Below are 72,089 nucleotides of genomic sequence, written 5' to 3' on the forward strand. Positions count from 1 at the left end.
TAAGATCTTAATCCAGGAAACTAAAGTTCCAGCATTCTGGGATGATTATAATTGTCAGTAGCACCTAAGCTTCTGTAACCATTATAAAGCAGATCAACTTTAAGGGATTGATAAGTGAGACATCTAACGAGTTAGAAGAATGTCTTGACAAGGTTAGGTTAGCTTGATAGGAGGATGAATACTACAATTCATGAAAAAAATGTTCACTGAATGTATTATTTTTCCATGTTCAGAAACTCAGTTTCTTGGACTTAATTCCTAAGAATCTTCCAATCAGTGTTGGTTAAAAATGTTATCTCCGGAATAACATCACTTTCAAGATACTTGGATCTAACATCGACGAACGCCTGACAGTAACAAAGAAACTGTCTTGACAAACAAACACTCCGACGATGCTGAAAGAATTTTTACGACGCCAATGTGTTAACATAGAGATCCACAGAGGCCTAAACCTTTGTTAGATCTTCTCTCATATTGGTATTATGGCAATCCCTGGGAAGAGAAGTGCTACCAGTAATTCTAGTCTTCTGAGAGTGTAAACTGACGAATCATCTGACAAAGGATTGAACCGGTTATTAGAGATATTCCTTCAGTTATTTGAGAGGATCCTTCGGGATACACATGGTGTCTAAGGTTAGAATTGAAATGATGTCAATTGTATATAATACGGTATGGGTGGGTGTGCGGGCCTTACCTAGAGTAATAATATCGGATGTTTTATGTCTTACACAAGAGGTACCATTGCATTTTTCCTCTTTGTCGGGGTATGTTCAAGGTTAACTCTGTCCAAATCTGATTTACAATGGGCGTTATCGTGTTTCAGTCTACCTATAACGTCTATAGGTTCCGTTGACTACTCAGTAAAGGATTTGCCTTATATGTAGTTATAAACATAAATTATATTTTTCATATCGAAAGCTAAGCCACGTTGTCAGATACTTCAGCAAAGTACTTGTGCATAGATCGGCTGAACCATATAGAAAATTACCACCGGCATGTACGATATCCAAAAAGGGGAGGTAGTAAGTCATCTGACAAGATCATCTCGTGGTTGGAAAAGTACCAGTAAATTACTTCGACTTCATTCTCATAGAGACCTTTAATCCGAATATATTATGTTTAAAATACTAATAGACTGTGAAATCAACATTTCAGGCTGTTGCCGAAAAGAGAAGTATCTGTGGGGCTAAGCGTTGGGAATGGGTAGGTCTCAAACGAATAAGATACGCATCCGTATTATTATTGAGTTTGTAACGTATACAAATATTAGTCAAAGTTCAAGAAGACATATAATCAGCACCTAGAAGTATTTTCACAATTTATACATAGATAACCTCAAAAAAGATTTAATATGGCCGTCAGGACAAAAAAAAAATAAAAATTTTATATTAGAAAGAATTAAAATTACGGCAGGAACTCCATTTTAGGCCAACCTAATGTACGTATGTATATTAAATACAACTCTATGATTATACCATCAAAACCAAAAATTTAAATATTCCAATTGCATTAGATCATTCTAAGATTATCTAACAAGTTTGAAATTTCCAAACAATTAATCATTTAAATCCGTGAAATAATATTTTAATAAAATGCAAACATACAACGAATCCTTGTCACTCTCAACAAGTCATAAATTGATTAAAAAGATCAATAAAATATTTGTTTTATAAGTATGTCAAAAATTTTTAATTAAAAACAAACAATATTCCAATGAAATCTATCAAGATGTCCAAAAATTTGTTTATGAATATTGTATCATTGACTTATAACGTTTACACTGAAAACGTTAACTGTTTATTTGTTTTTATCTTGTCTATAAACGTGGCATAGCTAATTTTGTATGACGTTTTCTACATATAATTGTTGCGTGAAGTGGTGCGAGTGTGCGCATTTAATTCCTTCTCACTTTTAAATGCCAAGAATTAGAAGAAGAAACGCTTCCACAATAAGTCGTGACTCAAGACGCACGCTTACTGTAGTACAGCGCTCTGATGTGCTCAAATTATTTTCAAATAACACACATTTAAATCACGCTGACATGTCAGTGTACGTTAGAGTGTGAAGATTTATGTGAAATTTTAAAAATGTGACATGGGCTATGGTATGGTTTGGTTTTTTCTTATTCATTCCCTTTATTTCTTTTGTATTGTTGTATTTCGTTTGTTTTAATGCCTTCTTTTGCTTTTTTATGTTTGATTTTGGGAAAAAAAAGATTGATTGAACGCCTTAAAACAAAAGGTGGCACCTAAACTAATTTAAACAGACAGTAGGATAGAATAATAAAAAAACAAGAGGAGAAGATATAAACATGAAGTGTTTGTACCCTACATAGGTACATATGTATAGCGAAATGTCAAAATATAGGCACCGTGTCATAATGTCCAATGTCATAATATTCATGGATGTTATGACACCAAAAAGTGTTACAATGTCTATGGACGCAATGATAATATCAAAAGTGATATAATGTCCATGGATTACAAATCCAGAAAAGGCTTATTACAGCGAACCAGATGTCCAAAATACGCCATAGTTGAAAATCTCTGCGATAGGTTAGATGCCAACTATCCATGACCCTTTTTAAGGAAATTTAAAGTACATCATTTACAATAAGAGTTCCTCTTGTTTAAATCCAAGCAAATGGTTATAACGGTTTATGTTCAAGTGTAAAAATGTACAAAATGCCAAATCAACACCTCCAGCAACATGGGATGGCTTCTGCTGATTCCGCAACGTAGAGGCGTATTCTTTTAATTGAGATACGAAACCATCAAATAAACCAAGGACTTGTTCTTACTCGCTGAAATACACTTGTTCAATTCACAATCGATGTTGTAGCGTTGTATGCGTTGTATGTCAGCAGCTGCTACAATAGTCATAACAATGTTGTTGGTATTTTCTATACAAAAGTTCTATACAACTCTTACGACAATTTTTCATATGTTTTTCGAATGTCGTAAGAAAATTCAGTGTTGTCAATTGTTTATTTCAGCATATAAATAAAAAATTCAATCGATTTTGGCATAAAAAACGATAAATTACAAACAAACAGCTGTTTACCAAAACAAAAATAAAAATTTATTAAAATCTGTTTATTTATTAGTTTAAAATGTGGCATAATGAAAATAATAGAATAATTTGGTTTATTTTGCTCGTTTAATTAGTTTAATAATATTTTTTTTTTTACTTTTGACATTGTTTGTTTTTATTGTTTTTTTATTGTGAACATAAACTTATGACTTGCTACAAAAATCTGTTCACAATCACTGTTACTACACTTTAGTGGATACAATATACAACTTGATTGTGAATTGAACAATTGTGTTAAATATGGTATAAACTGAGTAAACCCAGAAAATACCCGGACAAAGAAAGGCAATCACCATGCAAACTACAACACTTCTCATTCAACCATATACACCCATACATCCATTCCGTATCAAATACATTTGGTACCTACTACCTATCCAACCCTTAGATCCACTCTATATATTATCGGCAACAGTCCCGATTTTTTACTACTTCATTGACATTCTTTTTCTGCGAATTTTGGTTTAAAGTTATGTATATCTAAGACCATATTGGATTGTATAAAAACTTTAACCGAATAATCCCCTTGAGATAAGGTTTGCATCATATAAACACTGGAAAATTCGGGAGTTGTTGGCAACGACAGATTGAAAGTACTAGCTTGAAAGTAAACACGAAGTAGGTAATCTGACGAACACAAAACCATTCGATGCAACGAGTACTGAATTAGAAATATGGGTGAGAAAATCTCATAGATTCCCCTTGAATAATGAAACAATGGGTAGAACTACAAATATCTAACGGGGTTACCCTAACTAGAGCAAGACGAGAAGCAGTCTCTGAGTTAGTTTGATAGCATGTGAAGAAGACAGTAAAACTATGGAACACTTTCTTTTGCATTGTAGTCATCGACAAACGCCTGCCAAAATTAAATCGATATTATTCTGGATATAACATATTACATGAACTCTGATTTGAAAATTTAGGAAAATGATTTTCTGAATTCAGTAAATACAGTATAAAATGTTTGTTTTCACTAGCAACTATTTTCCATGAAAAAGAGCGCATACGATAATGGCCTATCAACCTAACCTATGTATTTTCGTCTTGGTTAAAAATTTCCTCAGATCAGATGTGCTTACTGAGTAGGTGGAAACGAAGTGTGTTAGTTGCTTGTTTGTTGGGGAATGGTGTATTCCGAAAGACTGACCTGCGTGTCGGCTCTTCCCTATCTAAACACATTTCGCTTGTTTCATGAACCCCTTCGCAAATTAAACTGTCATTCCAACAATTAAAGTATCAATCCTGTTTATATCGTTTTTGGAAAGCGTTATTTTCATAGAGAACAGCCTAGCAAAAGAATGAAGATCTGTCTTCGCAGGATTTGTTGACCGTAAGGTGTGATGGCATCCTCTATGAGAATGGAGACATGGTGTGCCATAATACGCGGATTATGTTGAGATACTTGCACTAGGTATGTCAATAACTATGTCATATATAGTGGTCTAGGAGTGAACCCTAGCAAGTCAGAACTGCTGTTATTCACAACAAAAAAGGTTTCAAGCCTCAACCTCGAAACCCCCTAACCGTACAATGCTAAATAGACTTAAAAATCAATGATTTCCCACTACATCTGTCTTAAGAGGTTTAGGATGAAGTGGGATCTTAGTCCCCATTGTTCAGTTATTCAAAGTTCAGAGATCAGCATGCATTGGAATAATAGGTGCTGTAAGATCTAGAGGCAATGTTGCACATTCTACCTATAGACATGTATATAATGGCGATATCGTTAAGCAGCGCAACAAGGCTTAACTCATCCAGATGTTGGAGGTCAAGTGTATATGGATATGCCAAGATTTTATGCATACTACCTCCAATCTTAAACAAACCATCCAATTATATTGCCCTGCACACAGACTTTTATAAAGTTTTTAAAATCAGAGTTCCTTCTAGAAGCGTATGGTGAAGGGGTAAACCTAACAAGTGAATATAACACCAAATGTTTCTGATGTCTTCTGTACAGAAGCTGGGATAAGTATTTATTATTGTCTTCCCACAACTGTAGTATTTTCCAACATTATAGTGGCAACATATGAATTTTGGTCGACAGTCAAGTGGCACTTCTTTCTCTAAACTGACATACTACCACTACCACAAGGCAGATAAGCTTGCCGTTAGGTTTTATCAAAAGCCAAACAAATCAACCAACATGTGATGATCAAACTGTGGATCAACCAAATATCGCAGATTTAATTCAATAGCATTACAGTTATTTCCTTTAAAAATAGAAACTGCTGGATATACGATCTTTTTGACAAATGCATATGTATGTATGTATGTATGTATGTATGTATGTATGTATGTATGTATGTATGTATGTATGTATGTATGTATCTGTAGTGTATTAAGAATTCGTTACAATTTCTTATAAAAAAAACTTCACTGATTCTCTTTATTTAATAAAATCATATTTAAACTATTTTAATTTTAAGAAATAAATTAAAAAACACACAGACACACATCGACAAGCACACATACTTCATATTATTAATGTCAAATCATAAAAGTCATAAAACATAAAGTGTAACTTAATTAATCTTTATAAACACAAATAACAACAGCAACAACAACAACATCAACAATCCTGATATTTCTATTTCAAAAATTTACAAAAATATTTTTGGGTGGTTTCTTTCGAATTAGATCATAATTCTTTTAAAGTTTATTATAAAAAAATGCTTCTGTTTTTTAGTTTCTTTTCAAAACAATTTAATAACAAAAAAATTCAACAACATCGTTTTAAATATATATCTCTCTTTTTTCCAAGCAATTTTAACGCATTTACAAGTATTTTTTTTTAATACGATTTTTATCTCTTGTTCGTGGAAGTTTATTTATAATTTTCATGTTTCTTTCAGTTTTTGTGTATTTTGCTGGATTCCTTATTAGTTTTTTATTGAGGGAAATTTTCTCTATGTTTTTGATAAATTTATGACTAATTTTCAAATTTAAAGCGTTTTTATAACATAATTATTTATTTTTGGTTAATTGTTGGTTGTTGTTTTATTTTTTGGGTGCTACCTTTTTTCAGTTTCTTTTCATTGTTTTCTTCATCATTGTTTTCAAGTGTTTTTTAGGTGTTCACCTCTAAATGTGCCATTTATCGTGGAATTTATGAGGCTTGTTAAACTAAATGGAAATGTTTATGTCATTTATGATAACAGCCATGTTCCCAGGTAAAGGGGAGGGTTGGTTGATGAATGAAATAAATTGATATATTCACTTGAAAATAAAGAGTGAAAATTATTATTATCTATGTCAATGCGGACAGCCAGACGATTTTTTTGTTCTTTTTAGATGGAGTAGGCAATATGAACAAGTGATTTGTGATATTTATGTTTTAATAATATTTGTAAAAAAGTAACGACTATTTTTAAGTAGTCGTTAGTACATAAATTATAACAAATGTATATCCGAGTTTAAAATTTTAAAGAAAAGTTAAACTCATGACTAAGAAGCTGATCAATAGATTCCTTCTTCTCTTTAGCTTTTACAGAAGACGTTACTGCGTAAATCAAGTCTTCTTGCATGGTTCCCTAGTATGCAGTGTCGGCTAACAACAGCAATTTAATTTAAGAAGATATGCCCCTAAATATTTGTTCAGTATTAATCCAAATATCCTGGTTTTTTTCCATGTTTAATATTATATATCTATCGAATTTTCAGAGAAGAAGAAGGGTTTGGGATATAAGATATTTTCATCATAACGTTATACTGATCCAGAATTCATGGATAAAACAACGCCTACAAGCCGTTCTCCTTTGCAAGGATACTGCTTGACCGATCTATTATAAAATTTGCCAAGATAATAAAACTTAAAATTTGGGGCTGCAAAAATAGATATTACCTGGGATATCGGATATATTCATTATAATAGTAGAATGTTCATTTTGACCATATATCTTGAGTAGTTAATCTGAAAACATTGTTTAGTGCTATACATATGACCCCAAACAAGAAGAACGAGTATGTAGAGTTTTCTTCATACCATAATTTGGAACCATAATTGCTTGTTGTAGTCCAACTTAGGCCGATATATAAGCTATAAAGAGAATGGCAAACTAGTTCTGGTATCATATGACAAAATGTTCAATTCTTTTGTCCATATGAGAAAGAAGGATTTAATTGAACATCTTCTATGCCACTGTCCTGCTTTAGGAGACATCTGACTACGATATCTGGGATATAGTTTTCTGGAGGACACCCCAGAGTTATTTGAAACTTGGCTATATGAACTTAACGTTTTATTAGGCATTGTAGTTGAGTTGACGAAATAAACTGTTAAACAGCACTAAGTAGTAGCTCTTTGAGTCTCACTCTTCTGTTTGAAGCACCCACTGTCTGTCTCTGTATGTTTCATCCTCCATCTTTTAACATGTAATTTCATGAACCTATCAGCTCAATGCTGCTTCTAATTTTTTCCCTATTAATTCACGTCTTTTGCAGACTGCAAAATACAGTTTTAAATTCCTGATACGTCAGACAACATTCTAGTATTTCTGGCAAACCAGTGTGGCCCCGTTTACCTTTTTTGAACTTCTACCGTTGTTTCGCATGATTTAATTTTTTAGTAGACATTTTTACAAGACAGAATGATGTACCTCAATCAAATAATGAGTTCAGTTCAATATCTGGACATTATCCACTAGGCTTCTGAAAAGTGTACAGTAAATTGTCTTTAAAGGACAAATTCTCTTCTTAATGCGGATTCACAAGGATTGCCGCTGCTGCTACCTATGCAGAAAAGATTCAGCAGCGTTTTTAATTTCAATTTTCAAAATATCCAAATATAGCCCTTGTGAAACCGCCACCTCAATAACTGATACCTCAAAATGATATGACAAACTGGCCAAAAGCTGTTTACGATACATCATCAATATGTTGAGGACACATTGGAAGTCTCATAACAGATATAGAATAGTTTGGGAATTTTCAATGAATGATCCGTGACGAAATTTCATAGTCAAGTGGAACGTTAGAGAAAATTTCAATATGAATCGATTGCTGAAGGAATGGCCCTAAATTGGGGCCATATACTGAAGATCTAAAAATTGAAATTCAAGACTGTTTACCAAATCACAACACAGTTTCAATGTAGAAGTCTGGGTAATAATGGAAGGTGTAAAATGGATTAGAGTATATATAGCGCCAACAGATTTTATCATTCCTTGAAAAGATTTGATATGGGTTTGAACCAGAGAACCAGATAAACTGGTACAACGGGAGGCCAGTTTCTCGCAGAACTTTGTCATAGCTGGTCAGTGGGTTGCGGTTCCTTCGAGAGCTGTGGTTAAAACCCAAATGCGTGGCTGTAACGGAAGTAATGTTTATGTGTATCTTTGAAGTTATGCAACGGTTCAGCAATATAAGTAAATTGCCAACACATTAGGGAAACTTTTCATTTTGTGTGTTAGATGGTTGATATTTCTTTCTCTTTCTCTCACACACAAAAATCCAAAACTTTCCCAAAAAAGTTGCCCAGTGTGAACCAGGTCTTAGTAGATAGATATGTATCCTGAATGGATACTGGATAACGGGCACATCTATAAACAATTTTAAGTGCGAAGTTTGAGGAATGTAGAACTTGAAGAGAGAGCAATGACACTTAGGAACAATTTATTTGCCATTACCAGGCCTTCGTCGAAATTGGATAATATCCCTCATGAACATAAATTGTGAAATTCTTCTGAGTTTCTGAACATCGGACGATAAAGCATTCAATGTAAACATTTTGCATTAAAAAGAGCAACAGTGGCCTAGGAGTATTTCTTCAAATTTGATACGAATATATACATCCTTCTACCAACCTGATATTTGACTTAAGTCATTATAACTATCTTTTAAGTAAAGTTATTGATTGTTTATTGTCGGAATTTTGTATGGAAAATGTGTGTAATAAACCTCAAATAAGCGATTAATATCTCTATGAACACAGGGGTAAATCTTTATATATTTTTTAGTTTTGGTTTAATTAATTTAACAAATGATATAATAATTAATAAAGACGGTTTAACTTTTGAGAGAAAGAGAAAGTTAAGAGATCAACCCTAAAAAACGATCCCCAAACAAAAATCAATTCACACATTTGTGACAAACACTATTGTTCCATTCAGAATATAAACATTTAACACAACTTCTAGTCTTATGTCTTTCAGAACACTTTTATTTTCAAACATCTGGTAATAAAAATAATGTGTCTGTTGTGTTCAATTCTCAAAATATTCAATCAATGGATGAATAAATATTTTAAACTAAATATAGATTGTATTCTTCCCCTTTTGTTTTAAAGAGAACATAAAACAAGATGTCATTTTTTATGGCACAATTACAAGAAAGAACACTTGAGAGAACATGTAAATCGGTTTAAATGTATGTTTTTAAAATTAAGATGTGCGTGAGTGTGTGTGTGTGTTAGTGAATATGAGTATGTAAATTGTTTGACATATTGCTGTCAATTTTTGATCGATTTTTCAATGACTTTTTAGCAGTTGTCATCAGAGATCAACAGTGATCTGTGTACTTGTCTTAACAGAGTGATGATACCAACACATGCCTGAAATTTCAATAGGATTTTATTGTTATTAAGAGTATAGAATTGTAAAAAGAGTGTTTTTATTTTCATTTTAATATGATTACTTAAGAATTTAATTTAAAAGCGTGAGATTTTTCAATTTCTAGGATTTTTGTTTGTCATTAAAGTGTTAGTGTAAATTTTTGATTGACGTTTGAAGTGTTTGTTGTTGTTTTAGCTTTAAAAGATTTATAGCTGGACAAATTTGTTAAGATTAGAAAGTTTATGGAAACTAAAAATTATTGTTAAAATTTGATTTCAATATGTTGTTGTTGTTTGTTGGAAAATGTTAATACTGACATTAAAAAAATACGTTTTAATGTAGTTTAGTGCATTTCATATTAAAAATCATAAATCATGTTGGCTGTCTTAATTTTGAGAAAGAAGAAAAAAAAACAACAACCAAAGAATACAATATTTATACTTCAGGTGGGCGTAAATACACACACCAACATTTTCCATACTTACGTTTAACAAAATCTTGAGTTTAAACAAAAAGAAAACCTCTTACAAATAAAATAAAATAAGTTACTTAGTATTTAACTCTCCGAAACTCCTTTGTTCCTTTTGGCTGTATTTTTATTTGGTTTTTGGTTTTTCCTTGGTCATAATTAAAATTTTTAATCAATTGAAGTTGTCGTCTATGGCAGCCAGTCGCAGCAGCCTTAAACATCAGCAACAAACATTCAACAACAGCTACATGCAGCAGCAACATCAGCATCAGTAGAGGCCCCCTTCTGTTTTCGTTAAGCAACTGAAATAAATCCATTCATTTATACAAACATGTTCAATGGGTTTTTTTTATTATTTATTTTTTCTTAAATGTTGTTGCATTTTTTGTTTGTTTTTTTTTTTTAACTTTTTTTTAACTAAACAACCAATAACCAACATAGTAGAACATACTGGTCTATGTTTTAATCGCGATCTCAGCTTGTGATTTGCATGCACTTGATGAGACAAGTTACTCCAAGTATAACCACTGTAAACGTTTGCGGAGTATTTATGCCATATCCCGTACTCACTTTAAAAGTATTTCTAGAACTTTCTAACAGGCATCTTTCTGGAGGCACTTATTTACAGGTATTTAAAAGATCAAATTCACAAGGATTTTTTAATTAGAAAGAAATGAAATTTATTTAACCATAACCGATGGAGGATTTCGACAAATCAGTTACGATAATGTTCATTACGTAAAAGGAAGGATGTAGATAAATCAGCGAAGACTGAAACGCATATGTTCTTGATAAAGACGAAATTTCCTTTTATGCACTTTTATTTAGATAATGGTCTTATTCCCGACCATACACACAGGGGATAGGAATGTCTGTGACGTAAAAGGAAGGATGTATGCAAAGGAACAAAGACAGAAACTCATATGTTCTTGGTAAAGAAGAAATATCCTTTAAGGAACGATTATTTAGATAACAATATCAGTTAGCGATAGCGTCGAATACTACAGGATTTCTTGTGAATTTAAACTGTCATGATGCCTGGGTATAAGTATAGTAGTCATGACCCATGAGCACTAGTCTACCAAAGCTCAATAAAATAAAGCTGAACTGTCATGATGCCTGGGTATAAGTATAGTAGTCATGACCCATGAGCACTAGTCTACCAAAGCTCAATAAAATAAAGCTGAGCATTCCCCAGCTGAAAAATATGTAAGTTTTGAAGCGGCGCTTGCAGCCGAGATACTCTTATCACTCGGTACTCTAAAGAAATGCGAATTTAATTAAATGACTACCCCGCCCGGGGCATGTTACCTTTCGGTATTTCTTGAAATGATATGACCGGGAAATCGAGCCAGGGAGCTTTATAATCTGGTATCATGGGTCAGAGTTTTGGACTTTTTCTTGTCCCGGTTTTTGAAGTGTACGTGGCATCTGTGATTTTAACCAAAAATCGAGCAAAGTAATTGTACATAGACCAGCTGAACCCTGTAAAAATGTCTACTTGCACTTCAGATGAACAAACGGACGTTAATGAGTCATCAAATAAGATCACCCTGAGATTGTAAAAGTACCAACATGGTAGGCTATCATGTAAAGCACTTCAACACTGTTATTTTCCGATAGCCAATAAATCCACAAGATACCATTGATAAAGCTGGCTGGACATTATCCAGCCATAAGTTATGTAAGACATGAAGCGGTGCTCCTAACCAAAACTCTTATCTCTTGGAAAACTAAATATGATTACCTATCATTCCTTTGAAAGAGATTTAAGGTGCCTGTGAATCTTATAAAGGGGAACCGGTAGTACACAGGTCAGAATTTAAGACTATTCCTTGTCGCAGTTATCGGAGTGTACTTGGTAGCTGTGATTTAAATCCAAATTTGAGGAAAGTACTTTGAGCTTCTTGAGTTAGCTAAAACGGATGTTGGTAAGTCTTAAAATAAGCTGGTACTGAGGTTGTAAAAGTATCAACGTGAGACCAACACGCGAGTCGTTGACGTAAAGCACTTCAACATTGTTATTTTCCGACAGCCAAAGTGCAATAAAGTCAGACGAAAAGGTTAACTTTAAGATAATATTCGACAGTAAGAAAGAAAAGCCGATCTGGTATTTTATCGACGCAATGACACTCGATGATTATTGCTAACTAAAGAAATAATGTAAACCAGGCTGGGAGCGATGTTATTCCGGTTAAACCTTTAATTAGAAATGTTTAAAGATTAGCGTCCGGAAGGCGTCACTGTAATGACTTAATGAAATGGAACTTACATTCTGATTGTCAAAAAGCATCGAGAGCAGATTTTCATATATAATATATCGAAAGTCGATAATCTTAAATAAGATTCCTTTAATCGCTATTTGGAGTAAACCCCAGGAAGCCGGACATGTTCGGGACTATGTTTTTATTTTCACAAGAAACTTAAGCCTTTTAGAATTCTGTTTAGCATATTGTTGTTTTCTTTACCTATAGCTCCTCGTGATCTTGGGTCGCATTTCCATCACACTAACACAACCTCCTTACCACCACGCATCTTCATGAACAACTTCAGTTTCTGTTTACTTCAACTTAGTTTGGTTTTTTTATATATATAGTCTTCGTTCCACAATTTCAATATCCCGCTATGAATATGACTGAGCATAAGTCAGGTTAATTTTAAGTTGATTTATTTTGATGTTCGATCAGATCAAAAAACAAAATCGACATTACGAACGACTATGAGACAAAACACACTGAGCAGGGAGAGCGTAAAACAAAAACACGAAGAAAAAAATACAGAAACCTTAAACAGAGTCAAGCCAAAGGTTGTATGTTGTTCGAAGCCCTTATCATGGTATGGGGTATAGAAGACACAACACATTATTTAGGCAGGACAACTCTAGTTATGAGTAGCAGTATGTTTAATCAAAACAAAAAAAAAAGGAAAAAGTCAGCCACTAAAGTAAAGACGAACGAATCTTTCTAAACAGTTGCAGCATGAATATAAAGTTTACTGTTTTGTTGTCTTGACATTTTGGTGGGTTATTGTTATTGTTGTATCTAAGGTGTTGACGTCTGCTTAACACATTATTTTGTCATATAGTATATATATTTTATTCGATTCTTTGTTTTTTTTTCTTTTCTTCAGCTTTTCAATAATATAAATTATGCTTAAATCTGATTGAATTAGATTTATGTCTGATAATCATGTTATATTCGAAAAGTTTTAAACTAAATGGCGCCATAGTTAACAAGGTCCTTATAATGGCTAACAATTTGAAGAAACAACATGAAATGCAACATTGTAGTTTATCCTTAGGATTATCGATAATGACTAGAAATTAAGAATTAAATTAAATTTTTCCATAAGTAATGTTCTAAAAATAAGAATGTTTGCTTTAGAGAAAAATTGTGATTGTAAAGATACAAATATTAGTTATTCCGGGAAAGTCCTTTTGCATAGTTATTTGGAAATATTTAGCCCTCGAAATAATTGAGTAACAATATTAATTTGCTTAGAAGCAACGATCCAGTCCTGTAGTCTTCGATTTTACTAACAAGTCGTCTTGGTGAATCACGTCAACGCTTGGCTCGTCCTTGATTAGATGAGTAGAAGTTACAGTTTCGTTTATATCGGAGTTGTCGGTTTGGAGTCCAGGTCTATCTGTTACAAAACTATTTAGAGTTTCTTGATGATATCTTAACACCTTGATAATGGTATTTTCCGGAAAATATTTGTAGGATTTTGATATTAACAACCTTATTATGGATCGATTATGTATGGCAACCGAACTTCAGTTGAGTTGCCAGCTTTAACATAAAAGAATTATTTCTGTCTCGAAATGGTTCAGGTCAACCAAAAACTAATTGGATAAAGTTTACTTTTGAAAAAAACATTAATTTTTATAAAACTTCCAAACTATTGCTTAAAAAGCGTCTAGTATCCACATAATTTTGGCAACTGGCAACGCAACTGAGGTGGCAACCGAGATACATAATCGACCCATTACACTTTCATTGACAGAGATAAACATTACATCTCGCAGCTATAACATTATCCGAATGGCTCTCAAGAAATTTGTACCGATATCGACGAAACATACTTGTCGGCGACAATAAAGGAATTTGGAGACAAATCTCTAACCAAAACAAGTATGAATGTATAGTCGGGCACGGCCGACCATATGATACCGTACACTTGTCAGTATCTTTAATATATGGATTATTAAAATAAAATGTATTTGATGTGTTTTTAAACTTTATTCCAGAATATTTTTACTTTTTTTGACAAAAAAAAGAGGTTTTTACAAAAGGATTATGGGGGACTAAGGTTTAGTATGGTCCTATCTTTATAAATGTTGATAGAGGAAGTACGTCCACTTCAAAGTTATTTATATAGAATTTATAAGTGAATTTTGACCTTCAAGTCATTTTTAATGGGAAGTTTGTATGGGGTCAAATAAGACGTGATTATTGTTGTATGGGGGCTAGTCGAAATAATGAACCGATTTGACTATTTTCATCGACTCAGAAAACGATTCTAAGTCGAATAGTATACTTTAAGGTGGGTAAAGGACGAATATTTTTGTATGTTACAAAAATCAGCACAAACTCAATATACCCTCCCCACCAAAGTGGTGTAGGGTTTAAAAAGCATTTCAATGTATAAATTGGGTACTATGGTACTTACATAGAATTGATAAACATTTAACTTCATATGATTTACATAAGAAGAAATATTTTTGACTGAGTATCTTCTATTAAAAAAAGTATTAGATATATGAAGTTAACCTTTCACCATCAATATGATGTTTCCACATTTTATTAAATATTTGCGACCTTTTATAATTGTGTCTTGTTTATTTATTGTTGTTTAAAATAAGTTTAAATGTCGCATGCGGTATCATTTTATTGTAATTATGACAACCATTTAGAAATTGTTGGTAAATACAACAAAACATGGAACAACATAATAATTTCTTGTGTTCAACTATTTTTTTTTTCATTTCGAATGTCAGCTTCACATTAGAGTCATGGTTGCAAAATGAAGATATATGTATATACCTACAGGTGTGAATGAATACATAGCAATTATTTAATTAGAAGAGAAGTTAGAAGTTTTTTTATGCCGTAAGCTCCATCCCTGCCGTTAATTTTAACTTGTTAACCATTCATTATCAACAGGTATAAGTCTTCCCTATTAGTTATAAAATGCAAGAAGGATCTGTCAATGGTGGGTCGCCTGTCTGACATTAACCTTGTTTGGGTTCCTGCACATAGGGACTACTACGGTAATGAACAGGCAGATGAGGTTGACAGAAAGGGATCTGCTCTTGACAGTTCCGACGCCGTTTCAGTAGCAACTCCGTTATATTTTATCTAGAGCAATATCCGCAGATTATTTCTTAAAAAAGCTGAAATTAGGTAGAATAACCAAGACACATGTAAAGGGGCCAAGTTAGTGTAGGCGGGACATATCGATTCTGATAGCTATTCAAATAGATTGTGTAGGCTGTGTGAGGACCAACAGGAACTAGTGGAACATATTCTATGTAACTGTCCTGATGAGACAGTGATTGCCTTCCATTTGTCAGGGATGTGGTTAGGATATTAAGTAGAATTCCCTTATATTACTGTCAAAATGTTTCTCTATCTGGAAAGGAATTTCATTATTTCAAATTTTTTCAATCAACAACATTTCAATCTTTCTTTTTGTACAGTTTTGTTTCGAACCTAAGTGTTATGTTTTTGAAACTAATAAATGCACAGTTATCTGGAATATTAGGATTACCTTCAATATTCACTGCTACAACAACAACCCTTCTTGACAACATAGAAAATATCGATACTTTTCGACAGATCTCAATTGACCTCAATGATGCATGCACTGGCTCATTATGCATTCAATTTCCTTTTCGTCCATAAAATCATCAGGCCCATAAGTTGTATTTTCTATAGTGCAGTCTTCTGATTATTAATTAAAGTTCCTGTAAGTGACTGCGGTTGTGTTTTATAAATCGACCGGTTATGTCTAGTAAATACTATATGTTCCTTCCAGATACATACGTTTTCTTTCTTTAATAACGAAGTTGTTTTTCAATACAAACCAACAACTTTTTATAGTTTCAAATGGAGTTTGAAGTCCTCATATAGATGTTGTTACTTTTAATCTTCGTTGTTCAAAGCTCTCTACTTTCCGTCGTAATTTTGAAACTTTAAATTTCGTTTTGTGACAGGAAAGTGTTGAACCTATTATTCTTCGTCAAAAAAATTTTCGCGATAATTGATTTATAGATATCCCAAACGTTTAGTAGAAGTGTGTTACATTCAAGTCATTATGATGCAAGAGTGGGCTGGATCATTTAGATCGTTTTAAGAATTTTATTGGCAACTTGTAAGAATTGCTTTTCTGGACCACTCCATGTCATTAGATGACAAGCATTGGCAATTTCATTTCTCGAATGCAATTTCAACTCTTACCCATTTGATTTGGGAATGAATGGACAAGTTAAATATAGTCATATATAATTTCTTTAAAAAACAACATTATGCTATTATTTTGTGCTTCGCTGTGCCAACATACGATTCATTCATACATATAATTTCGGAATGCAATTCAGACATAAAATAATAAGTCATAAACAAACAAGAAAATAAGTATAAATAAGCTCAAACTTATACAAAGAGATGGACGAACACACATACAGATTGAATGTTCATATTTATGGAATTAATTTTAAACGGAGCAACAAACAACATCAAACTAATAACGTCAACATTTTGGCCAAAACTAAACAAAACGACGACGACAACAACAGCAACAAAAACAAATAATCACCACATGCAGTTTACATGAAATATGAAGTTGTTGTTGCTGTTGTTTTTATTATAGCAGTAATAGTTTATGTGGATGATGATGTTGTAACATCACAAACCTTCATTCAGACAAGAACAAAAATTCAGTTGAAAAGATACAAATTGAATAAAAGACTGAACGAACGAATGAATTACTGACTGACTGAGTGACTAACTGAATGAATGAAATAAATGATTGTCAAGTTTCAACTTCTTGTTGTTTTTGTTTCATACATACATATATGAATGAATGTTTAACAAATGTACACATGTATAATTTAATTGCCAAAAATGTTGACAAAATGTTATGTTTCATAAACTTTTGTTAACACAATCATACTGTTTTGCGACGAACACAAAAGTACAAGTATGAATGAACGAATGAATGAATGAATTGAAATGAAATGTATAAAGACTGATTCGTAGTATCGCGCCGTAAGAGAGGTGGTAGTTAAATTTCAAGTTAAGTTTAACCAAAAAAAGGAAGATAAAAGCCAACAAACTTAATGATATTTTTCAGATTTCATTCATTAATTTAAATAAACACTTCCGGTGAAGATGGACGATAACAATTAATTTTAATGACTTTAAGCATTTTCTTAATAAAGGGGCATAAATTAAATTTGATGAATTTGTTTAAAAGTTAATTTTAAATGCGATTATTTTTTAGTGCAATTTAATACTCATGCATTTTAATATTTGTAATTTGCTTAATTTTGCATTACTTTCCAAATGTCAAACTTCAATTGTCTCGAATTTATATAATTGATCACTTATATAGTAGAGAATGAGTCAGTCAGTTGCTACTGCTTATTTATGTATCAGCAATCAAAGAATTTAATCAATTCTCCAAAAGATGCTTTATATGGGAGTAAGGATCACACATGGACCATTCATAGAATTTGGATAAGGAATATATTTGTATATAAGAGTTATTTATGCAGAATTTCTTAACGGTTACAAGTCACTTCTAGACGTTTTAAACATTTTTTAAAGGCGGTTTTGCATGGAGGCTTAGATCAAATAATGGCCGATCATTAAAAAATCAATGGTGTAATTTATTCTTATGTAAAATTTAGTTGTGCCTATTTTGGGGAGAGATAAAAGTATATTTGACGTAATTATGCTACATAAAGCCCAAATCGGGATGTTCTGATTTGTAAAATAAGGCACTTATCTACAGCAACATTATGTACTCATCATCTATAAAACTTTCTAGCCAAATGTCAATGGATTTTTTTTCGCTTTAATTACAAAACACATTAACATTTGGTTTTGTTACATAAAAACTTTAATAGACTCATAATTAAAATGCAGATTTTTGCATTTTGTTTTATGTTATCGACTTGTTTTATTTTTGGGATTTTAATAGGGATTGCTCTTTTTGACACTGTTTCCTGTGCTGCAACACATAAGTGGACAACAACAACAACAAAAACAATGAAAATTAACAATTTAGCAGTAAGAAGCAATTTGTAGTTGCAGTTTTTTAATGTTTTTTATTGCCAAAATTTATGTTTTACTGGCAATAAAAAGCTCTTTTTATACCATGAGTGTTTATGAGTTGTTAATTATACTCGTGTACATAATTTTACTCTGTTTAAAAAACTTTTGTTTTTTGTTACCAATGTGTGTCTCAAAAAGTAATAACGTTTATGAATGAAAGATTTGTACATGAATGAAAATGCAGTTGTTGATTTTTTCGGGAATTTTGCAAAAACACTTAACATATGAATCCCAGTTATAACATGTTTTATAATTTATACTTAAATATGTGAGGTCTCCATAAAAACCTGAACAATTAAAATGAAGCTAAACATGTATATATATTCTTTCAAGAGCAAGACAAAACTGCCTGTTTCTATATCAAATTTAGTTTAATTTCTTTACAGTCTTGCTGTCAATCGTCATTCTACTGTCTCATATTTTTTTCTGAAATGATTATGCAATTTTTTCCGTACTAGTGTAAATTTTCCGGCACAAAATTTTTTTTGTCATCTGTTTTAAGTTTTTGCCACTTTTTCGCAAAAGTCATTAAATTTACATGTATCGTCATGTATGAAAATTACTTCAACACTTGTAGTTTTGTACAAACACTCATGTATTCATAAATATTATCATATTATACGGAGCAAAGAAATACATCACTTTCAAAATTGTTTTAAAAAAGGTGTCCTTTTCGAATTTTGAGAATTGCAAATCAGTTCTAAGGTCATTTAGTATCCGATTTTTACTTTAAATTTGTATGATCAAACCTTGGTGTGGATAAACAATGTCGAGTTGTCAATTAACACCAATGATCGTTTTCCCAGATAACAAACATCTTAAGGAAAAAAATCTTCTCAACACCTCTTTAAAGACTAAGGTGTAAACAACAAGGAGGCATCAAATTAAGCTTAAAGAATAGTTGGAGTTTGGTAGATAGTTACTTGATCTGATGATACGATAACTTGATTAGATAATACGACACTAAAAAATACATTCCCAATTCGAGGTTTGTAAAATAACTTAAACATAATGAACTTTATTCTAGGGACTGCGCAAAGGCGCCTCAAACTTTTCATAAATCAATATGTGAACATCTTACGGACGATAAAGAAGTTTCAAAGCCAATACCGCTATTCGATAGAATAATTCACTGCTAAGACTCTTAGCAGAGAGCTACTAATTAAAACGGCAAATTACCTTATACCATTTATATTCATTGATCAATGTCTTTTATAAAATAACGAATGTTAATTTTCCAATAACATTCGTTGTCAAAGTATGAACGGATAATGTAAAATCCACAATGTAAATACACGATGTTATCAAATAAACATGGTGGTAAAGACAAAGTAATGCGTGGCATGGACAAATGCCATGAATTTTTATGAAAACGATGAATGGACTTGGGATATATGCCCTATGAGTATTCTAATAAGTCATGCCATAATAATGATTCTAGGGATTCAAAGGAATCCCTAGAACAGCAATAAGGCAATTAAAAAATAAAATAAAAAATAAAAAATAAGCAATAAGGCAATTAAAAAACTTTAACGGAATAATCTCCCAGATGTAAGGTTTACATTATATGAATACCAGGCCACTCAGGAATATGGCTAATGTAACAGCTTAAAAGGGAAAAGAGCTCGACGTAGTAAACCTGACATACGCAAACCATATGACACAACAAAAGATGAATTAAAAATATGGGTGAGAGAATGCCATAGGGCCTTTTGAAATAATGAAACGGTGAATAGAACCACAAAGATCCTATAGGGTGACCCTGATGATATTAAGACGAGAAATCTCCTCAAAATGAGCCAGTCCGAAGTTATTATGATGGTACGTATTTTGAGTGGACACACCTATACAAAATTGGCCATGCGAATTCAGACCAATGTAGAGCATGTGAAGAAGACTGTGGAGCACTTTCTTTGCCACTGTCAGGCATTCGACGAAGTTAGATCTTGGAAGTAAAGTTATTCCGGAAATAACATTCCTAACTACCACTGATTGGAAAATTCTTGGGAATTACGTCCAGGAAATTGAGTTTCTGAACATTGAATAATAATATTCTCAGTAAACAAAATATATATTTTTTCATGATAGCCTAGGTGTATTTCTTGAACTTTTATGTACTACACATCGTCCTATCAACATTACCTACTCCATTGCAAACACATCACTTTCATTTACAATCACGCAGGTGAGTGGCGACAAATATATAAAATAAAATTGAGGACTTGTTCTGAAATATACTTGTCCTGAAAATACCTGGACTAGGAAAGAAAATTCAATGTTATTCCTTGTATAAGATCCATCACCTTTTTAAGCATACCATACTTCATTCATCCGAAATACTCATTATGAAAAACATCCAATACACCAACCATCGAACATCCATCCTTTTTCATATACATACACATGACACCAACTCATTTCTAACGTTTACTTCTCTGTCATTTCTCTTTAAGGTATCTGTTCTCTCGGCAACAGCACCTAACTTATCTCGATTTATATACCTAACATCTCCAATAACCGAGACAAGTCAAAGTTCAAAACTTCACCCTGTGATCTGCCAGTTCTTGTGGTACATGATTAACCAAGTAAAATAATTTCTAGGAAATGTCGAGAATACATTTGACGACACTAGTTTATAGTCCCGATAGACTAGAGCACCGCTTTCCCATTTTCATCAAGTTAACATGTCCCGACGAAAAATCATTATCTGTAGCAACTTAGGAACCTTTATTAGCATGTCATTAACTAAGATCATGCCAACAAGAACATCTTTAAAATGGTAACAGTTAGACATACCCAGCTCTTGAAATCCGTGATAGTTTAATATATACGATTACTCAAAAAAACATATTAATAATTCTTAGTATTTAACGTATTATAGTAGCCATTGCTTGTTTGATCTCAATTCTACTTTCAAATTTTTTCTAGTTTTAACAAACATGTCGTCATAGCTTGGTAACTATAACAAAATATTCTCACTATTAATTAATACTTATCACAATCATGACTCTTCATAAGACAAATCACTTTTAGTTAAAATACACAATAAACTATTTTTTAAATCGAACAATCTAAATTCGGTTATTAATGATCTCATAAAATTCAAATTGGTGTGTCTTCTTAACCACAAACTTCCATTGAAATAGAGTTTATCTTACAATTAAAATCACAGCAGTAGCTGGCCCATAATGATCTCCATTATAAAGTAATTAATAAACCATGACATCTCTTACGTATGAACTATTTTCTTTCTTTCAAATTTCTGATAAAACTATTTCAGTTGAAAACCAACAGACAAAATATGAAATTTACATCTTCACAGCAGGTTTTTTCTCATTATTTAAAAATACACAAACAACAATAGAAAAAAAAAGACAAAAAACTGTTTGAGTAGCTGTTACCAAAAAACACACAGACAATTTATTAATCGAAATTCTATAGAAATCATAACATTATTAGACCAGTTAATAGATATCACAACTATTTTTAACTAAAAACAGTGAATTAGAGTGTTTGTGTTCGTGCCTGGCCTATAGGACTGTGTGTGAGGTAAGATGGGGTCTAAGAGAAAAAGTTGAATCTTTATTTTAGACAAGTGTGTATGTGTGTATATTAGACTATTTGAATGTTTTTGTGATAATATAACAATTAACCCTTTTTTAAAGAATTGATAAGAAATAAAATAGAAAAGAAATGAAAAATTATAACAAAAAATGCCACACATAATAAACTATAAAAAAATTAAAAACTATATTGCCTCAGTTTTAGTTATAGCTGCTGTTAGAGTTCATTTTTTTTATTATGGTTGCGGTTATTAATACCCAGAAATAATAATTAAAGATAAAAGCAACAGCAACAACAACAAAAACACCTAAAATAAACGAGATCACAAAATACACACGTTCACTTTTTTTTGATTTACACAAAAAAGGAGGAGTGTTTGTTGTTGTCGTCCATAAGACTTATTATAGGAAATTGTAATTCCTAAGAAACTTTACTAACTATGAGGCGAACGGACCGAACAAACGAATGACCGAAAGACAGACAGACAAACTCTCACACACAAAAAAAAACAGTAGCCAACACATATGACAGTTAAAAATGACAACTTATAATTTTCTGGCCTTTTAAGGAAAGCGAGGCAAGAAAGAACTTATTAAAACTACTCATACTCCGAGATACTTAAAGTAAACGCCACAATCAGGAATATGAGGATATATACTTTTAAACGTAGTCTATTGGAGAGTGGGTCAATTGGAAATTTGGCAAAAAAGCCTTAAAAAGGACATTTTAGAAAAGAAATATACAGTTGCTTGATATCAAGATTCATCAAGAGAAAATTAAATCAAGTGATCATTATTATACAAATTAAAACAGGAACATTCTCATATGTGTTTAAGGAACATTTACAAAATATGTTTTCGTAGCAGTATCCGGCAAATATCTGGATTCTCGTCTTGGTCGTCCAGATATAAATCCATCAGAAAAGTAACTAGTTATTTTCACTATAACATAAAGGTACACACATTCACTCTTTCTTGTAAAACTAAAATTGTCATATAGTGCAAAAATATAAGTAGTCATCCTGGATTCGAAACTATCATGCGATTTAAACACGCTATTAAGCAAGTAATAGGATTTATTCCCAAACAAATGTCCAATACTTTGGTCTTAACAGATCTGAAGAAATCAACCGTACATCAGCATTGCCCAAATGCTCTCTATGTTATGATGAACTGGTCTACCATTATTAAACTATTTAATGGCTCAAATGGCTTCCCAAAATACAGCAATTATACTAAAGAAAATCAATTATTGACCCTAGAAAAAATCGCAGAAAACATAAATAACTGTATCCCCGAAACATATATTAATAGAAGCTTTTTATTGTCGATTCAACGCCATGTAAATGTGAAGGCATTTACATGGCAAAAGATGATGTAGGAGGTGGCTTCTATATAACACATATAAGTTTATTATAAACTTGCAGCCAAATGTTTCGCTCTTATCTGTATTTTCAGCGAACTGTCTCAGGGTTCATCTGACATTATAATATATACCAATATTCAGACAGTCCTAAGAGCTCTAAGTGGTATTTGGAACTTAAAATTTGGTTCTAGATTACCGGAATTCCCTATATTGAATCGTTAGTCATCAACAGTTACCTGACAATATAAACACCGATTTTCTTGCTATAATGGACTTCTCACAACCAAGAGAGTACACCGACATACATTCTTCACTAAAGATACCTTCGACTGGTGAGAATCATGAGGCCATCGTATAACTCAAAAAGATTCCTAGTAGTACATCACTTTCCGAGAGCAAATCTACGGAATTTGACTGCAATGGTGATCGGTCACCAATCTTTCGTCACCATGCTAAAAGACTAAATTTACCTAGTAATGACTTCTGTGGGAAGAAGAGAGTATCACTTACTTTCGATGTCAATTTCGAGACGCCCGACGGTATCTTCTAATCTTTTTCTATGATCTAACGGGTCTTTCAAACTGCAAACCCTCGATTCTTGGCTAAAGATACCTTAGACTGGCGAGGATCATGTGGCTGTCTTATAACAAATCTACGGAATTTAACAATAGTCATCGGTCACTGATCTTTCGTCACCAAGATTGAACTTACCCATAAATGACTTCTGTAGAAAAAAGAGTATTAATTCTTTCCAATTACGTGTCGCCCTAGCTGCTCATAGATGGAATCTGCTAGGTAGCAACGTTTTTTATGACCTAATGGATCCATGTAAGGTTGACATATTACAAAATAATCTACGTAATAACATCACATGGACAATACGCTAAGCTCACATAACTTTCATTTAACCTCATGATTTCTAACTTTAATCGGAGATTTTGTTTGAGAAAGCCCGGTTATATTATTTAGACCATGTATATAACCGGAAACACAAAAGACTCCAGAAATAAGAAAGCAGTTCAAAGCAGATGGTCAGTATAAATCTTGGTTATCCATACACCACTCATTCCTGGAATGGTGGTAATGTAGTCGGATAGCTGTCTCACGAATGGAAGCAATACATTTGGAATATTTGCAGGAAATTGTGGTCTTAATTTCAAACAACCAGTTAAGCCTCGCTGAACTGCAGACAAATATGAAGATCTATAGGCACAATGTGAAAGAACTAGTTCTTAAAGAACCTGTTATGTCAACGCATGCTGGTATCTCGGAGATAGATGGTTTATTTTATATTGTCGTATATCTTAGAATTTAAAGATCTTCCATCTGCTTAAGATCGAAAATGTTTATTTTCCTTCATTTTTTTTTGATTTCAAGCAACTCAGTTCATGTGGATGTATCTGAAGCTCATGTTATTATATAGTTTTAAAATCACGTATACGATTGTATATAGTTTAAATATAATTCTCAATAAAACCTCGCATATAGCGTGTAACTACATATAAACCCTTTATTCAACCAAATATTTATTAAAAGAAAATTTCTAAAGTACATCTGTGGATGCATTGCACGTCTGAATATATAAAACACTAGCAGTCAGACAAAAAAAACGCATACGAATAATACAAAGTTATCAAATTGTCGGAATCTCTAAATACAACACATACGAGAGATTTTGATTCTTCGTTTACAAACTACAAATAAAATCAAATCTTAAATGTTTAAGATCACATAACATGTCCTTAACTGCTCTTTTTGTAAAATTTAAAAAGATATCTTAGTGAATGAAAAAAAACAACAATCCTCTTTATGTGATCTTACATAATTATTCTTAAAGGCTAAAAAATAATAATAAAATAAGAAAACCATATTATAAAGTATCATTTTTTATGTTTTCTGTTCCTTTTTTTTACAGATTTCATTTCAAGTCCACCTGATGATCATTGAAAAAATTACCATCATTAATAACTCAGACATTCAGTGAGCTAGCGTTCAGTTGGGCCAGATATCCTACGGTGGTTTTAAACCACTCATGTGGTTTATTTTTTTCTTGTATATTTCTTTTATTCCTTAAACGTGTGTTTACATTTTCCTTTCCATCCCTTTTTTCTCTTCATCATCTTTATTCAAGAGCATATTAATGATTTTCAGTTAATTTAAACCAAGAAGTTGTAGAAAAAATGGAAAAACTGTCACAAAATGTTTTAAAACTGTCCGTACCATGATTCATTGAAAATGTCAACATTGTACCTGACAATGTGTTGTGACATAAGAGGCAAACACAAAAACACTCTCTCACATACACACACACACACACCCCTCTAAATAAAAAGGATTATCATTAATGAAAAAGAGTTGGAAAATTTGTCAAATTACTACTTCAAATTCTCAGAAACTATTAAATGTAATTTATCTTCAAATGATATATTGACCAAGTTGAAAAATGCATTGAAAAGAAAACAGATTTAAATCGATTAAATCCTTTAGGCCTTTTTTATGTATGCGTGTATGTTAGGAATGTCCGGTACACTTCTGCTACAATGTAACTTCTTTTAGAATTGCGTTAATCTTTATGAAAACCTCTTTATTTCTGTATTTATCTGAAGGTATCATTTTTAGAGACTTTCCCCGAATTTTTAAGCTAAATTATCGTATTATGGTCAATTAATTCTAAATAAATGTCAACTGTATAATAAGGGCAATGTTTTTAGTTGATGGCATTAAGTTTTAGGTTTTTGACTCGCTGCTGCTAACTCCAAAAAGTGTCGTTTTGGTTTCTCTCCTCGGATGAGAAAGCATCAGGACCTCTTTTAAAAATCTTTTCGGTAATAATTGGGTACTTTTGGATTTTTATTGGGCGAAACAGCTTACTTTATTGTCATTTCCAATATACAATTATAAGAGAACAGTCATTTGAGTACGACAAAACTCATTGACTATATCAGCATTGAATTAATTTCGAGCACCAACTCGAAGACAACCAACTATAATTTTCTTAATGATCTGTGGACCTCGACGGTTTTTACATCAATTTCCATATTTTGGTATTTTACGCCTCCGGTAGGTTAGTGGTTAGTGTCCTAGTGTGTATACATCCTCCTTTCAAACTAACTTACTGATATTTTACGCACTAGAATGCTTATAACTTTACGCAATTATCTCCAATTATTTGCTTTCAAGAATCATGATCTAATTGTCTCTTCGTTGATATAAACTTACAAAAACCCTGAAGCCATCGATCCAAAGTTGTAGTTTGGTGAGAGTTTAGAAGCTACTAACAGATTGCAAACTTTTTATTCGCCGAGTTAAGCTACGATAGTAATAAGTATATACTTGATCGAGATAAACGTAGTTTTTTCTGAATATATCTTTGTTAAACTCTTATGATGATCCCTTTCTAATTTAAGTTTTTTATTAGGATGGCTAATTGGATAATTCTCAAATAAAATCCATTTTAATTTCGATAAGTGAGAGGGCTAGCAAGAGTATTCAGGCTGAACGTTCCAATTTGCCAACTATTTCTAGGATAGCTTTAGAAAAGTTATTGAACTAGTTCTTTATGATATGTGTATGAATCTAGCTGAACTCTATTTCATTTGGAAAGGGTCCCATTACAATCTTTTAAAACTAGAATGCGCTACATTTAACTAGTATAGGACCAGTAAATATATGTATATAGTTCAAAAGAACTGGTTCTTGGAAGTACACAACAATGAGAAATAATGGTGAAGCTATTAGTTCCATTAATGTTTTCCCAGGAAATTATGCTCCGTCCAGAATAGTGAATAATCTACTACAACCATTCTGATCGGGATAGACCTAAAAATGTTCCAATTTCCGACTTTTGTGCTCATCAGATGCAGTACTTTAAGACATATTAAAAGGTAAGTGAATATCATATGATAATTTCCGGTTGATCAATTCTAGTTCAGTTCAAGCTCACTTCTGTTTCAGCTCTAATTCAGTTCTAGTTTAGTACTGGTTCAGTTAGAGTTGAGTTCTAGTTCAATTTTAGTTCAGTAATAACTCAGTTCTAGTTCAGTTCTAGTTGATTTCTAGATCAGTTAAAGTTTAGTTCTAGTTCATTTCTTGTTCAGTTCTAGTACAGTTCTAGTTTAGTTCAAGTTCTTTTCTAGTACAGTTTTAGTTCAGTTCAATTTCATTTCTAGTTAATTTCTAGTTCGGTTCTAGTTTAGTTCTTCTTCTGTTCTAGTTCAGTTCTAGCTCATTTCTAGTTAACTACTAGTTAAGGTTCTAGTTTAGTTCTGGTTCAGTTCTAGTTCAGTTCTTGTTCATTTTCTAGTTCAGTTATATTTAAGTTCTAGTTCAGTTCTAGTTAATTTGAAGTTCAGTTCTAGTTTAGTTCTGGTTCAGTTCTAGTTCAGTTTTAGTATAGTTCAATTCTACTTCAGTTTTAGTTCAGTGCTAGATCAATTTTAGTTAATTTCTAGTATAGTTTTTAGTTCAGTTCTAGTTTAGTTCTTGTTCAGTTCTAGTTCACTTCTAGTTCAGTTCTGCTTCATTCCAGTTCAATTCAAGTTAAGTACTAGTTTAATTTTACTTCAGTTCGAGTTCTGGTTCATTTTTCGTTCAGTCCCAGTCCTAGTTCAGTTTAGTTCATTTCTATTTCAGTTCTAGTTAGTTTTAGTTAATTTCTAGTTCAGCTTAAGTTTGGTTCTAGTTCAGTTCTAGTTCCGTAAGAAAATAAATCATCTATGATGTAAGCTCTGGGGTCATCACTAGGTGAGACAAATAGAAAATCGATATATTACAACGAAGCACTATTGAAAATTTTAAAATTTTTTATTAGCTCTCATTAAAGAATTTAATCTCAAGACCTTTTACCAATTTAAAAAAATAAAACTCATTTTATTTCATGTAATAATCATTATATACAATTTTATTTAAATTTTGTTTCTTTTTTCTGTTTTTAATGTGAAATACTATTTATGATTAATAATTCTTTACATATTGCATACATATACAGAGTAGATTAACTAAATGATTTATATAGTAAATGTTCAATTTGTGTTTTTGTTTAGTTAGTTTTTTTTTTAATTTTAATATTAAATGATTAATTATTATAAACTAACAATTAGTGTGTTACAAACATACATACAAACATAAATGTTAAACTTTAGCTATAGAGGAGATTCTCGTAATTATAAGTTTTTATATATATAAAAGTTAAATTTTTTTATTTTATTATCACAGTTTTTATATATTTTAATATATATTTTTAATGGGGATATTAACTTAAATTTTAAACTTATAAATTATATAGTAAAGTATAATGAAAAGAAATTAAATAATGAAGAGTGAGTTAAGAAACAAAAAAAAAAATTAAGTGTTTTTTAAATGACTTATTATTATTGCAGTTGTTGTAATTAATTTCATTTATATAATTTTATTTAATTTATATATAGTTTTTTTGTTGTATTTTTTTTTGCAAAGTGCATTATTATTAATTACTTAGGTGAACTTACTTCTTAATACTAAAACAAACCGTTAATAGCTAGAGAAATACGAATAAAGTTGTAAAATGAAAAATTTAAAAAAGAAGAAAATTTATACATTTTTAGTTGTAGTTTTTTTTTAGGTTGAAAAGTTTTCTTTAAGAGAATATTTTAAATAGAATTTTTTACGACAATTATATGTTAAATAAATTATAAAAATAAAAAGATAAAAGTGTTAGTTAAGAGTTGTATTTATGTGTGAGTTTGTTTTTTGGCCAAATTAGACAAATTTGAATGTATAAAATTGTAGTTAGAAATTTTTGAGAAATACATAAGTTTTGGAGATTTTGGTATAGAAAAACACCCTAAAACACCCTTTGAATTATAATAAATAATGTAGGAAGCTTGATATTTCCAAGATCATGCTGTATGATGTAGTTATTGTTTTAAGGATAATGCTTATGAATAGTTATGCTATGTATACACGCTTGTTAAAGACGTGATACACGGTTGTCAGATCTTACAAGGTTGTCAGTAAAATGTTCAGAAAATATCTAACAATTGTCTGAACTTATATTTTTTCTTTTGCAACTTTGTTAGAAAATGCATTACTGACTGTATTGGAAAACAAAATTTGTAAGTTGGCAGTGTTATTAGACATTTTCTGCACATTTTACTGACAACATTGTAAGATCTAACAACCGTGTATTAGATCTTACAACGGTGGCAGTAAAATGTGCAAAAAATGTCTAATAATACTGTCAACTTATATATTTTTCAATATTTTAGGTAATGCTCTTTCTGACAATTTATAAGTTTACACGATTATTAGACATTTTCTGAACATTTTACTGACAACGTTGTAAGATCTGACAACCATGTATCACATTTTTTACCGTTATTTCAGAATCAATCGTTTGATAGATTTTCTCCATAGCTTTAGAGTAAACATTTTAGAATAGAGAGTTGTTTAAGTATGAAAGTTTAAAAAGCTCTTTAAAGCTGATCTGTACATAAACAGTTTTGTTAAAACCATCACCTGCAGGGTATAGACAATTCGTGGTGAATACTTAATTTTAAAACTTATCTCACTGATCGTTGCAAATGACTAAAGATCTGTGAATAAGTGTTAAAATAAAGTCATTAAACTTTTTTTACAACTGTAGTTTAAATAATCAGCTGTAGTGTTTTTTTCTGTATTAAATACGCGTCGCTTAAACATTTTTTATTTGTTAAGTATGAGTAGAGCAATTAATTAAAAATGTAGCGCTTAGGAAAATAAGCAAAAAGACAAGCGAATGAAATAAATGAACAAAGAAATAACAAAACACATGTTCAAACATGTGTTGGCACAAGAGTCATATTATTATCTGCACTTAAATTTGGTCTACTTCCTCAAAATATCGCATTTAAACGTATTTCTTTTTTATTAAGCATTAAAAATATTATTAATAGTCATAAACTCAAAGTTTATTTGCAATGAAAAATGGTTTTTGCCACAACATATAGCAGGTATTTATATGAGAAGGTTTGTTTTTTGCTACACAATGCTCAAACTAATCCATCTTAAACAGGGGCATTAACAAAGTAATAAAAAAACTTAAAAAATTACTTTAGTTTATGGTCTTTTAATAGTTTAAAGGGAATTATTCTAAACATTTTAGTGCAATTTGGTGAAAAATGTTGAAGTAGAATATTACGGATTTTGAGATTTTTTTATGAATTTTGCCTTTTAAGTCCATATTAGCATTGGAGCTTTGAGAAAATCATATAAAGGTTTGAGCTTTAAGCATTTTAAATCTAAATTTGATTTTTTACAAAATAGGTCAACTTTGAAAGGACCCAGAGTTAACTGCAATAATAAATTGTAAAGCTCGTTTTTCAAAGCTTTCTTTAGGAGAATAGCTTTTACAAAAGCACCATATAAGTAAGTATTAATTCATAAGAAAGCTTTTTAGGTAGATTATATACACTTCGGGCCTTTTTTATATGAAAAATGATAAGAATTTATAAAAAATTTTAAAGAGTAAAGATGTCACATCACAATTACTAGAAGATCTGAGAGATCCGAAGAGTATTCGATTTCTCTTTGTAAACTCCTTGTCTTTTGGTCTTAAAACTACAAAGTTATCTTTAACAATATCTTTGTTAAACAATTTAGAAGATCTGACGGATCCGAAGAGAATTCGACTTCTCTTTGTGTACTTCTTGCCTTTGTAGTTTTAAAACGAAAAAGTTAATGTTAAAGCAGTGTTAAACAATTATTCCCCACTCTTCTACTTCTTTTCCATGATTATCCTTTAATCAGTTAAGATCTAAACCCAGTAGGTGAGCCCTATCTATCGGTACAGTCTAATGGTTCAGCTGAGTTGAATTTCCCCGGCAGTTGTATGTCCCAAAGCTGTTACTTTTGCTTTAGCAAGCCATTCTAATTTTAAACCCAACATCATTTTATTTCTTCATTAATCACAACTCTTGTTTTACACAATTAAAAAAACAAAAAAAAACAATTCATTATTTTACAGTTCTGGCTTTTGTCGCCATAGAAAATCTACTTACAATTAAAGCTAAATTAATAAAATATTATATAATTATATAGTAAAGTTAGTTGCACTTAACCCTTTAGGAATAATTGTTGTTGTTGCTGTTGTTATTTGAAGTGATAGAGTGTAAACCCCATAAAAGGTTTTTCATCAATTATTGCATTTCTAAACCTGAGCGAGAGGTATGCGATGAAACATCACTGCCATAGGAAGTATTTAAAACATTTGAATTTCCCGCATATGCCAAAGAATTGGAAGAGGAGGAAGTACTGTTCATTAAACTATGCATGCTGGCACTGTTGGCATGTTTCATATTGGGCGGTGTTTGGGGTGGTGTATCAGGTTGTATCTCAGGAAACCCCAAGCGACCCTGTTGCTGCAATTGCTGCTGTTGTTGTTGTTGCTGCTGCTGTTGTTGTTGGGTGTGTAAATTTTGTGCAGCATATTGTTGGGTCATATGTTGCATCATATTTGCTGAGGTATTTGAACTGTTATTATTGTTTGACATTTGTCCCGCTGTGGCGCTATAATTACTAGCCGCAGGATAGGCTGTATTGAGGCGTGAGTAGGGTGAAGCAGCTGCTGCATTAACATAACTACTCATCATGGACAGGGGTGAATTGTTGGCCAAATGATTATTTATTTGTAAGTTATTGGCATAATACGATTGGGCAGCCAATTGTTGTTGCTGGCTATTGCTCATATAGGCTGACTGGCCACTGCTGCTAATGGATGGTGGTGGTGTTTTATTAGCCACTGTATCGGCCACACTCCAAATTTTTGGTTTTGTGGCTGGTATAGGTATGCCACACTCATCTCTAATAGTTGAGGCAGGATTAGTTAAATAACCTTGTTGCTGCTGCTGTTGCTGTTGATAGTAAAGACTTTGGTTGTGATGCGGTTGTTGCTGTGTTTGCTGTTGACTTTGATAAGGATGATAGCTATTCGAATGATGATGTCCCGTTGCTGTTGTACCATATAATGAGGCGGTATTGTAATTTTCCAATTGTCTACTGGCTGTTAAATTTTCTGGTTTACGATCTTCTTCATCATCCTTTAAATCATGTTGTTTAACATTGTGGTGGTGATTAGTTTTAAGTTGTTCATGTTCTACAAATAAATAGAAAAGTTTATAGAAATTTATTATTTTTTTAATTTCAAAATGATTTAAATGTGACTATAAATCTTTAAGTCTCTTAACCCCCCTCCTCCTTTTTTTATGATGCTTAAACTTAAAGGTCCTTTTTATTCTTATTTCATTTCGGTTTTATGTTGAAAGCACTTGTTTTCTGTTGTTATTTCTTATCCTTAAGTCAAGTGCTGTCAACTTCCGGTTTGTATTTGAACGTTATATTAAGTATACTTATGGAGAACACTTTAACATTGCTTCTTTGCTATGAGGTGGGGGGGTGTGACTTTTCTTTTCAAACAAAAAAAGTTTAAGGGAGACTTTTTGTTACTTAACCTTTGACATTAACTAACTAATTTCAAGGAGATTTCTTAAAGGCTTTTAAATTAAAACTTTAATTTTAAAGGGATTTCTAATAAAACAACTTTTCAAACAGTTGTAAAACAAAAGTTTGAAGGTATTCTTAAGACAATTGTTAAACCCCTCCTACCTTTATGCATTTGCTGGCCATACATATTGCCTCCTACTGATCCATTCGTTAAGATTTTATCATTTTTCTCCAATTCCTTTTCATCATCCGACAGCATGGCATCATCGTCATCATCTTCAGTACGATTCTTTGGTTCCCAGGTCATTTTGTTTTCCTTCTTCAAACGTCTGCGTGCATTGGCAAACCATGTTGAGACTTGAGTCAAAGTCATTTTAGTGATAATGGCCAACATGATTTTTTCACCTTTCGTAGGATAAGGATTCTTTTTATGTTCATTAAGCCAGGCTTTTAAGGTGGCCGTTGATTCTCGGGTGGCATTTTTACGTCTGGATGCCAAATCATAAGAAGCACCATAACTAAAATTATATGAAAAAAATAGAAATATATATTTAAAGAATTTTTCTTGTTGAAAAGCGACAAAAAAATGAATAGAAAGTTGAATTGAAAATGCTTTTAACGTTAAGTGGATTAAATATTTAAGTTGTACGTAAAATGTCTGATGGTGTAATGAAAACTTATAATTTCTATTTTTATTGGTGAAAACCCCAGCATATGCTAAACTTTTTCTTTTTTCATTCTTTTTTTTTACTAAGTTTTCTTTGCTTTATCTAAGATATTTCTGAAAGGCACTTGTTGAATGTTAAAACCAAAGAAAAAAATACAGGAAAAAGTGTAAGAAATAAAACTTTTATACAGGTAATGGTTCATTTAAAGTGGACAAAAGTCAAACAATATTTGGATATGAGTAATATAAGTATTTTATTACATTCAATTTCAATACAATATTTAAGATCTTGATATTAAATTGTTCAATAGTAAGAACATTTTAAAAGTCCCTTCTACATTGGCCAACCCCTATAATACAAAGTAGACAATTTTTAATACTTTTTCAATAGACCACCACCATTATTATATTATTCCTTATATTAACAGCAAAAAAAGGAACGTTTTTCAATGGTAAAAGTAAAACTTAAAGAAAAATTGCTTAAGAATCCATAGCTCTAAAGCTTATTTGGTTTGGCCCAAGGCAAATCACAGAAAAAATTTATTTACTAATAAAAAATCTATAAATATTTTCTTAATAGAAAAAAACTATAATCAAACAATTTTTCTAACTTTTTCTATTCTATAAATTGTATGCTTAGCAACATGTACCGACGACTTGTTGCAGCATATTGCCTGTGTGCATTCACATTACAGATAATAGAAACAAAAAAAAAAATAATTCATTGATATTCATTTTTTTATAATTTATTAAGTGTTAAAAGATTTGTTGAATTTTATACATATATTTATTCTTATGATAAGAGTTTATTTAAATGTTTGTATTTTATACAAAATTAAGATAATTTTTGTTTTTTTATTTTCTCAGTTTTATAAAAGTAATAAATCACTTAAGTTGTTTTATATGTTTGTTTGTTTAATTACTTTATGACTGGAATTTTAAATAGTCTCTCAAGAAATATTTAAAGTGAACAAAAAAAAAAAAAAAATGATAAAAGTTTATAAAATAAGCAACTTACCCATAAGCAAATGTTGGATCATATGAATAATAACCAGTTGTTGGCTGTAAACCGGCTGTTGACCAAGCGGACATATCGGTGCCGGTGGTAGATTCTTTAAGACTATAAGGATTGCTCTGGAAGGAGAAGAAAAATGAGAAAAATTATTAGTTACGAAGTAAAATTTAAAAAAATTTTTCAAGAGAAATAAATTTCAAATATTTGCTATAAAATTACATTAATTCCCTATAAAAAGAAAAAAATTGGAAAAGAGAAAATTTTCAAAATTTTCAGTGGAATTTTCAAAATTTAAAAAAAGAGAAAATTTTTAAAAATTCTGTATAAAAAAGAAGACATAATTAAATAGACTTTATTTCTTAAATTTGTATAAAAAAGAAAAAATTTCTATTATAAAAGAAAAAAATTTCAAAATTTTCTATAAAACTGAAAATTTTTTTAAACTAAAAATTTCAAGTATTTTTTATAAAAAAATTTAAAATATTTTCTTTGAAAAAAAGAATATTATAGAATAATTCTATAAAAGAAAAAATTTTTCTATAAGAAAATTTTCAAAAAAAAAAATTAGTTTAAAACGAAATTTTTCGAAAATTTTCTGTAGAGAAGAGAAAATTTTCAAATTTTAACAGAAAATTTTCTATAAATTAGAGAAAATTTCTATCAAAAATATATAAATTTCGAAAATGTTCTATAATATAATTTCTTATTTTCTTTTTTAAGTAAATATCAAATATTTTTTATAAATTTAAAATATTTTCTATGAAAAAGAGAATATTTTTGAATAATTCTATAAAAGAAAAATTTATCTTAAAATAAAGAACATTTTCTATAAAAAAAATTATTTTAAAACGAAATTTTTCGAACATTTTCTCTATTGAATTGAAAATTTTCAAAATTTCATTAAAGAAGAGAAAATCTTAAAATTTTCTATAAAATAGAGAAAATCTTAAAATCTTCTATAAAATAGAAAAAATTTTTATCACAAAGTGATAAATTTCAAAAATCTTCTATAAAATAATTTCTAATTTTTTTTTAAGTAAATTTTTTATTTAAAAAGAGATATTTCTTCTGTAGAACAGATACAATTTCTAAAGACTGAGAAAGTTTCCAAAGTTTTTTTTTTTTTTTGTAAAAAAAGAGAAATTTAAAAATTTTTCTTAAAAAAGAGAAAAAAATCTAAAATTTTATTTTAGTTTTTAAAAATGAACATTTAAAAATTTTTTTAAGGAAAGATTTTTATTAAACAGAGAACAATTTCTATAAAATTGAGGAACTTTCGAAAGTTTTTTGTAAGAAAAAGAAAAACTTCGAAACGTTTCTTAAAAAACATGAAATGAAATTAAGATTAGAACATTTTAATTATTTTCTATAATAAAAACTTTCGAAAATTTTCGGTAAAACAGAGAAAACTGAAAATTTTCTATACAATGGAAGGAAAATATCGAAATGTTTCTTGAAAAAAGAACACCATTTCGAAAATTTACAAAATAAAATATTTGAAATATTTTCCATAAAAGAAAACATTTATAATTTTTTTTCTATAAAAGAAAATATTTCGAATATTTTCTAGAAAAGAAAAAATTTTTAATTTTTCTTAAAAAACAATAAAATTTTTTATTAAAATTAAAAAAGATGAAACAATTTCGACATTAAAAAAAATCACATTCTTTTGTTTAAAAAATATATAAAATAAAAATAATCAATAATATAGAACATTTTCTTAAAAATTTAGACAATTTTGGAACATTTTCTAAAAAAATATATAATTTTTAAAAATTAAAAAAAATGTTTAATTATTGAAAATTTTTTTTAAATATATACAAATTTTGAAAATTGTATAAAAAATAAAACATTTTGGAAAGTTTTTTTTTTTTTTTTAAAAGAAATTATTAATGAAAAGAAAATAAAAAATTTTCTAAAGAAAAAGACAAAATAAAATTTTCTCAATAAAATAAAAAGAAATTGGAAAATTTTCTAAAAAATATAAAAGTTTGAAAAAATTTCACAAAAAAAAATATTTAAAAAGACGAATTTTTAATGAAAGGAAAGAAATTTTTGGGAAATTTTTTAAAAATAGAAGATTTTTATTTTTTTAATAACATAAAATTTTTAAAATTTTCGTAAAATCTGTTCAAAAACAAGCTATTTTTTAAATTATTTTCAAGAAATATAAGTTTTTAAAATATTGAAATCTGTAAATTTTACTTTAAAATGAGTTGCTTTAAAGATTTACCATTTGCTATTCATTTGTATTATTTTCATTTTGCTCTAGAAAAAATATCAATTTTAATTACTTTAATTTAAATTGTTTTTTATAGAAATGTTTATGAAAACAAAATATCTAACCTTTTATTCATTCATCAAAATAACCTTAATAGAAAACATGTTTATTATATTATTTTTTCAATTGAATTTCTTATCAAATTTTAGACAATACTCTCTGACTTCATTCTATACACAAAATCATTAATAATAGAAATAGTCTATAAAATCAATAAAATATTTTTCATTATTAAGAAGAAAAAAAAAACATTTTTTTAATAATTGAAAAAGTTTTGTTATATTTTGTTGCTGTAAAGTTTTTTTTTTTTGTTTAAACTAAATGGTAAACTCTTATTTTAAAGATCTCAATACAACAGAAATATTTATTAAATAACAAAATAGTTTTTTTTATTTTATTTTGCCAACTACACCCACAACAATAGTTTTGTTGGAACAACATATACAAACGTAAATATATTAAATATTTTTGTAGTCTGAGTATTTAGAGGCTGGGCTTTTTTTGACAAGTAAAAGTTTAAATTGAAAAAAAAAGAAAAAATATAAAATTTATAAAATAATTAAAGTTGTTGTTATTACTTTATTGTGTATTTATGTTTAATAGAAAGGCTTCATTCTTGGCAAAACTAAATAAATTTAGAAGTTTTTAAACGCTATAAAAACCACATAGGAAAATCTTACGAAAATAGAATATAAGGATCAAATCAACTAGAACCGTACTTAAGAATTGTTTTAAATAAAAATTTAATAGCCAATCCATTTTGGAACCAGCCTAATATATTTAATAAAGTGTGTTGAGATGACAACACTAAAAGCTAGTAGTAGTTGTGACTTGAAAGTGTGTGTCGTTTATATGTGTGTATTACTATTTTAGTGACGTTGATGATGTGTATATTCTAGGATGTTGACAATTTTGATGATGATGATGGGTTGGGAGCAAAAATTGTTTTTGCGCGACAACCCAAACAATAAAATGAATATTTTAAAATAAAATTCTAAATAAATTATTTATAAAATTTACACATACACAGCAGCAACAAGAAACTAATACATAACATAATAAAAAGCACAAGAAAAAACAAATAATGCAAAAAAGCAAAAAAATCATAATGGTTGTTTTCAATACAATACGGTTATATGTATATGTAAATACATATGGGTGAAACCATATTAGATATCATAATCCCTTTTCGGTTTTAAAATATGACGTCAAAAATGTTCTTTTATCAGAATTCAAATTTAAAATGCTCAGCAACTGGCTGGGCAGTTGACTAGCTATCTATGAGGAAGTCAGTCGTCATTTTAAAGTTTACAAAGTGATAGTCAGAAGATTGGTCCTAAGTACTCAATATATGGCCATGAATCTTTTCGCTAAAGTTTTTTGTCAAGTGTCTATTTCTCAGCATGTGCGTGATGGAGAAGTCAATCGTCACACTATAAACTACGAAGTGAAAGTCAGAAAGCTAGTCTTAAACGGTCAATACATGGCTACACTTGTCAAGTGTCTACTTCCCAGCAAATGACTGAACAGGTGACAAGCTATTCTTGTCCCATGGAGAACTCAATTGTCCCTTCATACATTGCAAAGTGAAAATCAATTAGCTAGTCCTAAGCAGCCAAGCGTCTGCTTTATAGATTACCTAGGGTCACTAAAGTGATGACTGTCATCGCTCTCTCTCCCTCTCTCTTTTAAAGGGACACTAAAGTGATGACTAATTTCCTTTTTACAAACACATTCGTTACGAAAGTCGAATTATTGACAGTAATATTGGGATGCATTGACCTTTGGTCGAACTTCTCTCCTAACTGCTGGATATATTGCTTATAGCCATGTTAGTCTTCATCGTCGCTCTATTGTAATCTCCAGTAGTAGTTAATTTTAATCGCCTCTTAGACCCTATTAAGCAGAATTTATAGAATAAGCAGAATAAATATAGAGTCCTAATTTGATCTTCATGCAATTTATATAGATAGATTTTGGTTTTCTTTTCCAAATATATTAATAGTTCTAATTTCTCTATAGTGATAGTCTCCGTTTAGCTTCAATAATATCTCTTAATAAAGTCCGTTTTTTACTTAAATTATGGCTACAAGCGACCAGAGAAACAAGTCGAGACGGCTCAAATCGGCATCGGCTGGCCGCCGATAATATTTTGCAAGCCGTGCCGCCGACGACTTCCTTCGGCTGAAAAGCTAAGCCGGCTTCAATGTAGCCGCTGATAAAGATGGAATCGCACATGTATTTCTGATCTGATTTATATAATCCCAATTTAGATTTAGTCCCTGCTTTTTATGTAGAACCATTTTAACTATAATAGTTGTCTTCTGTATAGGCCCAATATAGTCACAAATGTAGGTCTTAATATAGTCCGAATTTAACTTCAATTATAATGCTTTATATAGTTATGATTAAGTTTTAGTCATATCCCTAATATAGTTCCAGTTAAGCCTCAATTCTAGCTCTGGATGTAGCCTTTGTTAATCGGGAATATACATTTTACACCTACCTCTCCACATAGTTCCAATTATACATATAAATTTGTATTATTCTTAAAACTATTTTATTCAAATCCAAAAAAGTCAAGTTCCCTATATAACGACCCATATGTTGAGAAACATGAAGAAGCATGTGTGAAAATGCGGGAAGTGAGTTAAGTTGAGTGAATGGATGGATGGATGTTATTGTTATTTGCTGTTAAAACAAATATTATTGGTTTGGGCTTGAAAGGGTTCAATGGTGATGATGTTGATAGTGCTCTAGTAATATTGCTGCTGCTATTGTTGTTCTTGTTATTATTTTATATGTAATCGTCAATGACAATAGTTTGTTTACTCTTATTGTTGTTATTGTATAGTTTTTTATGAAAAAACAAAACAAAGATGGTATTATTACTTTTTATTGACATGTTTGTACATGTGTTTAACATTGACAATAATATTAAATATTAAGAGGATTTAAACACAGGAGCAAAGTAGCAATTTGAGGACTATGTGTTTTAATTGAAAATTTTTTTAAAGAAAAAACAATTTGAAAATATAATGGTAATTGTAGCAAAAAAAGAACAAATCCATCCATTGATCCAGGCTTCACAAAGTAGTTGAATGGGTTTTAACCAGATTTAATCGTTTTGTTTGAAGAGTCCATTGACTCGCTTAATGAAATAGGAATCTAAAACGGAAAAAATCTTTTTCACGTCCGGCAGTCGATCTATATCAACAAATAACCCTTTTATCTCAAAATTAAATGCTTGTAAATTAATTAACAATACTACATATTGAAATAATTTAATTTATTTCTTTAAACATGATTTTCTATCTAAGCATGCTGTCAATATAAATTTATTATTTAAAGGATTAAACAAAAAAATGCTATAGGTCAAAAATAATAAAAATCCAACTATCTTAATGACTCAACACTAACAATGATAATAGACTGAAAGAGCAATAAACAGCAGCAGCAGCAATAATAATAACAACAACATAATCAACAAGGCATGTTGCAAGTATTTAAAAGCCAAAGTATGCACACACACACACACACAGACGTAAACAATACTAATCCAATTAACAATTTGACAGTTACAAGGTAATTAAAATCTATACGTTTGTACATATGTGTGTGTGCGCAAAGGTAAAAATAAAAATTTACATAAAATGGTAAACACAACACAGCATCCTTTTAATATATGTGTGTTTAGGCTTGTTAAATGTTGATTTAAATCAATATATGACGATCAGACTACTTACCAATGGAGTATAGAAGGCAGAACTATCTACACCAATACTAGAATAGGGATTTTGTTCGGTTGATGGATATGCTGTACCATAAACACCTACACTACCAGTGGGCATACGTGAGTAATTGGATAAAGCTAAACGTGCTGAATCGTATTGGCAAGAGCACACTGTTTGACCAGACACAGGATCTGTCATAATGGGACGACCGTTTTCACAACAACCACCTCCTGAACCAACACCACCACTAGCACTAACGCTGCCTGGTGAATGATTTGATGTAGAGCCGCCAGCAGCTGCTGCTGCAACAGCGGCTGCAGCCAACATTGATGATGCTGTATTGGCTGTTGTACCTTCCGGGCCATTAACTAGTGAAGAATGGCCAAGCGTTGTTGTATTTGTTGCTACATTACCCGCATTGTTTGTTGATGTCTGTGACATTGCACCTGGACTTAGGGGACCAACATTTGTTGTGCCGCCACCGCTTGATGAAACGGATGATGAAGATGACGACGTTGAGTTGCCAGATGGACTGAGAGAATTTTCATTACGACCAGATAACGGCGATGGAGCATTGTGTGCTGACGATGTCAATAATGCGGCTGATGTTTGACTTACATTACCGCCAAGTAACTGAAAAATTAAAGAAAACAACAAAAATTAATGTGGATCAGTTTTTAAGGCCAAAAAACCTAAGAAGCATAATAAACAAGTTAGAACAGAAAAAAAATTAAGTACAAAAAAAAAAACGAAATTGTTTTAAGTCGGAATTTTTCAAACAGGTCTTTTTTGTTGGTTTGTTTTAATTTTTGTTTGTGTTATTGTTGTTGCTGTGTTTTTTGTTCATAACTTAACTTGGTCAAGTACAACTTTGTACTTGAATACGTGTTTGTAAGTTTGTGTGTTTTGAAACTTTTAAATAACAACTCATGCCTTACTTTGGAATATGGATCATTTAAAATATACCATTTCCTTAGAAAATTTTTCGAAATTTCTTTGGTTTTTAGAATTTAGGATTAAGCGTTAGTTTAACTAAGCAGTATTTTAATTAACTGTAGTATAAGTTTAAATCGGATTTGTGGAACGCTATTTCAATTTAAACTAACTTTAAGCTTTCAGTTTTAATAAAAATTAAACTTTGTTTAAAGCTGTTTGACTTTAACAAGTTTTAAGATTTTAATCGTTTTTAAATCGAAACCGATTGATTAAACTCTTCTTAATCTATATAACTTAAAAGTTTGAGTTAAATTTAACAATGTTGAAACTTTTTTTCTTAAAAAGTGACCCACTAAACTATACAGGAAACAGTGTAAAAAAGTTATTTTTAAAAAACCGTTTCTTTAAAAACAAATTTCAATTTTAGTATTTTACCTAAATCAAGCAACCCTCTCATGGTTAATGTATGGGTATTGTTGCAACAGTATTTGGTGTGCATTTAAGTTAAACTAAAATACTCTCTTTAACAGACATACAAACATACATGTGTATATACAAATATCCATGTATAAATACATATACATATATATTTTTTCAAAAAGTCATCGAAGCAGATTAAGACGATAACTCCGAATGTCAAAATATTTTATTGGCTTGGCGCAATTTGCGATCCGTTCCATCTATTTTCACTTCATTAATTTTCAATTTATCACTCGTACAGATTTCAGATTGTGAAGTTTCTTTTTTTGTTTGTATATTTAGTTTTTTCTCATTTTTTTCTTTTGCTTTAGACGACCATACCGACAGACAGTCAGAAAGCACATTTTATATATGAATTCTACAATTTTAAGCGGTTAAAGGTTTTTCGGCTTGATTTTTTGTTTTATGTGTCAGTGTGTGTGTTTTAAATATCTGATATATTTTACTTGGAAAAAGGGTATAGTTTTTAAGAAACAAACCAACAAAAAAATAAAACGACCACAAGAAAAAAAGGTCAACTTGTTTCTAAAAGGTACGCATGCGCTTATAAACCGACAACCGCAACGAACGTTTCAAGTTTTTTTGTTCGGTTATTCTGGCCAGCTTAGAAATAGCAAATGTCTATGGCTTAACATTTCAAAATTTTTAGTAAATAAATATTTGTTTTTTTTTTTTAACGTTAATACTAACAGAATTTTTTTTAAAGCAATTTGTGCTACTAGGGAATAGATTTCTATATAGAATTTCGCACTATATTATATAGGTCAACAACTTTTTAACTACTTTAGGGTTTACTGGTAAACAATGATTAGTAAGCAGCCATAAAACATTTTTTCTTCTCTCTCTCTCCCTCTCTCATACAAAATATATAAAATATAACATTAGGAGAATCAAAAGCTTAAAAGCTTTGAACTTTTAAAACTATTACTGTAATAAAAACGAAGCTTTGTCGAAAATTCTCTATAGAGTTTTTGTCGACATGTATTTATGAAGTGAAACTTTCCACTCCTTCTCTCTTATAAGTCTAATAGTTAGAGAACCAAAAATATACTAGACTTTTAAGCTTTCGATTCTATTACTTTGTAATATAGATTTAACGCTTTTTTCTTTTTTTTACAGAAGTTTTACATTTAAAGTATATTTATCGCAGATTTTTTATTGAAAAGCTTTATATAAAAAAGTAAAGAGATTTATCTTTATTCTATACATTATCTACATAGAAAGCTTTCAAATATTTTCAATAAAATGTATGTTCCTAGTAAAAAAATGTTCTTTAGAAAGAAAATAGTCTTTATCGAGAACTTTCATTAAAGAGAAAGAGTCTTGACTAGAGTTTTATTTAAAGAAAATTTCTTTCAAAAGCTTTCTATTAATGACATATTTAAAATTAACTATTGAAAGTTTTCTAAAAATTATAAACTAATGTTTTCTTTTAAGAGCCTTGTTCGAAAATTCTCTATAAAGAAAGAGAGAGGGAGGAACATTTCACAAATTCTCTCTTAAATAAAAGTGAGAGAACCAAAAAACCTATTTAACTTCTAAACTTTCGAAACCATTACTTTGTAATCTACGTGGCATAAAGTAGGCATTACAAAGTAATGACAACAATCTGAAAAGACTTAAAGTTATTAATTATTTGGTTAATTAATGACTAACAAAATTGCTATAGTTTTCTTAGTAACTATTAGGTCTTAAAATGTCTGCAATCTCTTGAAGCAAATTCTTTTAAAAAGCTTCTTTTTAACAAATTCTAAACAAATTACCCAAAAAATTGAAATAAAAAAGGCAATTTAATTTCCTATTAAATAACCATTAAAACTGAATATGGAGCCATTTTAACATAAATAACTAAAACGCACTTTAAGACCATACATTTTTTTTACTCTTTTAAACTTGTACAAGCTTTGCGCTCCAATGACAAACTTTTCATTGATCATTAAGCTTAAGGCATAAAAAAAATATGTCTGTTAGTGAGTCCATTCGTCTGTCCGTTTATGCCTCGTAAATGTTTGTATATTTGTGCAAACACTAACTGACAAAGTCGTGCCATTTAAAGAAGATCTTTAAGCCACGATTAAAACGTAAAAAAATACGCAAATATGCAAATTATATGGTGATGACATTTAAAAACCATAAGATTTTTTTGCACATTTTTTTGTTTGTAGTTGTTGTTGAAATACACACAAAAGCAACAACAAGAACAACAATGATAATAATAATATTACACATATCAAATTACACACTCTTAAATGATGGCTTAAACAGATTTAGCCAACAACTACAACAACAATGAAAAACAAACAACTAAAGTTTATGACCAGCCATGGTCAATATCTTCTCTTCTACAGTTTTACTTAAGACAGGAAGTCAATGTTTGTAGTTGTTTTTGTTTTTTTTTTCAAACATTTTTTACACACATATTTCTACACTTACTGGTTAGCAAAAGTGAAAAAAAGTTTTTCTTGTTCTCAGCTTTCTGGGCAACTTGTTAAGATTTATATAAATCTAATCTTTAATTACGTTTGTATAGTCATAAAAAGCTTAATGATTTCCAGCATAAAATTATCTTAAATAACAATTGAGCCTCTTCTTTTGACCACTTCTATGCTTTTAGCCAGGGCCAATAACAATAATTTTTCATATCATTATTGAGTGCACAAACAGGGTATAAAACAGAGATTTAAATAAAAATTGCCCCAACTTTTGGAGACACTCTGTATGTTAAGATTTCCTTGAGAGTTTTTATGGTTGTTTCAAAAAAATCCTAACTTCATAAACGTTAACTGCCATAATTTTAGCTGATTTAAGTTAAAACAGCAACAGCTTATTTTTTTCAATAAAACAAATATTAATAAAAACAAAAGGCACGAGTCACACCAACACTAACACTAACACTCACAAAACAGGACCTTAAAAATGTTTGGTATGGAAAAAAAAGACGTTAAAAAAGTATAAATGTGGTTTGATATCAAGTACCATTTAAAACCCGCCAAGAATTGTACGTTTTTATTTTTTTTACTTTTTTGAGTTTATGGAAAGTGTGGTGTGGTACGTTGAATACTTTAATTTAAGTTGCGTGCTGATAATAACCAGCTAGCTGTAGTAGTTCAAACTTAAACTACAAGTTTTTCCCATACGTTCTGTACAAAAAAAAAAAAAGAAAGAAGCCTTTATGCCAACAAGAAGCTTTTTGTTTGGACGAGTTTTCATACAGCTGTTGTTGTCGTCGTAGTTGAGCTGTGGCCTAAAAGCTGTTAAACTGTTTGGAAATTATGACTTTGAATTGTGAGTTTTTTTTTTTCTTAAACACTAAGTCCAAATAGAAAGTGAACAATAGAAATTTTTAAAAGAAAATTTTGTTTACATAAAAATTTTAAGAAAGAATTTCTCTAAACAAAAAGCTTTTTCGTAAACTTTCACGAAAGTAGGTTCACAATAGGTTCTTTTAAACAATCTCTGGCCTAGTTTATTCACTAGTCTATAAACCATTCTAGTAGGCTTGTCTATGAAATCCTGGTCTATGAACTAATATATTGACTAATAAATGATGTAGTCTTTGTGGAAGGTCATGAAATAATTTTTATAAAGTCTCTCTATAAAGAAAGTTTTTATAGAAAGCTTTATACAAAAATAGTACCAATCAAAAGTTTACCTTTCCCATTATTAATAATATTTCATATCTGCATAAAAAGCTTTAAAATATTTTCAATATAATGTCTTCACCGAAAACTCTTTATAGAAAAAGTCTTCATTAAAAGCTCTTTATTAAAAGTTAACGAAAACTCTTTATAAAAAGTGTCTTTATCGAAAGCTTTTTATAAAAAGAGCCTTTATCGAAAGCATTTTATAAAAAGATTCTTTCTCGAAAGCTCTTTAAATAAAAAAAAAAAGATTTTATGTAGAGCACTTTATAAAAAGAGTCTTTATCGAAAGCACTTTATAAACAAAATACTATCGAAAAATCTCTACAAAAAGTTTTTCTATTAAATGAGAGTCATTATGTAAAACTTGCTTTCAAGTGAGTTTTTATCAAAAGTTTTTTCTAAAAAGAATATTTATTCAAATAAATTCCTTAAAGAGAATCGTTTTTAAAAGATTACTATGTCTTTATAGAAAATTTCCTATAAGGAAAACTTTAGCAAAAATTGTCTATAAAGGTAGTCTCTATCGAAAGCTTTAAGTTTTCCTTTAAGTGTCTTTAGTGAAAGTTCTTTATGAAGTGAGCTTTTGTCAAAAAGTATCTAAGAAGAGAATATTTTTCGAAAATTAAAAGCTTTTTATAAAGAATATCTATATCGATTGATTTTTATATAAGTAGTTTTTATAGAAAACTTTCTATATATTTATCTCATTATTATTATCAAAAGCTTTCTATATAGAAAGTCAATATTAAAAAATGTTTGATGAGGATAATCTTAATTGAAAGTATAACGATATCATTCAAAAAGAAGGCTTACGATATCATTCAGAAGAAGCTTACGATAACGAGACTTTTTGAAAAGTTTACGAAAAGCAAAAGCATTAGATAAAAATAATTTCAATAAAGAAACTCTCTATTGCAAGTTTTCTATAAAGGATATTTTTGTGGGCAATTTTCATTTAAGAGATTGTTTATCGAAAGTTTTCTCCGAAAAAAACTCTTTATCGAAAATGGGAAATGGTGTATTTAAACAAGTTTTCTTTTTAACTTTTTTCGGACAACTATTTTTTATAAAGCAATTGAAAAATATATGTATATAAACGCGTGTATGCATATAATTTGGTAAATATACTTTCATTGTTGTTGTGTTCTTGTTGTTTGCGTTTTAATATTATTGTAACAACCATTCTATCTAAATTGCTGTTGTCTTCTTGTTGTTGCTACAATAAAAATAAAATATTTATAATGCCACTTGTTGATTTTAGTTTTTTTGTTTCTTGTTCATAGCCCATTCATTCATTCACTGATTCAATTTACCAATATTTGTTCTGGATATTATTGATGCGATTGTCTGCCTTCTTTTTTTGAGGGGGGATTTAAAATTTGAAACACATATACACACACACACTAAAGATACAAATCATAAATATTTGTTTTTGTATTCCTTTTATATTTATAATTCCTGTTATTTAGAGGTGTTGATATTACCACTCCTTTATCGGAATACAATGCTTTTTAAACAATATTATTATTAAATACTGGAAAATACGAATAATGTATTTAATTTTGATTATATGTTTATGGGGTTAAAAAATTGTTGTTGTTTTATAGGTTGAAACAAATATTATTGGAAATTGTGGGTATTTATTGCATGATATTTTAATAATTTTATATTCAGATTTTGTATGAAAAAAAATTGCTATGGTTGTCAGAAAACAACACATTCTGTAATGTGCGTGTCTTGTTAGTAAGCTACCAAATAATGATAGATTTGAATATTGTATATAAAAAATGGATTTAAATAAAAATATGAATTTTTTAAGGTGTGAGCCAATTTAGAGCTGAACCTAAGGCTATATATAGTTAATGGTTACTTTACATATGTTAAATATTATGAAAACGAAAATTTTTAGCAAAAGCTTAGACAAAAGGGAATTAGGGTAATAATTGTAGGTCCTGAACTTAATCCCTACAAATCCAATTTTTCTTCATTTCTTTTTGACTTTTTAAAGATCATCAACTATTCTTTATTTAAAACTTTATTCTACCCACCTTTGTATTCCTTAAACAATTCCCAAAAAATTTCTTTAAGTAGCTCTTCATTTGCAAAAACTTATTTCACAAAACAATCTTACCAAACTTGACAGATTTTCAAACTGTATCGCAATTTATACACCACCTTTTCCATCAACTGTTTGTTGATTCATAATGTGGAAATTATTAATTATAAATATTTGTGCAAATTCAATAAACACCCAAACATTAGTGATGAATAACAATTTCATAATGGTAAATTATGAACACGAAACTATTTCAACATCCCCAGCGTATATTTCACGCATTGCATAGTAAACGAAATATTTAAGATTCTTGCATAGAATTCGAAAAAAAAATATTCACAAGAGTTTCTCAAAAACATCAAGAATACTGACAGACAACTGAATCATGTGACAAAGCGCAAAAGATACTTAAACTGTCTTAAATTGAAATCGGGGGAAAGGGAAAAATGGCTGTTTTGAAGTAAACCTTAAAAAAGTACTTTTTAGACAACAGCAAAGTTTAGTCTGTTTAGTATTAATATAAAGAAGATAGAGTTGTTCTTTAGTTGTATTCAGGTTGTTTGTTTGTAACACAAAGGCACCGGTATGTGGACCTTAGTGCATAGGAATCGGGCCTTCATCGACTTCCTCAATAACTTATTCCCCAGCATGTTTCCTTGATGAACGACCCCACGTTTGGTGTATTGCAATTCCAGGGTAACGAGGTTCTAAAAGTACCTCTAGTCTGCCGGAACTATAACGAATGATTTGACATGGAGTCGAACCACAAAACGACTTAATCTGGTACTACGATACCATTTGCCCCTGGGACTATGTCCTGGCTGGTCTGTTGGTTGAGGTTCAGATGCACGTAGTGGATGTGTTCTAAACGCAAATTCGCGGGAAGAATGAGTTGCTGTTAAAATACTTATGTACGTTCTATATGTCGGGACAACCTCGAAGATGTCGGATGTATTAATGATGTATGAAAGGTATCTTATACAAGTGATACCATTGATGAGTCCTTCCTTATTTAGGTATGTTTAGAGAAAACTCTCTTCATAACAGATTTACCACAAAGTGTTCTCTGTGTGTAAGAACAAAATCTTCGGCTTATTTGATAGATTCGTATTTCGTTTTACCGATTACGATTCTCACGACCCATTAGGGTGCCTGTAAATGTAAGTGATGTTTTAGCTTCTCGAAAGCTAGGAAACGGGGCAGCAATTTTAAGGCATTGGATAGTTCAAGTATTTGAGAAAAAGTGCACGTATACAGGACATTAAATACATATTCGAGTAAGATGTACAATGGCTTAGATATTAATTTTCCTCATTAAAGAAGTTTCTTTAACAAATATACTAATATGGCCCGAATCAAGACGTCACAGTTTATCAACCCAGCCACAGTTCCCTGGAATAGTAATCTCGATAAGATGATACATTTCTGAAGAGTTGTCGAAAGTTAATCAGGTGTTGTACTTTCTACTTGAAAATTGAAAAAGTACCTAGAGAAAAGTACCTCTACTAAAAACCTTCCAATCCTAACCATCAACCTAAACAGACATCATGACAACAATAAAATGCAAGAAACGAACAAAAAAGAAACCAAGCTCAATAAGTATATTTCATATTTTAAACAAGGCCAGACGCCAGAGCCACCAATAAATGAGGCAAGTTTGTTTTGTTATTTTTTTTTTTCTCATATACTTGCAACATTTTCCTTATTAAAAATCCTTTTGCACTAAGAAATGACGCCAACTCTATATACATATAAAAAAACAAAAGCAACAAAAAATTTACTTAAGTTAAAGCCTAAAAGAACAAACACATCTAGACAATAAAAAAAAAGTCAGACCTTATAAAGTAGAACCCACTAAATGGACAGACAAACTCTCACAGAGAAATGTCTGCAAAGCAACCAAGAAATAATGGTACAACAATAAAAATAATAATAATGACAAAAAAAAGAAAACATACCAAACAAAACTAATAATATTTTCATGCACACATTCCATAATTGATTTATGAATTTTTAATGCAAAACTTGGTAGAAATTCTTTTTTATTTGTATTTTTGCTCCACTAGTTGGCTGTAGCTGCTTAAATGTCTGGCAGTCTAAACCAGAACGCATCATCATCATCCTCATACAAATAAACAACAATTTGAACGTGCAGTACATTTTACTGAGCAAAAACAATGCCCTCATATAACAATTATAAACAATGACATGTATGGGCAATAACAGCAACAACAACAACGAAAAAACTACTTGCAACTTCTGTTGCTTGTGCCTAAAAAAATTATAATGTTCCTTCTGCTGCAGCAGCAGCTCAAGAAGCCACAAACGAAAATTTTGTTTTGCATTGGTAGGAAAGGGAAGGACCACTGGAGTTCAGTTATCATCAAATACAATGTGAGAATATGTGTGTTATTTATAATAATACTGCCACTTTCATACTACTGTTTTTTCGGGTTGCTTGGGATTTCGGCAAGAATTTTTACGCATGCAAAAAAAAAGAGAACTAAGGGAAATGTTTTAGGTTTTTTTGGAGTCATAAGTTTTGGACGAAGTTTTTATTGAATTTTTATTATTATTATTGGTGGATTTTTTGATATTGCTAGACTCCCCTTAAAGTCGTTTAATATTTATGTCATTAAATTTTTGATTCAATGCGAGAAGGAGCAGCCAGCAGTGAAGTAGTTGTAAAAAAAAACTTCAGCCAACACATTTTACTATGCCGGTGTTTTACCAATAACCTGATGGTAACTACACATTATAGGCTTCTGCAATTGTTTTGTGCAAATTGATAAAGGTGACCAGATTTAGAGAACAGAGGTATTTTAAAAAAGTTGATCTTAAGAAAACAAAGCCGTTTTAAGCAACGAGACATAGACGCTCATATTACGAGAGCAGGAACCAGTTTTGGGTTTAAACGATGCTACGTATTTCTAATGGACACAGCGGTTTGAAAGAACGTATTCAGATAAATATATGGCAGAGTGTTCATACCCTTTTCAACTTAACCTAACTAAACGATCAGAAATATTCCATGATAAGAAAAGCTGTCTATAAAGCGAATCATTGATCGATATTTTCTAAAATGTGTTTTTTATCGTAAGTATTCTATGAAGAAAATCTTAACGAAAGCATTCTTAATAGAAAGTTTTTTTATGAAAAGTTTTCTATAGAAAGTATTTATTAAAAGTTTTCCGAATTTTGTAAAAAGTTTTCTATAAAGAGAGTAATTATCGAAAGTTTTCTAAAAAAGAGAGCTTTTATCAAAGATTTTTCTATACAGAAATCTATATTGAAAGTTTTATATGATGAGAGCTTTTAGCGAAAGCTTTCATAACCAGAAGCTTCATGAAAGTTTGTGTTTTCTATAAAAATTGTTTATGAAGAGATTTTTTGTTTTGTAAGTTTTGTGCTTTCAAATCAAATGTTTTATGTAATAAAAGTCTTTATCGAAAGTTTTCTTTAAAAGAAAGCCTCTGCTGAAACTTTGTTCTAAAGTTTTTGTCAAAAGTTTTGCATAAAGAAAGTTTTTATCGAAAATATAAAGAGAGTTATTACCAAAAATATTTCTGTACAAAAAACTTTAACGAAAGTTTTGTATACAGAGAGTTTGTAATCAAAGCTTTCTATAACATAAAGAGATCCTCATGGAATGATTTCTCTAAAGAAATTATTTATCAAACATTTTCTTTATAAGATATTTTTTTATCAAAATGTTGTTGTGAAGAGAGATTTTCTTGAAAGAAAGAGCGTTTTAAGCGAAAGCTTTTTACAAGATAAACAGGATCTTATCGGATCTTTTCTGTAAAGAAAGTCTTTATCAGAAGCATTTGGTAAGGAAAGTTTTCTGTTTTTTGTCAAGAAAGTTTATAATATTGAAAGTTTTCTGTAAAGAAAGCATGTATTAAAAGGTTTCAGTTAAGAAAGAAAGTTTTTCTTTCCAAAGCTATTAACAAAGAACATCTTTATCAAAAGCTTTCTGCAAAGAGCGTATTTATCAAAAGTTTTCAGTAAAGAAAGAGACGAAAATTGTGTATAAAGAAAAGTTCAACGAAAGAGTGCATTTGTAAAAGTCTTTAACGAAAATGTTCCCTAGTTGGTCACCTTTTTCCATTTTTCTTAACATCTTATTGTTGTTTTATTGCAAAAACAACAAACTATAAAAATCCAACAAAACAATACTTTAATAAAACGCTGTTTTTCATACTTTTGAGCTTTTGGTGCGCGCGATTTCGTGCTCTGCAACATAAATCATAAAATTAATAACCGTAAAGTGACAGCTTCAGGAGTTTATTTTTTTCTTTGCTTTGTTTTTGCTTACGTGCTGTTGTTGCTGTTAAACTTGCGGCAGCAATTGCTTAAAAGTTGTGCAGCAGCACTTTTATGCACGTAGCAAGCAATTGCAATTCTTAGGAGAGAGATAGAGTGAGCAAGCGAGCGGGTGAACACAGAAATCATAATGTTTTTGATAATCTGATAAAAGCAAAGCAAAAAAAAAAAGATTTCACTGCCACCTAAGAAAAAGAATCACTCTGATGATCATCAGCAATGATAATTTTGTGCAGAGCAGTTTGATAAACATCTTAAGAATTGTTAAACAATAATTGGTTTTCATAACCTGCCAACAAAAACATACAACAAACATATGCTTGCCCAGCTGGAAATTAAGTTGGGAGTAGTTAGAAGTCATGATTGTTTTTGTAGGTTGAATAGAACAAAAACCTAAGAGATTTAAAAGGAATTTTAAAAGTTTTGTCAGTATTTAAGCCTCTAATTTGACTTTTTGAACTGCTCTCTTTAAAATTCAGCTAATAGCCGTTTCATTTTACCCGAGTACCTGATTTCTGTGCTGCGAAAAGTTCTAACTTGAATCTCTGTTTTAAATGACAAAGACATCCTTAAACTAGCATTTTTTTGATAAACCTTTGTTATACCCATAGCTTTCAATTTTCCAACTGGGTTTCTTTAGCTATATAGTAATTCATATAACTCATGGGCTGGGCTTTAATTTGTGTAAATATCATTTTAGTTGGGGGTTTTCACTTTGTTCATTCATAATACTTAATTTTTTCATTGTTTAAGACATTTAGTTATAGTATTTTTTGTTGTTGTTGTTATTTCAATCCTACATATGTATATTATAGTTGTTTGTAGTTAAGATCGTTTTCCCATTAAATTTAGTTTTGCTTCATAAATATTTACTTATAGTGGGGCAACAATTTCCGTTAATGTTATAATTTGCAAAGTGTTTTGTACTAATTGGCTTTTGATCTTTTAGCGCTTTTAAAATAAATTCCTTTAGAGAAACCAAACAAAAAAGTAAATACCTCTCTCCATGCTACGTCGTAGAAAATGCGTTTGTTACTTCTTAATGGCAACAGTTTTTAGACATAAATTCCTAGAATTATATTGTTTGTTTTACTACAAACATTTTGTTTTATTGCAAATGTTATGAAAGTAAATTAGACATAACTAGAAAAAATGTTTATAAAAAATATATGAATATATTTGATCTTTTGAAAAATAAAAGTTTTATAAAAATATTTCGATTTCAACATATGCCCCTTAGACTCTTAGAGACTTAAGAGTCTGTAGTTTGAATTAAAAAAAAATCAAATAAAAATTTTCTTAATAATATTGTTTGCATAAAACAAGTGGCTTTTATAATGTCTTAAAACCCTAAGGCTTGAATATTCAATATTTTTTGTTTTATATCAATATCTATAAACAACTTGAAACATTTTAATCTATAAATTATGCATATTAAAGGAAATGTTGCTTAATTTAGGTTATTAAGTATGAGGTACAAAATTTTGAAAAAAAGAAATAGAAGCACACACTACTTACCTAAGTTAAGGCATTGTATGTAGAAAGAGTTGTTAGCTTTCGTAGTTTCAAACAATACAAAACGTCTTTTATTATATAGTCCCTATTATAATTTACATTTACAGACAAACTTATGTATATGTTTAGACTTATTACCCAACAAACAAGATCCTAATTGTTTAATATTAAATTTTGTTCAATACATTATGAAGTTTAAAGCTGTGTTAGGCATAAAGCTTTCTTATGACTCTCAGTTTTCCTATGTACAGAAGCTAACTCATTCTCAGAAAAAAAAGATATAAATATGTTCATACATTACTCTCTGCATTTGTCTGATCTAAAGCAGAGGTACGCAAAGAGCTCTTTTTTCACTTTTGTTTTCGAACCTACGAATGTATAGTTAAAGTGCTCATTTTTCACTCTCTGTGTAGTTTCACTAACGCGTAGTTAGAGTGCCCAATTTTTACTCTCTGTCAATGTATGTTTTTTATAACTTCCATAGATGTGTAATACATGAATGCATGTGAAATTGAGAATGCAAGAAATCTCTTTGCCGATCACAAACAAACATCAAACGTTAAGGATTAAAGAGTTTGAAGTTAAAATTATTCTCAATTTTTTGTCTATTCTTAAAATGTTTGTTGGGTTAATTAATATTTTCAACATGAGTATAAGTCTGTATGTATGTATATGTATGTTTGTCTGAGTGTTAAGTTTAGTTTATTCTAACAATATCCTTTGGTGACCATGTTTTCTAAAATGTCTGCGTTTTAAACTGATTTTAAGTATAATTACACTTGGGTACAACAAACAAACCACAAAACTTATGATACGAGCAGAAAGCAAGAGCTTTAAAAGTATATAGTCATTAAAATTAAATTATAGTTAGTAAAAAATAGTTAATAACAAATGTTAATTTTCAAAAAAAATTTGTGAAACAAACTAAATGCTTCATTTAGTTTAATTAGTTTGAAAGGAAGATGTATGTTATATAAGTTTCTCAAAAATCACTGTTCTCCTCTGGTATCTAATCAGCGATAATGTCCTTTTGACTAACTACTGAAACTCTTTTTGACAGTTTAAAATATCATCTAGTTTTGAGTCTTAAAAGATTAAAGTTCAGCCTCGTAAAAACGTGATAAATTTTCACGACTATACCCAGCAAAAAAGAACTTTCAAAGTAGCAAAAAAATAAGTAGAATTTACTAGACGAAAGTACTGAAAAAGACGTGAAGAAGTGATGATTTTAATACAGTCTTATCATAGGAGGAATGTCCTTTTTATTTGCTTTCCAATTCACTACTTCTGAAGTCATTCTCAAGAAGTAATTTTTATGTTCTTCTCTATATATATATTTTCAGTTTAAGAAAATGATTATTTGCTTCTTTAGAAGTCAATAAATATCACTTTCACAGATGTAAAGAAAATTCACTTAGTACTATCTTTGAAATGGTTATACATGTAATTCTGTTGAAAGTACTTCGTTTTCATTTTGCTGGGTAAAAACAAAAATAACAATATGGGTTTATAGGTGGATAAAATTCTATTTATTAAATAATTTCATTCCTTTAAAATCTTCATTGCCATTATTATACATATTCATTCAAATTTTGTATTGTTAAGCAAACGTTCAAAACTATTATTTTAACACAACAAAAGACGTTTTAAACAGTATTACAATAATATTTATTACATACATATACATGTTTGAACATATGTATGTGTGTTTAAATTTCATAAAAGCATTTATCAAAATTTCTAAGTAGCCTTTTTGTTAAATTATAATTTAGATGTTTAGGCCATAGCTTGCCTTTAAAATTTAGCAAAATTTAATGTCTAATATTACAATTTATAATGTATATAATACAAATGCATATTACACATACAAATGCACATATTATATAACAATATGCTCATTATAAGAAAAACAGTAATTACTTGACCTAAAAGACATCATCAAACCATTTCATTGTAAAAAATTTTAAAAATTGTACATATACATACATATTTTAAGATAGTGAGTTATCCTAATGGATATCCTTTTTTGTGAGTTTCCACTGTTTTAGTTGTCTAGGTTTGTCTGTTTGCTAATGTTTTTCTATTTATGTATACATGTGTGTTTAAACATTATTTTCTATGCAACTGCTTAAAGGAAATATAATTTTACTAAAAGACCTATAGGTCCCTTTCACACATACATATGTATTTAGATTTATAATAGAGCTGTTACAAACTTAAAGCTGTTTAAAGTTAAATTTATTATTAAAATTAAACAATTTGAAAGCAGACGTTTTGTAAGTCATACATAGCTAAATGTTGCAAAATTTTTCTTTAATTTTTTGTTTTATACTTGTTACTTATGATTTTAATGTATCCTAGACATTAGTTATTTTTTTTTTTAATTTAGTTAAAAGGCGGCAAGATTGTTTCGGTAAATATCAAGCAAATTATAGTTAAAATGTGTTGGGTTTTTAAAAATAAATTGTCTAAACGTTGAAAATTTGTTTAAATGTAGTTTGTAATCTTAACGGATTCAAGATCGGCAATCTGAAATCGTCTTTAATTTCTACACACATACCTAATTTCACAGGCAGTAAACGAGACACACGTGTTTCTAAAAACCGTGATACATGGTTGTCATATCTTACAATGTTGTCAGTAAAATGATCAGAAAATATCTAAAAATCGTCTGAACTCACAAATTTTCTTAGTCAACTTTATAAGAAAAAGCATTACCGAAAATATAATAAGACAAAATTTGTAAGTTGACAGTATTATTAGACATTTTCTACACATTAAACTGACAACGTTGTATTAGACATTTTCTACACATTTAACTGCCAACGTTGTAAGATTTAACAACTGTGTATGCGTAGCACAAGAAACCTAAACTTTATGATCAAATGTAACGCATCCTATACTAAAAACGGTGACGTGTCATAATGTACAGTGACATAATGTCCATCAACTGGAAATTATAATTATAATATTAATTGAGCCATAGTTTCAATGGATGTTTTGACAATTTCAAAAGTGTTAGATTGTCTTTGAGAAAATGACATATTGACTATGAATTAAAGAGAGTCCATAATGTCCAATGACATTATGGACGTTCATGAACATAGTGTTCATGAACGTTACGACAATTTTAAAAGTGTCACACTGTTTATTAGCAAAATGACATAAAGTCGATGAATTTAAAAGAGTCCATTTGAGATCAAACTTCTCAACAATTGGGAGAATCTTTTTTACATTTTTTAATAATTTTTTTATAGTTAGGTAGTTAGTTTGAAATGAGGATGTATACACATCATATCCGAAGAAATACACCTAACCAGTGACACGGGTGGGAATCGAACCCACCACATCCGGTCTACCAGACTAAAACACTAACCACTAACCTACCGGAAGCCACAATTTTTTTCTATAAATTTTAATTATATTTTAGGTTTTATCATGTTTAAGTTTTAGCATGCTTTTATCTTACAAAGTTGAAAGAAAAATTTGCAAAAAAAAACTTCATATAAAGTTACGATTTTTTTTTGAAAGCTGTAAGATACAAATTGTAAGTTGACACGCGTGTAAGACATTTTATGAATTTTTTTCTGACAATATTGTAAGATCTAACAACTAAGTATGTATACATAGCTCAGGTAATTCCGATAGGCTAAGGAGTACTGGTCGCGGAATCGATTCAAATTGATCAAGTTGCATTCTAATGTTTAATTAAAATGTTTGTGTGTGAGAAATCCTTAAAAATAGGTTTTATTATGAAAATAATGGTACGCAATTAAAGAAATCAATATAATTTCAGATATAGTATTAGGGGAACAATACTAGTACCGGTAGGTACATTGTCTATAATTCATTATTGAATTAAAAAAAGATAAAAACAATTAGTATTTACGATGATAGTGTTAAGATCCCACAGTTCGAATAAAGTGGATATGATTCTTATCACAAACATTGCGAAAGGAGCTTACAGCACTCCCGATAGTGATTCATATATACATATGTATATTTTGGAAATTTAAAACAATTTTGGAACTTTCTTTGTAAAACAATGCGAATTACAGCGTCTAGTATCCCTACAAGATAAAACGTGATTTGAACTATTGTATTTCAAAGACATTTTATTTCGAATCCAATTACAAAAGTTAATCCCTTCAAAACTACCTTTTTTTAATAACAAATTAAAAACATTTAATAATCCAAAATAAAACACAACTTCAACTAACTTTAACAACATAAACTTACCTGATTTGCCGACGGATAAGAGCCATATCCAAATTGTGTATAGGCAGCCATATTTGTTAAAATGGTTAAAACGTAAAACCAGTTACAAAATCAAACAGCCAAAATAATTAAATCCTTTTTGTTTGTTTTAACACAACACACACAACGCCATATGCAAACAAATACACCAAAAAAGTTTCACAATAAGAGACGAATAAGAACAAAAAAACGATGTGTGATAATTGTCAACAAAAGCTTTTAGGATTTATAAATTTTATCCGTTTCCTCTTCTTTTTTCCAAACTTGTTCCTTTTTAATTTTTATTGTTCAAAACACTGACACAAACACACACACACAAATAGAATACAAATGTAGAGTAAAAATAAAAGAATCCTTTTAGATATAACTGTTCTTTTTTGCTATTTTGTCTTTGTTTTTTTTGGTGTTTTTTTTTTATTTGTATATTTTTTGCTTCTACTCTTTTTGTAACGGAAATTTAACACAGCAGCATATAGAGCAAGAGAGCTCAGTAAGGAACAATGTGTTATAAAACGCAAAGAACAACAATGACTACAATCAGCAAGATGAACAAAAAATTAGGAAAAAATCAACTTAACGACAATTGTTAACGTTTCCCGTACTTTGTAGGGATCTATGTATGTTGTTGTTGAAGCTTTTTGTAGTATTTTTTTGTAATGATGCTGACAATGATGTTGCTGCTACTGCTGGTGGTGATGATGATGATGATGACAATGACACTCGAACAATGTGAAACGTTTGTTGTAGATGGTTTGTATAACAACAAGAAAAAAACAAAGATGATAACAAATTGTCACAACAAATCTTTTAAGATAATAACAATTATTTTTTGAACAAATCTCGTACAAGGAAACACCAAAATGTGGGAAGTAAGGTTTTATAAATGTTCTTTTTTGGTATAATTTACAAAATTTGTTTTTTATTTTTTCTTTAAAAAATGTTTATAACGTTAATTTTTTTAATTTTATAAAATGTTTAAATTTTTGTTATTATTTTGTTATAATATTAATAAATAAACACCGGTGTTTTGTTTTAATTTTTTCAGTTTTCTAAGTTGATCTTATTTCGAAAAAATTTGCCGTTCTTTTTTTGTTTCTGATATAAATTTTACACAATTCTTAACAAATTTTTTGAAATTCTAATTCAATTGTGTAACACACCGATGCGCACTTATTCACGTTCGAACACAAACTAGTTGTAGACGGCTGATTTAACCCAAAAATTTGTTGTTTGAATAAAATTCAAAAAAATTTGTTGCTGTGTCTGCTGCTTTCATACAAAATTTCATATAATTTAAAAAGCAACAACAAAACTTCAATAAGAAAAAAATTCCATATTTCTTTCGACTAAACAACATATGTTAGAGTGAAATAGCTTGTTGTACAAACAAAAACACTAACAATTTTTATGATTTAAAGGAGGAGCAGCAGGAGTTGAAATAATAATAAACAAACTAAAACACACACACAAACCTAAATGAGTCTTAACCAAAGAGAGAGTGCAAACAAAAATACTCTCTACTCGTTAGTTTGTTTGTTTTGAAAATCATAAGGGGGTTGATTTTTTCAACAACCTCTCTCTTTACTGCAGTTATTTTTTTGCCCAAAAAACAACTCTCTACTCGTTAGTTTTCTCTACTAAAACAACAACAAATAAAACAATCAAAACCCCCTCTGATTATTCCCATTGCACTTGAATTTCCCCTTTAAATGTAAAACACTACTTGTTGGTGTTGGTGTGTTGCTGTTTACTTTCCTTGTGGTTATGAACTATTCCATTGGAAATCTCTTAATGGCTTTTGCTAGAGTTGTTGTTTTTTTCTTGTTGTTGTTGTTGCTTCATAGCTTACTTGCCATTATATTATACAATGTGTTTAATAAGGTGTGTTAAATTTGTTGTCTTGGCATACTATTTCCCCCTTTTCTATAATTTCAGGTTTTTGTTGCTTTTTATTTTGTATCACAGCACCTTGATTTTTGTTTCTTTTTTTTGGGTTTTTTTTTTGTTGTTTAAAAAACCAACAATAGATTTTTATTGTTTTTGTTTTTCGTTACATTCAGGTGTGGTTTCATTTTGTAATCTTTTACTGTTTTAAACACGCCTTCCTATTCGAATTTTTAACTAAAATTTTCATTGTTTAATAAGCTTTTTATAAATGTTTTTTTTTTCTTCCTAATTTTTTTAGTTTTAAGAAATTTGGATTTTTTTTAAATTTCAGTTTGATGATCTTGCAGTTTTTAATTTGATTTGGTTTTAATTTTTCAATTTTAATTGGATTTCTTTAACAAAATGTTGCAATATGTGAGTTTTTTTTTTATTTTTGACAATATCTGGAAATAAGAAAGATTTACTTTTGAATTTAGGAAAGGAAATACATACATATGTATATACTTATGTAGAAGGGTATTCAATTATTCGACATATATACATACATACCATGTATAATAAATTGAGGTTAGGCATGCCAATGTAAAGGAACGATCTGTGGAAACCGTTAAAAACGAAACTATCCACTACATCATTCGATAGCAAATTGAAATTCAAAGACTCTTTCAATAATGTATAGAAGTTAGACCATTTTAATGTTGACCAGGTGCTCCTGAACAGGATCAACTACAGCTTTATAAACATATAGATAAGCATAAGATAAACATAAGATAAGCATATAGATAAGTATTTCGCAGTACACGATTAATATCCTCCCAATATATCCTCCACCCTTAACGATATATTGTCGTAATACTTCTATTATGACACAATCATTCAATGTGTCTGATCGCATACCAAACACAGAATATGTTGGTAACGAGGATCCCAGATAGAATGTCTTGTTCAAGTGGAAAATTGGACAAGTGTTGCTAAACGGATGGCTCTTAATTGAGAAACAAAGTAGGCCTGGGATTCTATATTTAAGACCCCTTATAAATTAACAACACAAGCTAAACAGAAGTCGAAGTAAAAACGGAATGCGTAAATTGGATTAGAATAAATATGGCGCCCACGGCCCTCAATATAAGTATTCAGCGACATAGACACAAGGCAATTAGGGAAATATCAGGTTGTAGAGTTGAAAAAAGGACAGTATTGGATTGTATGAAAGCTTTAATACTCTTCCAGAGGTAAGGTTTACATCATATGGGTGTCAGGACACTCAGGAGAAGAAACGGCAACGAAAGAGCGAATGTAATAGCTTTAAAGGGAAGGGAGTTTGAGACAATTAAGTTGACGAACGCAAAACCGTATAAAGCAGCAATGGAAAAATTAAAATATGGGTGAGTGAAACCCAGTAAACTTCTTTGAATAAAAAAAAATATATTTGGCGCCATTGTAAGCGGGGATACTGACAATGTAGAGCATGTAGTAAAATTATGGACCACTTTCTTTGAAATTATTAGACGTTCGGGGAAAATTATCAAAATATATTGGGGACGGAAAGAGAGTTAAATACTACATAATGTTTTTTGCTTTTTCCACGAAACATTTGCCCTCCAAAATAGCCCTCAACAGGCCCGATAATGACATCCTGCTTTCAACCAAAATAGTTAGTTATTTAGTTAGTTAGTTAGCTAGTCAGTCAGTTAGTTAGTTAGTTAAAGGATCAAGTCCTCGATCAGTATTTTCCCCCCGTATATCCTCACCTGCCTTTAATAAAATTTTATTTGTTTGATCTGATCCCCTTTAGACAGTTATACAATGTTTCAACAAAATCAAAATTAACTCTTGTTAATTTTCGGAATTTCTTTATAAAATTAAAAAGTAAAAAACTAATTGGAATTGATTATTTAAAACACATGTAAATTAGCTTCGACATTTCTAGGTATTGTGGTTTATGGCTAATTTTAAACAAGAAAAAATAAACTAAGACACATGTTGCAGCAACACCGCAACACACTACAACCATCAATATTATCTTATCGAGCATATAGTGCTAATTGCAAATGATAAGCATAATATTTAAAGTGTGCTCAAGACAAACAAGATCAGGATCACATTACCCTACACTATCGCTCCCTTAACTAAATAGAACGCTCTCTTTTTATGTCAGTACTAGGAGATCACTCACATTATTTGTTCTTTGATTTATGGTAATTCGATCTAAGATGTACATATTTATTTTGAAAGTCCATTTACAAAACAAAATTCTTAAGAATTTAAGAAAAGTGAGATTTTTGTAAATAAATTTCATACATTTTTCAATTAAATGTAAGTGGGTGTTAACCTTAAATACATTTACAATTATTCTTGTTATTTTCTTTTTTATATTCTCATTTTCAAAGGACTCTTTCTTAAACAGTCTTGTACACATGGACATAATATTTATAAGTGGACAAGTGAAGAAGGATTGTAGCTGAAGAAAGAAAAAACACTTGTTGGCGCCATTCCAAATAAAATTTAAATATTTAAATTTTTCAAACAAATAAATTGGGTTTCTTATTATATTTTACTAGAATAGAAAAAAAACGACCCTTAAAATTTATTTTCAAATAAACAGTTTTATCTTGACTATAAAATGTTAAGAAGAGTTTTTTTTTTCAATGGAAACAAGTATTCTGGCATTGGACAGATAGAGGGCGAGATACATACATTTCAATTTTAAATTTAAATTGCGTACAAGTGCCAACGCATTTAATTTTTACACTCAAAGTAAGAGTTTGGGTAAAGTACTTAGTATGTACATATGTACGTATGTTAAAGTAAATGATGTTTCTATGTAGGTAACGTGACGTTGAATATTCTTGTTTGTATGTTGCGTAAATATATAGTAAGTGTTGGGAATTGTTACACATGTTGTCAAGTATCTTAATAATACTGTTTCTATTTACAAAACTACTTACTTTCAGCTCTTTATCAATATACTTCTCTACTTACATTTAAATACAAATGTACAAACATACACCATTAAAAGGGAATGAAAGGTGTTTTTACTGCCAATCATATCAGGATGCTGATGTTACTGCTCCTGAAGCTTCTAACGATGATGATGGTGGTGTTTGTTAAAGTGAATGAATTGTCTCTATTTTAAATAAGAAATCATGTCAACATCATCATCATCATCTCTTGTTCTAGTAACATTTGTATAAAGAGTCCTTTAAGGGTTTTATAAATTGCATTTTCGGGAATGCAAAAGAAAAGGGGTGTGATGTGTGTTGCTTTAAGGGATTCTTTTGTTAAGTGTTTAAAGAATAACTAAATGTCAATGTTGGAATTATGAACAAATGCTTAGATGTTTGTTCATATTCATATATAAAATAAATTGTTTCAATTAAATCTAAACATTTTTCTGTTTTTTTTTCGAAATAAATTATGTAACATTTTAAAAGAGATTTTTGTTACTTTCTGTTTAAATTAAATGACAACTAAATTGTTATATTTATGGCAAATGCAAAATGGTTATCATTTATATAGGAACATATTTACTGTAAATGTAGTTATTATTTTGAAAATCAATTTAAGTAACATTGATATTGAAATGTTCCTAGTGTTTGCACTATGGCTATGAGTTTATTGAGAAAAAAATAAATAAAAGTTGTAGTAAAACGCGAAGTTTTTAAAAAATAACACAAAAAATTTACGCTTAAAAAGCGTCGCATGTAACTTGAAGCGTAGAACGCGAAGGAGGTATAAAAAACGCGTAATGCTTTGACGCGAAGACCCGTAGTATGGACTTCCGGCTTAAAGGTCAGTACACATACATACATGCACATTTTATAAATGTTGTTTAAGATGATTACTAAAGATACGTTTACATCTAACAAATATTTGTAAAAAAATTTTTTGAACATATATATGTTAACCATACAGCTTAGAAAGGCAAGGAGTTCGATCCACATGGGTCCATTAATGCTTTCATAGATATACTCGGAGGATTATGGTAGGTAAGAGAGGATCATGCTGAAAAGAGACGTACATTGTGGCAAATCTTATTTCAGACAAAGCAGGTCACAAGCAGAGAAAATGTTCACTGCTCCTCATTGAGGAACAGTATAAGTCTTCTTATATGCGAACTAATTCAACAGGGAGAGTTTTTTAATATCCTCACATGCCACCAATTAAACAGTGATCTGTCAATATAGCTGTCCATATTCGCAACCTTGTTCTTGAAAGCTCCATCAGTTTAGTTCACGGCTGAACATGATGACTCTCAAGTCTGGCCTAAACTATAGAGATCGAGATTCCAACTATTGTGTAAGTATTCCTTTTGTTAAGGTGAAAGCAAAAAAATTGAAAAGTTCATCTGCGTAATTTCATTGCGAAGTGTATCAGAGTAATCCGGCACTCAGAGAAACTTTATGCTCCAATGTTGCTCTACATTGTTAACGGTAACCGATATTTATTAACTACTTATTCTGAATGTCGTGTGTAGATACCAACTTTGCCGTCAGTTCAAATTCAGATATTTCCCCATAGAACCTACAGTACTCCTTTTTAGGACTAAAGTCTTCACCTGGAAGAAGCTACATTGTTTAGACAACTTGGAACGAGCATCACTTCTAAGACTAAGTATATAGAAACCTCCCTTTGCCAGATGATTCCATGTTACCTGGCTCTCAGACAAACTTCATATTCGAATGTTGCTTCACATCGTTAAGACATCAAAAATCTTTAATTGTTATGGTTATCGGATAGATAATACCTTTCCCGTCAGTTCAAATCGGATATTTCCCTGTACAACATCAACTTGGGAGATTTCCTGGTTTAAACATTACTACCAAGCCCCGTTAACTCCACCTCCGGTTATCGCTTAATCGAAAGATATTCTACCGGTTAAAATATTTTTTGTATGAAAACTGCCAATTTAACCTTAAGATATAAAATAACCAGACATTGTTATAATGGGGGTAAGTCTAGGAAATATTAAAAACCATCTACTCTTTGAATTGGATCCATTTGTATATTAATTTTCGATAAACGATGTCTTATTCGTTGTCTTACAATGAATCTTCTGTCAAGAAAAAGATTTGCAGAGCCTTGTAATCTGTATAGACGGATGACTATTAAAAATTTTATTCTTTGGTTCAAATTAGTAATTTTTGATTCGTTTTAGCTATGTCTAGAATATGTAAAAATTTTGTAGAAGGACTACTACTTATTATGTCCTGCAGATATTTAATTTAAATCTTGTTTTTGAGTAAAGAATCAAATTAATCTTAAATAAAATATTTTTGATTAAAAACGCAGTGGGCTGTTAGCTTAATTCTATAAAATTGTTCTACAACCCACAGTGAATTTTTTTAATACACATATTATACGTATACCATCTACAGTAACGATATTAAAGGCTTTTACCTTTGAAATGTCTGTTTGTTTGTCTGTCTCACTACAACAAGTGCTTTATGAACAGCTTAAGTGTTGTTTCATGTCACCTGAAAAACATTTTGGACACACAGTATTATCTAGTCGTTTTCATTTTTTTCTTATTATATACCTTCACATATCCATCTCTGAAAATCTTTAGAGCTCGTTTATTGAAATGTTTTGAAAAAAATATTCAATCAGTAAATATATGGATATGTTTGTAGGCAACCCAGCAAACAAAAAAATACTACTTTTGAATTGAATGTGTATGTACATATGTACACACACATTAAATTTATGCAAAAATGTAACGTTTTAACATTTTCTTAATAATTTCTTTGATTTAATTTAAATTCTAAATTCAAGGGAATTTTAATAAACAACTTAATTTATTTCTTGTGTTTGCTGGGGCTGTTTTATCCTGTTTGTTTCATAGTATTAGTACAACTATCAAAACTACACACATGTATGTGATTTTACCTTTTATTAGCTAGTAAAATTTTCTTAAAATTGAAAACTTTTCTTTGGTATAAATTTTGAGCTTAAATTCACTTAATTGTAATAAAAATCTTTTGAAGCGTGTCGTCTTTTTTTTTGTTTTGAAACTTTAAATAACAATAATAAAGGATAAAGGATTAAGTGCAAATTATTTTATAGAGAAATTTGTAGTTATTAAACACATTATTGTTGTTTTGGGAATAGAGGAAGTTTTGTATTATTTTTTTTAATAGTTTTTGATAGTTTAGTTAAATAAAAGAATTTGAAAAACTTTTTATTTAAATATATTTACATACTTATTTACACAAATATCAATATTTCTAAAAGGTTAAAGTAAACAATAGAATAGAATACTACACTAAAAAATAGACCATAGACTACACTATATATAAAATCATAGACTAAACTATAGACTAGATAATATAATAGAATGTAGACTAGACTACAGACTTGGATATAGTCTATCCTTAGGACAAGAGTATATACTTGCCTATATACTTGCTATAGGCTAGACTGTAGATAAGCCTATTTACTAGACTATTAACTTGACAATAGACTAGAATGTAGACTAGACTATAGATTAGAATATTGACTAAACTAAAAGCTAAACTATAGAGTGGATTATAGTCTAGACTTTAGAATATACTGTAGACTAGATTACAATGCAGACTAGACCATCGACTTGACAATAAACTAGAATATAGTCTATCGACAAGAGTATACACTAAACTCTACACGAGACTATAGACAAGACAGTAGATCAGCCTACGTGCTATAATATAGACTAGAATATAGACTAGACTATAGACAAGACTATAGACTAGACTATAGACTAGACTATAGACTAGACTATAGACTAGATTATAGACTAAACTATAGACTACACTATAGACTAGACTACAGACAAGACTATTGATTAGACTATAGACTAGACCATAGACTAGACTATAGACTAGACCATAGACTAGACTATAGACTAGACTATAGACTAGACTATAGACTAGACTATAGACTAGACTATAGACTAGACTATAGACTAGACTATAGACTAGACTATAGACTAGACTATAGACTAGACTATAGACTAGACTATAGACTAGACTATAGACTAGACTATAGACTAGACTATAGACTAGACTATAGACTAGACTATAGACTGGACTACAGATTAGACTATAGACTAGACTGTGGACTAGACTATAGACTAGACTAGACATTAGACTAGACTTTAGACTGAACTAATGACTAGACTATAACTAGATTATATACTGTAGACTATACTATATACTATCCTAAAAACTAGAATGTAGATTAGCCTATAGACTAGATCGTAGTTTAGACTATTGACTAAAATATAGACTGTACTATAGACTAGACTATATAATAGATTTTAGACTATACTCTACACTTGACTATAGACTAGATTATATACTAGTTTATAGACTAAACTACTGAATACATCATAGACTAGAATATAGACTGGAATTAATTATAGACTAGACCTTAGACTGTATTATAGCATAGACTATGGACTAGAATATAAACTAGAATATAGAGCACTGTCTAGACTAGACTATAGACTTGAATAAAACTAGACTGAATACTTGACTAAATACTATACTGTAGGCTATATACTAAATTATAAACTACGGACTAAACTAATGACTGGTTAATACACTATATACTATTCTATAGACTAGACAAGACATCTGGAAACCTTATTAGGGAAATCTAAAATGAGCACACAATGGCAATTTGGCCAAGAAGATAATACACGGGGATGCAGAAATTATCTTCATAAATTAATATACTACAACTCTTTACGGTGTTCACAATATCCTGAAGATGATGAAATCGCAGAACAATATCCACAATTCGACGCACGGTGAATAAAATCCGAAAGAGACTGTAATGAACTTATTTTAAAAATGTTTGTATGCTCCAATTAAACCATTCCTGATTTAAATGAACATACTTTCTCATAATTACATTAATTGTGTGCTAGAAAAAATTTAATTTCCCTTATTTTGTTATAAATAAATTCATAATTTCTTTAGATATTCTATTTTTTGCTTAATATATTAATCAAAATATTTATTTCTACAGTTCCATGTAACCCAATTTCAAAGAATTCTTTTCCAACTCAACATTTATTAAATTTAATTGCAAAAAATAATAATTTAATAAATAACATGGTTACCTAAGTGTAACAAATACAAAAAATCCAGAATAACAAACATAAATGTTACTTTTTATTTGAAAACAAAATTATAAATTTAAAATAAGTGATATATTAAAAGCAATATATTTTTTAATAAAGATGTTTGGATGTTTAGATTTCAACTAAGTTTTAACACTTTCAAACATTTTCCGACAATTGCTTTTGAAATGTTTTTAAAATGCCAGCTTTAAAATCAAATGTTAAAATAAACATTCATATATAAAATGTGGCAATAATTCTGTATGTAATTGTTGTTTGGAATTTATTCAATTTTATTTTTCGTTAAACTTCCTTATAATAAATTAAGAAAACAAAACGCATATAATGTGGCATGCGTCTCTTGCCTGGTTACGATGAGTATTTCAATTCAAATGTTAAACATGTTCGGAAAATGTAATGAGTTTAAAATGGAATGAATTAAACGTTAATGTAGGCTCTGTGTACTACATATGGACTCAAATATGGGTGCACACATACATGCATATGATTTTAATTTAAATGGATTAAATGAAGACTCCCCACAATTTAAGTGGCAAAGCACGATTTGTAAAAAATCAAAACAGTAGAAATAAACTTATAGGGTGAATTAGTAGTTACAATATATTAGACTATGGAATACTATAGACTAGAATACATAGACTAGATCAGAGACTAGCCTAAAGACTAGAACAGACTACAGAGTAGTATATAGGCTAGACTATAGAGTAGACTGTAGATTAGGCTAAAGACTAGACTATAGACTAGACTACAGACTAGACTATAGACTAGACTATAGACTAGAATATAAACTAGACAATAGATTAGACTATAGACTAGACTACAGACTAGACTATAGACTAGAATATAAACTAGACAATAGCTTAGACTATAGACTAGACTATAGACTAGACTATAGACTAGACTATAGACTAGACTATAGACTAGACTATAGACTAGACTATAGACTAGACTATAGACTAGACTATAGACTAGACTATAGACTAAACTATAGACTAGACTATAGACTAGACTATAGACTAAACTATAGACTAAACTATAGACTAGACTATAGACTGACTATAGGCTAGACTATAGACTAGACTATAGACTGACTATAGGCTAGACTATAGACTAGACTATAGACTGACTATAGGCTAGACTATAGACTAGACTATAGACTACACTATAGACTAGACTATAGACTAGACTATAGACTAGACTATAGACTAGACTATAGACTAGACTATAGACTAGACTATAGACTAGACTATAGACTAGACTATAGACTAGACTATAGACTAGACTAGGCTAAAGACTAGACTATAGACTAGACTATAGACTAGACTACGTCTAGCCTATCTTCCTTTTTAGGAAGTATATTCGCTCTTTCGTTGCAGACTATTCCTGAGCGCTCTCTTACCCATTTGATGTAAAGCGGACCTCATTGTTTTCTGTTTGTAAATTGATCCTTGATTACTCTACAACGAGACCTTTCAATCTCTACTTATAGAGATAATTTGTGTGATAAATTTATTAAAAAAGCTTAAGGATTTTTTATTCAGAAGAGAAAATTTTAGTGCATATGTTACTTGATCGAATATATTCTATGAAGAGAATGATAATCGAAAATATGCAATATTTTCAATAAACCGCCTGTTTTGAAACACCCTTTTTATCAGCGATCTAAATGAGAAATTTTTAAATTATTATTTGTATAAAACCCAATAAAGTTGAAAAAAAATATATTTATTTGTAATTGTTTTCATACGAGCTAAATAAACACAAAATTACAGGCCTAAGAAAATAAAAATTGAATTAAAAGAATGAAAAAAAAAATAGTTACAATAATTGTACGATTTTCTAACAAATGCTTGTAATGAAACAATTAATTTTCAATACACGATCACTTGCTGTGCCGACAACAAAATGTGAATGAAAACACAATTGCAAGCCACAACAACTACAACAAAATGAAGAAGAACGAAACTAAAGAAGTCCGTGCCGCACGCACTTCAATGATTACAAGTCAGAGAAAAAAGGCAGGCAACGCAGCCAAACGATCAGATCCGCATACAAAATGAACTTAACTTCAATAAAGCGGTATGTTCATAGATAGTTATGTATGTATATGTTTTGATATAGTATTTACAAACTGCATTTTATTGTTATTATTTTATTGTTTGTATTGTTGTTTGTTGCTTTTTCTTTAAGGTAAATAATAACAATATTTATATTGACTTAAATTGAAAAATCAAAATACTTTAAGCAAATATAACTTTCCATTTATTAGATGTTTTTTCTGATTTGATTTTTCTTTTATATTTTCTGCAGCCGTATTTTTTGTTTTCAGAAATCATGTTCATTGATTGTTTATTTATAATTATAAAAAAATTGATAATTGTTAGTTGCGCCTTTGATACTCACTCGTGTATTGTTTAAATAAAAAAACTATTATTAATATTATTTTTAATTTCCAAGTGGTTTTTGATAAGATTTGTTATTGTTTTTATTATTTTTGTAAAAATTGTGATAGAAATTTTGTACCCTATGCAACATCTTTGTCATATAATTATACACTAACATCAGACGTTAACTGTGTGGCATTGGTATCATGATCAAGTGGAACATGTCAGAAAAGCCATGCATTATTATATTTTGAAACATGGACGCTATAAACTTTTTGACGAGTCGGGGATACATGTACATGTTTCTAATCAAAACACTAGATTTAAGGCACAATTTCTTGTTATAACGGAATGTGTATAATGTAAATTCATTCCATAGCCCCAATTAGGGCAATATTAACTGTACATGATCAATAACTCATCCTTATGAATATCAGACCACTGTATAAAATAATTAGTGCCTTTGTGTCCATTTCACCATTATGTATGGAATGATTTGACCTGGAGTCGATCCGAGGACTTGTCCTGACTGGTCAACGCTATGTTTAAACCCGAAATAGCGGGAAGAGAAACTCCTTAGAATGGTTGGGTATATCTTTCCCTTTGTGTAGTAGAATCTCAGTATGTATTGGGGAACTGTCAGGTTGACACTATGTAGTTTCCTGTCATCAGATAATGGAACTGGTGAAATTTCATAGAAAGTCTCCTTTGACTTCCTTGAGATAAGTACTGATTGAGTAAGTTTTTTCGGTAGAATTCTTGCGATTGATGTCATTTCAACAGAAATCATATAGTGATATGTTACAAGACTTTGGTTGAGGTTTACCTGTTTCTGTCAGGCGATGGGTTCAGGTTCAAAAATTAATCAAGATGGATCTATATATATTGGTGGTGCATTTTGGTCTACCAAATATGTCCCTAGCTACTGATACGGAATCAACAGATTTATTTAGTAAATCAACAGATTTATTTAGAAGATTAATAAATGTGAGTAAAAAGATCATTGGAGGATGGGGATGCTATGACATTGCTCATGATAGCATTAGAATCCTGTCGATCAAACAGAATGTCATGATCGATGTAGTTATGCAAAAAGTCTGTTGTTGGGGTTGCAGAAACCAATTTCTCTCTTGATCTGGCTGATAAATCTCTTCATCTTGTCGGGATGTACATTAGGATTGTCTTTCTGTAACGTGATCACTTGCAAGATATTATATAGCATATGTTGAATGTTTGTTAAAGGGCTGATTTATGAAAATGCTATATCTTTGGTGTTGTTGCCAATTGGTTTACCTCTTCCTGTCGCTACAGTTATTGACTCTAAAACCCCTTACATCTTTTGTCATACCATATTGACATAAAAAGGGGTCCTGATTTATTGGTTGTGTATTTCGGACTACCAAATATGCCTCCAGTTGCTGTTATCGAGCCAACAGTTCCGTAAGTTGTATTTTTGCGAAATAGATTATTGGACGATGGGGGCGCTCATGACGGCGTTGGTTTACTGTTGGTCTGTCCAGGATGGCATGTCCGAGATAAGCAGTTGTGTTTTGGAATTGCGAGAACTACTCTCTCTATTGGCTTATTGTGTCCTTTTTGTCAAGGTGTAGATTGGAATATATTAAATAGACTGAGACCCCAGCAAATTGCTTATCCATTATGCCGGCTGAGTTATGTACAAACATTGCTACATGATTGTTCTTTATTGAAGTCACTCATGTAAAGTGGTTGAGCACCTAAAGTCTAGCCAGTGCATTCAAGAAACACAGGTACTCACGTAAAGCATATGTATATCTTTCCGAAGCTGTAGCATAGATATTTCGATTCCATTATAATTTAGAGCAGTAGGAACATAATATAATCTCTATAGCTGATAACGTTCAATCAAAAACCATTTTGTACTGAAAAGGGATGTCTATCAGAGTACCATTAGGAA

General features: G+C 30.1%; 1 protein-coding gene across 1 annotated transcript; it reads right to left on the reverse strand.

Moving 5' to 3' along the window:
• Positions 1–28,729: 28,729 nt before the first annotated feature.
• LOC111689087 (homeobox protein araucan-like) lies at positions 28,730–57,826 on the reverse strand. Its single transcript, XM_023451591.2, has 5 exons — positions 57,737–57,826; positions 40,553–41,173; positions 34,529–34,644; positions 33,006–33,361; positions 28,730–32,496 (listed from the first exon to the last, which is right to left on the reverse strand). The coding sequence occupies exons 1-5, from the start codon at positions 57,785–57,787 to the stop codon at positions 31,541–31,543; spliced, it is 2,100 nt and encodes a 699-aa protein (XP_023307359.2). The 5' UTR covers positions 57,788–57,826; the 3' UTR covers positions 28,730–31,540.
• Between the last annotated feature and the right edge of the window lie 14,263 nt (positions 57,827–72,089).

This window comes from Lucilia cuprina, chromosome 5, assembly GCF_022045245.1.
Source record: "Lucilia cuprina isolate Lc7/37 chromosome 5, ASM2204524v1, whole genome shotgun sequence".
NCBI classification, from domain to species: domain Eukaryota; kingdom Metazoa; phylum Arthropoda; class Insecta; order Diptera; family Calliphoridae; genus Lucilia; species Lucilia cuprina.

Excerpts from the sequence above, each read along its gene's own strand:
- LOC111689087 (XM_023451591.2), bottom strand. The coding sequence starts at position 57,787 with ATGGCTGCCTATACACAATTTGGATATGGCTCTTATCCGTCGGCAAAT. Across the intron at positions 34,645-40,552 it reads CTGCCTTCTATACTCCATTG|AGCAATCCTTATAGTCTTAA; the intron begins GTAAGTAGTCTG and ends TTCTCCTTCCAG. Across the intron at positions 32,497-33,005 it reads TGGCCAGCAAATGCATAAAG|AACATGAACAACTTAAAACT; the intron begins GTAGGAGGGGTT and ends ATTTATTTGTAG.